This window comes from Malaclemys terrapin, chromosome 25, assembly GCF_027887155.1.
Source record: "Malaclemys terrapin pileata isolate rMalTer1 chromosome 25, rMalTer1.hap1, whole genome shotgun sequence".
In the NCBI taxonomy this organism is placed as follows: domain Eukaryota; kingdom Metazoa; phylum Chordata; order Testudines; family Emydidae; genus Malaclemys; species Malaclemys terrapin.
In genome coordinates this window covers 885826-946773 of record NC_071529.1, presented here as the reverse complement: position 1 = coordinate 946773, position 60948 = coordinate 885826, and the positions used below count along the sequence as shown (strand labels likewise).

Genomic DNA, 60948 nt, shown 5'->3' with positions numbered 1-60948 from the left:
TCCTACTTGGCAGGTGAGTGCCTTCATCACCAGGCTATCGAAATGCTGCTTCTCTCTTTGGCCCAGGCAATTTGTAGGTGGTTATTTAAAGTGGAGCAGGTTCAACAGGAGAGCTTGAGAGCGCCTCGCTGCAGCCTAGTGGATTATCTGAGTTCGAATGCCTGCTCCCGAGCAGGGACTCAAACCTGGGTCTCCCACCTCCCACGAGTGCGCTAGTCCTGGCTAAAGATCACAAAGGAACGCACGGTTGCTGGCCTGGAACAGAATTTTGTTGCTTTCCAAACATTTTCAGATCTGAACCAAGTATTTTCCTGGATGTTTCCGTGTGGTGGCCGAACTGCTGCATCGGTTATTCACCCAGCTCCAATCACGAGTCCACCAGAGCAGGAGCTGAGGTACCCTGAAGGGGAAACATTTTGCAGAGTGCCAGTTGTACTACCCATTGCCCCCAGGGGGCAGCATGGAACCCTAAGAAATGCTGCTTTCTTGTGCATGGCGGGGCAGGCACTCTCTGGAAGATGTGAGCTCAAGGCCTGGCAGGTTGTTTGGCACCCTCTACAGGTGAAGTGGGAGAATGGAGGAAGCGGTGCACATGTCATGGGCTAATTTGCATGCTCAGCTCTCTGGGGAAGACTGAAGCCCTCTGTACTTAGAATCATAGAATATCAGGGTTAGAAGGGACCTCAGGAGATCATCTAGTCCAACCCCCTGCTCAAAGCAGGACCAATCTCCAGACAGATTTTTTTACCCCAGTTCCCTAAATGGCCCCCCCAAGGATTGAACCACAACCCTGGGTTTAGCAGGCCAATGCTCAAACCACTGAGCTATCCCTCCCTCCAGGAGGGATAATTGCTGGCAGGTATAATTTCCATATACCCCAGAAGCTGCATAACGTACCAAATGTGAACAATCTGGAATTCCACACTCCCAAACTCTGATATACTTGTGGCAGATACCCGGCAGGGGGAGGGAGTGGGAAAACATCTGGGAGTTGTCCAATGGGGAAAGTGGAGCACCCTAATCTAGACAGCTGTGGGGCCAGATTGGCAGGTCAAACTCACCAAGGAATTCTGGGGTCTTCTTGACTCTTTTTAGGTAGGATTTCCTTGATGAGTTTTCTCTTAGAAAGAGCTACTCTGATGATCTTGAGTGTATTAAAACTATTCTAAGTGACAAGGGGCCATGTTCCTGGGTATTTCAGGCTCTGGGTGTAGAAGAAGGTGGCAGGGGGCTTTATGTTTTTAATTTGTAAAACATAAAAGGGAACAAAGTTTTAGCTTGGGCTGGGATTTTAGACATTTACTTTCACTATGTTAAGTGGAATATTAAGGTATTGTTAGAACCAGGCCATTATTACTGCAAATACCACCCCAGCTGAAGGATTATACAGAGCAGAAGAGGTCCCTGTCAAACACATCATGTGTTTCTAATCCCCCTGGCTCTGAAGCAGAGCCATTGACTTCACTGTGGTTGCATTTGCTTACTCCAGGGATGAATTTGGTTGTTTGGTTTTGGTGGGCCTGGTGAGCCTTCACAGCAGAACCACCTTCTGATCCCAATGTACAGTGTTGGCTTTATTCTGCTGCATGTTCACCCCACTTCGTTTCTGTTTCAGCTTCCCACAAGGCCTCACCAGCTCCCCACAAACTATCTCCCCCCACCCCACCCCCACCCCCATGGAAGGGCTGTTAGTCCAGTCCAACCCCTGAACGATTAAAATAAAAGTGACAATCCCAAAGGATATTTCCACAGCTTGCTTAAGGGATGTGAAATCCTTGGCCCTTTCACATGACCTACAGTTGTATGCTGTGGAGCTGGGATTTTCAAAGCCTCTGAAGGGACATTCCCATTGACTTTCAAGAGGAAGCAGGTATCCAAATAGGAGGGTTTGACAATGCAGCCTGTTCCACCGCTGGCACTGAAGAAAATAAAACCCGGTAATATATAGCTAAGCACAGGGGCCAAGCAGTTATTGGCCTTGCTGGTGCTTAGGGGCAGCCGTGTGGGTCCAACCCTGCAGATCCCCCATGCTGACTGCACCCCAGTGCATAGCACTGTCCATTGCATGGGGAGCCCCTTCCCAGGGAGGATCTCAAGCGCTTTACCAGCCCCAATCTCCATTGCGGGCCTAGGCGGCTGGGCTCAGCGCTACCATGCGGCGGGTGGGGAAACTGAGGCCCCAACTTGGGCCATGCCCAACATCACTGCATAGCGCCCTGGCTCAGCTGGCAACGGGACCCGTCCGTCCTGCTGAGCGGGCCGGACCAGTGCCCTGCAGCCCGCGGCGCTCCCCTGGAGCGGGACCCCGCGCCCCCATCCCCAAGGGGCCAGCACGTCCGCGGGACCCGTCCTCAAAGAACTACAACTCCCGGCGTGCCCTGCGACCCCCCCCTCCGCCTGCGGACACGCCTATTGGGTGTGTGACGGGGACGGGCCCCGCCCTCTGGCGGCGCAGAGCCAATCAGAAGACGGCTGGCCGCCAATGGGGAGAGCGGCCGGGCGTTGCCGGGTGATTTGAAAGGCGGCAGGCGGAAGTGGCTCGTCGCGCGGGAGGGCGAGCCCCGTTCCACGGTAAGCGCCGCGGCCGGGCGCCGGGGGAGCCCTGGCCCTTCCCGCCCCGCCGCCGCCGCCGCCTGGCCGCGCGGGGCCCTGAGGGGGCGCCAGCCGGGGGGGGGGGAGTGTCACGTGCCTCCCGCCCCGCTGGGACTCGGCGCCTCCGCGGGGGGGCCTGGCCCAGAGCCGGGGGGGGGGGGGGGAGTGTCACTGAGCCGAGCTGCGAACCCCGCACGCGCCCCCACTCCCAGCCCCCCCCTGCCAGAGCCTCCCCCCCGTGCGCGCGGCGCCACGCGCCGTCCTACTTTCCACCTTACCTGCTCCGCTTCCTCTATAAACCCGTGTGAACGCGGGGGGGGGCCGGGGGGGGCAGGTCTAAAATAACGAACCTGTTCGCGCCCGCCGCATGGGTGCGATCGCTGAGCAACTACACTTCGATGTCACGCTTCGAAAGGCTGCCAAAGCGGGTGGGGCGGGCAGGGTTATTGGGCAGGTCATTCAAAGTTCAGCGCTGTTGCCTCTTCAGTGTCTTCCGTAGCAGGGGAGTCCGTGCCACCTGGTGTTCCGAGCGCTGCTGGAGTGGGCACCTTCCGGGCACCCGTGAGTCTGATTCTCCCTGACACGCCCCAAAGTGTCTCAGACCCACAACTCCCACCATAATTAATGGGATCAGTGGGTGTGGGACAACTCTGACAGTCGGGCTATTCATGCCCAAAATAAAGGGCTTTGCTGATCTGTAGCATGTCTGTGGAGAAGCTAATAGGGATCAGAAGGGATCTTTCATGGCCCCCTTTTCTGGTCTCCTTGCACTAATCTATACAAGAGGAGGATATGGCCTTTTAACCTCTAGATCGGGTATGGAAGGCCACATCTGGATATGGAAATTGTATGAATGCACACGAAATTGAGGTTGGGCTTGTGATGAAGTGGGACTGTTCTTAATGTTTCCTCTGAATACTGTGTGGGTGCCTCAGTTTCCCTATGCATGTCTTAAGTCTCCAGTGTGCATACATGGCTGACACTCTGTATCTTAGCAACAAATGGCTGTGGCACTTCCCCCCTGCAAGGGAATAGCTAAAGGTGAACAAAGAGATCAGGTGACCTCCTGGCCTGGGAAAAAGACAAAGGCCAGAAAGGAGGGGCTGGAGGGGGTTTCAGTTTGGAGCTGGCTGGGAATGGGAAGTGAGGGGAGACGTGGATATCTGGCTTGCTGGGCCCCAGAATGGACCCGGCTGAGGGATCCAGTTCTCTGGACCTAGAAGCTCTGTTTTAGACGGTGTCCCTGTCACCTAATAAACCTCAGTTTTACTGGCTGAGAGTCATGTCTGACTGCGAAGTGGGGGTGCAGGACCCTCTGGCTTCCCCAGGGCCCTGCCTGGGCGGACTCGCTGTGGGAAGCGCACGAAGGGGCATATGCTGAATGCTCCAAGGTCAGACCCAGGAGGTGAAGCCGTGTGAGCTTCTTGCCCTGAAGACAGTCTGCTCCGAGGGAAAGGAGGCTCCCCAGAGTCCTGACTGGCTTTGTGGGGAGCAGTTCCAGAGCATCACCCGGGGACTCCGTGACAGGGCTCTGGGAGGGGGTGCGGTCTCTGTGGTGGGGCCAGAAATGAGTAGTTCAGGGTGTGGGAGGGGGCTCTGGACTGCGGCAGGGAGGGTGGGGGTGTAGGCTCTGGGGTAGGGCTGGGGATGAGGGGTTTGGGGTATAGGAGGGTGCTCTGGGCTGGGACTGAGGGGCGGGAGGGGGATCAGGACTGAGGCAGGGGTGCGGGGGGCAGGCTCCAGGCGGTGCTTCCCTCAAGCAGCTCCCTGGAAGCAGTGGTATGTCCCAGCTCTGGTGTGGCTAGGCAGTTCTGCTGCATGCTGCCCTGTCCGCAGGTGCTGCCCCTGCAGCTCCCATTGGCTTTGGTTCCTGGCCAATGGAAGCTGCGGGGGCGGCGCTTGGGGTGGGGACAGCATGCGGAGCAGAGCCCCCTGGCTGGCCCTAAGCTTCGGAGATGGCGGAGGGACATGCTGCTGCTACCGGGAGCCACGCAGAACAGCCCCTGACCCTGCTTCACGTCTGGAGTGCCAGAGCGGGGCAAGCCCCAGACCCCACTCCCCAACGGGAGCTCAAGGGCAGGATTAAAATGGCTGGCGGACTGGATGCGGCCTGCAGGCCATAGTTTGCCCACCCTTGCTCTAGGTTGTTACTTTGAATCTAGTTCACGTTGGCAGAGACCAGCACATAGCTATCATCTGGTGGCTATCTGACCTTTGGAAAGAGATCCTATTAAGGAAGAGAGAGATAATAAGCCAGAAGACATCATAGTACTACTGTATAAATCCATGGTATGGCCACACATGGAATATTGCATGCAATTCTGGTCACTCCATCTTAAGAGAGAGATTAGAATTGCAAAAGTTCAGAGAAGGGCAACAAAAATTATTGTATGGAAAGACTTCCTTAAGATGAGAGATTAAAAAGAGTGGGACTGGTCATCTTAGAAAAGAGACCAAGGATCTAATAAAGGTCTATAAAATCATGAATGGTGTGGAGAATATTTACTAGGGCTGTCGATTAATGGCAGTTAACTCACGATTAATTCAAAAAAATTAATCACGTTTAAAAAAATTAATTGCCCTGTTAATAGAATACCAATTGAAAGTAAATATTTTTGGAAGTTTTTCTACATTTTCAAATATATCTATTTAATTTACAACACAGAATACAAAGTGTACAGTGCTCGCTTTTTATTTTTTTATTACAAATATTTGCTCTGTAAAAAGATAGTATTTTTCAATTCACCTCGTACAAGTACTGGAGTGCAATCTCTGTATCATGAAAGTGCAACTTACAAATGTAGGGTTTTTTTGTTGTTGTTGTTACATAACTGCACTCAAAACAACAATGTAAAACTTTAGAGCCTACAAGTCCACTCAGTCCTGCTTCTCTTCAGCCAGTTGCTAAGGCTAGGTCTACACTATCCGCCTGAATCGGCGGGTAGAAATCGACCTCTCGGGGATCGATTTATCGCGTCCCATGGGGACGCGACAATCGATCCCCGAATCTGCGCTCTTACTCCACCAGCGGAGGTGGGAGTAAGCGCCGTCGACAGAAAGCCGCAGAAGTCGATTTTGCCGCCGTCCTCACAGCGGGGTAAGTTGGCTGCGATACGTCGAATTCAGCTACGCTATTCACGTAGCTGAATTTGCGTATCTTAAATCGACTCCCCCCTGTAGTGTAGATGTACCCTAAGAGAAACAAGATTGTTTCCATTTACGGGAGATAATGCTGCCCACTTCTTAATTAAAATGTCACCTGAAAGTGAGAACAGGCATTCGCATGTCACTGTTGTAGCTGGCATCACAAGATATTTACATGCCAGATGCGCTAAAGATTCATAGGCCTTTTCATTCTTTGGCCATCGTTCCAGAGGACATGCTTCCATGCTGATGATGCTCGTTTTAAAAAAAAAAAAAAAAGTGTTAATTAAATTTGACTGAACTCCTTGGAGGAGAATTGTATGTCTTCTCTGTTTTACGCACATTCTGCCATATATTTCATGTTATAGCAGTCTCAGATGATGACCCAGCACGTTTTAATTTTAAGAACACTTTCACTGCACATTTGACAAAATGCAAAGATGGTACCAATGTGAGATTTCTAAAGATAGCTACAGCACTTGACCCAAGAGTTAAGCATCTGAAGTGCCTTCCAAAATCTGAGGGATGAGGTGTGGAGCTTACTTTCAGAAGTCTTACAAGAGCAACATTCTGATGCGGAAACTACAGAACCCAAACCACCAAAAAAGAAAATCAACCTTCTGCTGGTGGCATCTGACTAAGATGATGAAAATGAAGATGCTCTACTTTGGTTTGTTATCGAGCAGAACCTGTCATCCGCATGGACGCATGTCCTCTGGAATAGAGGCTGAAGCATCAAGGGATATATGAATCTTCAGCTTATCTGGCATGTAAATATCTTGTGACGCCAGCTACAATAGTGCCATGCAAATACCTGTTCACATTTTCAGGTGACATTGTAAACAAGAAGCAGGCAGCATTATCTCCTGCAAATGTAAACAAACTTATTTGAGCGACTGGCTGAACAAGAAGTGGGACTGATTGGACTTGTAAGCTCTAAAGCTTTACGTGGTTTTGGTTTTGAATGCAGTTATTTTTTGTACAGAATTCTAAATTTGTAAGTTCAACTTTCATGATAAAAAGATTGCACTACAGTACTTAGGTGAATTGAAAAACACTATTTCTTTAGTTTTTTACAGTGCAAATATTTGTAATATAAAGTGAGCACTGTACACTTTATATTCTGTGTTGTAATTGAAATCCTATATTTGAACATGTAGAAAACATCCAAAAATACTTTAATAAATGGTATTCTCTTATTGTTTAACAGCACAATTAATCGCAATTCATTTTTTTTAGCCGCTTAACAGCCCTAATAGTTACCCTTTCTCAAACACAACAGAGGTTCCTGATTAAAATCAATAGACAGCAGGTTTAAAACAAACAAAAGGAAGCATTTTTTTCAACACCATGCACAGTTATCCTGTGGAACCCGTTGCTGTGGATGTTGTGAAGGCCAAAACTATAACTGGGTTCAAAAAAGAATTAAATAAGTTTGTGGAGGACAGGTCAATGGCTATTGCCTGCCAGAAGCTGGGACTGGACAACGGGATGGATCACTCGATAATTGCCCTGTTCTGTTCATTTCCTCTGAAGCATCGGGCGCCAGCCACTGTTGGAAGACCAGATACTGGACTAGATGGACCATTGGTCTGACCCAGTATGGCTGTTCTTATATTAAATGAACTGGGCAGATGTCAGTCCAGTGTTTGGACAGGTGACCCTGTAAACCAAATGTCATTGCAGTTGGCAGTGCTAACTGCCTTTTTATCAATAGTCACAGCAGAAAGACCTTTTTTCCCTGGATGTGGTTGAGCACTGGTGATGGTGATGGGAGGCAGGAGGGGGTAGGGGTAGGCAAGGTTCCCATGTTGTACTTCTGCAGATACATCGGCTTTAGTCTCCAGACTGTAAATCTGGCATTTAGAGCATTACACAGTGTGTGAGAGGCAAATAGGTTGGTAGCCGAGAACCTATGGCAAACAGCAGTCCAGTATTTTTAAACAAAGGAGTCTATTGCCCTGAGAAGAGAGAGCTAGTTCCCTAAGTGGTTGGTAATTTGGATCCATTCATCTTGCCAGCCCCTCTGGATTGTTGAAAAGGTGTGAATCCAGCGTCAGTGATGGGTATTCAGTATCCGGCTTCTGACTGTGGCTTTCGTTTCCTCTCTGGATGCAGTACTGCCTGAAGCGGCTCTGCAATCATGGTGTCAGTCCTACCCACAGAAGAGGGCAACGTGGCAGTGGTGGTGCGGGTACGGCCCCAGACTCAGCAGGAGCAGGAAGGGGGTCGACACGCTGTGGTGCAGGTGATCGATGACAGCATGTTGGTGTTTGACCCTGAGGAACCCTGTCTATCGGGGGTTTTTACAGGCTTCCGGGGCCACGATGCCCCCAGGCGGAAGGGCAAGGATCTGAAGTTTGTGTTTGACCAAGTGTTTGGTGAGAGTGCTACACAGGAGGAAGTATTCCAGCACACAACTAAGGAGATCCTGGATGGGGTGCTGAATGGCTACAACTGCTCTGGTAAGGAGCCCTGCTGTGGCATTTTATTTGGCTTCATCCTACAGAGTTAACTGAACACATTGCAGGGTTAAGTACGCAGTGAACGTAGTCAAATGCCATTGCTTGGGGCCTGAGCCGACTGCCTGCAGCGTGTATGAGGGGAATTTTTATCACATCCAGCACTGTAATTTGCAGGGAGCTGCTGCACGTAGAAGAGGCTCTTCCACTCTTTGTCATTCATTTGATTTCCCCCAACAGAGCCACCTTCCCACTGTTCGGTCCACACAATTAAACTTTAATAACTTAGCTTGAGATGGGATCCCAGACTAGACTGGCTCAGTAGAGGGTCAGTCCTGTAGACCAGTGGTTCTCAACCAGGGGTCCGTGGCCCCCTGAGGGGCTGCGAGCAGGTTTCAGGGGGGCCACCAAGCAGGGCCAGTGTTAGACTTGCTGGGGCCTGGGGTAGAAAGACTGGGGCCCTGATCCCCACCACCCAGGGGCTGAAGCAGAAGCTGAGCACCTTAGCTTCACGGAGGCCCCTTCGGTGTGGGGCCCCTGTGGTGTGGAGCCCCAGGCAATTGTCTGATTTCTACCATCTTCTGTTGGACCCACCAAACATGGAGCTCCCCTTTGATATGAAGACATTAATGCAGTTCTGCAAGTCAGCCATGCTGGTGCAGTAATAAGGAACTAAAAACAGGAGGGAGTTGTCTAGTGGTTAGAGCATGGGACTGGGCATCAGAACTCCTAGGTTCTATTCCTGGCTCTCTTTGGGGTGCGTTGTGAGCAAAGACCTGTGACTGGCTCTCTTTTAACATGCCCTTGGGCAAAATATTTTTGAGATCCTTTAATACGATGCTGTAGAAGTACAAAGTATTGTTAATGGGGAGAGACTGAAATCACTAGAATACCATGTCCTATTTGGAAGTCAATACTTTTAAAAGAATGTTGAAAAATTGCAAAGGGCTCAGGGATGAGCTACAAGAATGAGTCAAGGTCTGGAAAATCTGCCTTATAGTGAAAGATTTAGGAAGCTCAGTCTCATGAGTTTATTAAAGAAAAGGTTAGAGATGACTTGATCATGTCTATAAGTACCTAAATGGGGAGCAGATTTCTGATATTAGATGGCTCTTGAATCTAGCAGACAAAAAGCATAATGAAATCCAGTGGCTGGAAACTGAAGCTACATAAAAGCAGAGTAGACCATAGGTGCAAATTTCCAACAATGAGGGTAATTAACCATTGGAATAATTTATCTAGGGATGGGGCTGATTCTCTGTAACTTGAAATCTAAATCAAGATAAGCATCCTATTTTAAAAAATATAGACCCTGGCTCAACCCCAGAGGGGGTTGTAAGAATTATTGAGTGAAATTCTCTGGCCTATATATAGGAGGACAGATTAGATTATAGTGGGTTTTTCTGGCCTTTGAATTTTTAGTGTGTCTTGTCTTTCTCTTTCCAGTGTTTGCCTATGGTGCAACAGGTGCAGGAAAAACCTACACCATGCTGGGCTCTGAGAAGAGTCCAGGCATCATGTACCTCACCATGGTGGAGCTTTATAAGAGGATTGAGGCAAGGAAGGAGGAGAAAAGCTGCGAGGTGCTCATCTCCTACCAGGAGGTACCCGGGTGTCTGACGCTACCCCTTTCCATCTGCTACCACCTTAAAGAAGGAGTGTCAGGGTGCGGTAGTTAGGATTACACGGCTCTATCCCCTCGGGTTCAGTATGGTGCCAGCAAGCTGCTGAGATTCCATAGCACGATGCCACTGACTAGTCCAGCTGTTCCTGGGGTGGGAAAGAAGTTCTGTCTCCATTTTTCCCACTTGCTTTTTGGCATCCTCTCACTGCTCTACAAACACTCTACAGTGACTCTCCTGTGCTTGCCTTAACCATTAGGGAAGGAGACTTTCACTTGTGTAGTCCCTTCTCCTAGGCCGTTACTGAGTCCAATACAGTGTATTGTGTCTACACCCAGCTTTCTTGTTGGAGCAGAGTCTATCTAAAATCCCCAGTCTGAACTCTCAGGTCACCTGTAAACAGGGTTTTGTCCCCAGCTCTGCAACTGCTTATGTGAACTTGAATACGCTGATTCACTTCTCTGTGCCTCTGTAATATGGCAACACTTCCCTGCATCGCAAGGATGATTTAAGGGGTGTGCGGTTTGTGAGGCTTAGTGTTTGTTTGTGAAGCACTATGAGATTCCTGGATGAAAGGGGCTCTTAGAAGGGCAGTTGCAGTGACATGGGATAAAGTCCTTGTAACTGTCTAAGGCTGTCCTTGGAAATAGGTGCTTGCGTATGTGGTGCTGCAGCACCCTTCCTTGATGGAACTTGTGTAAAGCCCTTCCAGAGAATCAGCCCTTCCTCCCTAGGAAGAACTTGTCTGACCTGTTTGAAGTCCACTCTCTTCGCTCCTGTTGTAATCTCTGATCCTGTCTGTCTCCGTCCATGCAAAGACCTTCCTCTGGCCTCCTGCACCCAGCTTCCTAGGGTCGCTGTTTAGGATGTTTACTCTTAATTCCTTGTTCTAGGTGTACAATGAGCAGATTCATGACCTCCTGGAGCCGAAGGGCCCTCTAGCAATCAGGGAGGACCCAGAGAAAGGGGTAGTGGTACAGGGACTCTCCTTCCATCAGGTACGTATAACGGTATAAGGATTCCCTACAACAACAGAGTGCATGGACTAGGCACAGCTACAGGTCTAACTGAGTTTCAATAAAGGAAAAATAGCAGCGGAGATGTTACATGGCTTGAGCCCTTCCCACTGTTCCTGAAGAGCTGGGTGATGGTGGATCTACAGTGCTTCCTGGGGATAGCCAGGGTTGAGATACCTCGCTACCACTCACCCATAGAGTGAGGAGTCTTGTTTGTTCCTGGCCTGGGTCAGTTCGCCAACACCACCAGCCCCTGGCAACGCAAGCTCGCCCTTCTGGGCCTCCACAGGCCCCACTCACTCTTTAGAAGTTAGCAATAGGCACACATCAGCCCCCCAGTCCTCCGTGTGTGTCCCTGGAGAAGTCCTGGATGCCCTGGGCACTCACAGAATTTCCACATCCCTGTTCCCAAAAGACCTGCATACCACAGCTTACTGCTGACACAGCTCTGCTTTACACACAGCACTCGGCTAGAGAGCCTGATGTTAAATGAGGATATTAATGTAATAGCCGGTGTGGAAAGTTGGTGGAATGAGAATGATCAATGGCCCAGGGTAATACCTGGGTACAAAATATACAGGAATGACAGAGTAGGTCATACTGGTGTGGGAGTGGTGCTATATCTGACAGAAGGCATAGTCAAAGTAAAAATTTTAAATAAATCAACCTGTACCATAGAATCTCTACAGGTAGAAATTCCATGCTTGAACAACAAAAGTATAGCAGTAGGAATATCCTACCAGCCACCTAGTGCTTGTGAAATGCTCAGGTAGATTAGAGGCTACAAACGCAGAAAACACAATACTACTACTACTACTAGGGGGATTTCAACTAGTCTCTCATTGACTGGGTCTATCCCCTCAGGATAGGATGCAGAGAGAACATTTCAAGACACCATAAATGACGGGGAGGCAATTCTTGATTTAGTCCTAAGTGGGTCACAGGATTTGGTCCAAAAGGTGAATATAGCTGAACTGTTCAGTAACAATGACCCTAACTTAGTTACATTTAACATGGGGTGTGGGGGGGGGTAGGGATGGAGAGAATGCCAAAGAAATGCACCACAGTAACACTTAACTTCAAAAAGGGAAACTACACACAAATGAAGAGGCTAGTTAAATGGAAATTAGAAGGAATAGTTACAAGGGTGAAGTGTCTACAAACTACATAGACTGTTTAAAAACACAGAGGCTCAAACTAACTGTATACCCTCAAATAATACCAAAACAACCCCAGTAAGAGAACCAAAAAAAATCACCATGGCTACTCAAAGTAAAGGAGCTTCTACAAGCAAAAAGGCATCCTTTAAAAATTGGAAATTGAATCCTAGTGAGGAAAATAGGAGCCTAACATCTGGCAAGTCAAGTATAAAGGTATAATGAGGCAGGCAAAGAACAAATTTGAAGAGCTAAAGACACAAAAGCTAAGATTAAAACAAAATTAAGTATACTGGAAGCCTGCCACTGTACAATCTAGCTGCACTAGAAAGCACTCAAGGAAGACAAGGCCATTGTGGAGAAGCTAAATGAATTATTTGCATCGTTTTCACTGCAGAGGATGTGAGGGAAGCCCCCACATCCAAGCCATTCATTTTAGGTGACTAATCTGAAGAATTGTCCCAAACTGCTGAGGTGTCAGGAGGAGGAGGTTTTGGAACAAATTGAATTGATAAGTGACCAGGACTTAGAGCATCAGATATTCATCCAAGAGTTCTGAAGGAACTTAAATATGAAATTGCAGAATGACTAAGTGGTATGTAACCTATCACTTAAATCAGCCTCTGTACCAGATGTATGTCTCCAGTGGTGATCCTGTTAACTACAGGCTGGTAAGCCTAACTTCAGTACCAGGAAAATTGGTTGAAACTATAGTAAAGAACAAAATGATGACATGTAGATGAACACTTGGGGAAGAGTCAACACAGCTTGTGTAAAGGGAAACTATACCTCCCCAATCTACTAGAATTGTTTGAGTGTGTCATCAAGCATGTGGACCAGGGTGATCCAGCGGATAAAGTGTATGTGGACTTTCAGAAAACCTTTGACAAGGTCCCACACCAAAAGCTCTTAAGCAAACTAAGCAGTGCTGGAAGTTCTTCTCATGGATCAATAATTGCTTAAAAGATAGGAGACAAAGGGTAAGAATAAGAGTAGGTCAGTTTTTACACTGCAGAGAGGGGAACAGTGGGGTCTGTACTGGGACAAGTGCTGTTCAACATATTCAGAAGTGATTGGGAAAGGGAGTGAACAATGACATGGCAAAGTATGCAGACAAAACAAAATTATTCAATAGTTAAGTCCAAAGCAGACTGTGAGGAGTTAAAGGGATCTCACAAAACTGGATGACTGGGCAACAAAAAGGCAGATGAAATTCAATGTTTAAGTGCAAAGTGGTGCACATTGGAAAAAAAATAATCCCAACTATACATACAAAACAATGGGGTTTAAATTAGCTGTTATCACTCAAGAAAGAGATCTTGGAATCATTGTGGATAATTCCTTGCTAAATGGTGATTAGCTGTCAAAAAAGCTAAAACAATGTTAGAAACCACTAGGAAAGGGATAGATGATAAAGCAGAAAATATAATGCCACCTTATAAATCCATGGCAAGGAATCTGTGGCAATTTTGCAATAGAAAAGCTTCAAAAACAGACTCCAACAAGAAACTGCTGAACTTGAATTAATATGTAAATTAGATACCATCAATTTAGGCTTAAATAGAGACTGGGAATGGCTGAGCCATTACACACATTGAATCTATTTCCCCATGTTAAGTATCCTCACACCTCTTGTCAAACTGTCTGAAATGGGCTATCTTGACTATCATTACAAAAGGTTTTTTTCTCCTGTTAATAGCTCCTCTTAATTAATTAGCCTCTTAGAGTTGGTAGGGCAACTGCCACCTTTTCATGTTCTCTGTGTGTGTATATATATCTCCTCTCTATATGTTCCATTCTATGCAGCCGCTGAAGTGGGCTGTAGCCCACGAAAGCTTATGCTCAAATAAATGTGTTAGTCTCTAAGGTGCCACAAGTACTCCTGTTCTTTTGGCGGTTACAGACTAACACGGCTGCTACTCTGAAACCTATAAATCCATGGTACACCTATACCTTGAATACTGTGTGCAGGTCTGGTTGCCCCATCTCAAAAAATATATATTAGAATTGGAAAAGGTACAGACGAGCAACAAAAATGTTTAAGGGTATGAAACAACTTCCATAGGAGGAGAGGTTAAAAAGACTGGGGCCATTAATATTAGATGACAGATGACGAAGGGGGGCGGGGGAAGTATAATAGAGGTCAATAAAATCATGAATGGTGTGAAGAAAGTGAACAGGGAAGTGTTCTTTACCCCTTTACATAACCCAACAAGTAGGTGAAATTAAGGCAGCAGGTTTAAAACAAGCATAAGGAAATACTTCACACAACCCACAGTCAACCCGTGGAACTTGTTGCGGTGGATGTTGTGAAGGTCAAAAATAGAACAACGGTTCAAAAAAGAATTAGGTTCATGAGGGATAGGTTGGCTGTTAGCCAAGATGGTCAGGGATGCAGCCCCATGCTCCGGGTGTTCCTAAACCTCCAGATGCCAGAAGCTGGAACTGGACAGGGGATGGATCACTTGAAATTGCCCTGTTCTGTTTATTCCCTCTGAAGCAAGTGGCATTGGCCACCGTCAAAAGGCAGGATACTGGGCTTTGATGGACCATTGGTCTAATGCAGAATGGCCGTTCTTATGTAAAGTTTACTTAATAATAAAGAACAGAAATTCAAATGATAGCAAGCACAGATATTGGAAACAAAGGTATACCTACAAAATCAAATCATAGCACGTGTACTAGAGCCTAAGCTTAACAAATAGGACATTGTTCTGTCCTACAGAGCAAAAGCTCCCCCAAAACCCTTCCAGTGTACTCCAGCCAGGTCTGGCAGTTGTCTTCTATTTGCAAAACAAGTGCACTGTCAGCTTACTTCCTAGGGGAAAGATGCACATTGGGTCTCTACACCTACAGTTCTAGTCCCAGAAATCCATTGTCTGTACTTGGAAATAGGATAACTCACGATGCTTGTGTTTTCCTGTCTAAGCTCCCCTACAGCCTTTGCAATCCCTTGATTAGCATTTTGCTCAGATTGCAAATAGGCTTTCATTGTGAAGTACACAATACTCAGTTTTCACATAGACTGAAAGATAAATATCTGGCCTGAAAGAAACTTTTCTCTCATTGGTGACCAGCCCCAAGTCAAAGACCTTAAGAAAATTATGTTCAGTGTATTTACATAACTCTATACTGATTAGCCATAGATTCACTTCACAATGGCTGTGAGAACAGGCAGGATTCAGCAGATACCTTACATGACACCCTTTGGCAAACTAGTATGTAGAAATCACGCCTAGGGGTTTGTGGCTTGTTCAGGGTAAGCCCCCGGCGGGCCGCGAGACACTTTGTTTACCTGAGCATCTGCAGGTATGGCAGCTCCCAGTGGCTGCAGTTCGTCGTTCCCGGCCAATGGGAGCTGAGGGAAGTAGTGGAGTGTCCCGCACTGCTTCCCGCAGCTCCTATTGGCCGGGAACGGTGAACTGCGGCCATTGGGAGCTGCGAGTGGCCGTACCTGCAGACGCTCAGGTAAACAAAGCGTCTCATGGCCCGCCCGGGGCTTACCCTGAACAAGCCGTGAATCAAGTTTGGGAACCCCTGTTGTAACTCTTGTGTTACCTGTACCTCTGCCAGTTGGCACCAAGAGGTCCCTGGCTCCCAGCGTTGTGCTAAGACACTTGGTTCAGGAGATCCATAATGGGATATGGAGCCCCATTCACACAGGATATGTGTTTGACCCCAGCTCAGCTGAAGAGTAATTGGCCACCATTGCCATCTGATGGCAGTTGTGTGAAATGTGATTGGTCTGAGTCTAGTTCCAGTGGACAGTAATCTGTATCACAATTGATCTGCTCATTGAATGAGCCATGGAGAGTCTGCACCGTCACAGAGATGATCCCTCAAGGTGAGAGCTGAGGCACCTTGGCAGGGTAGCATGGGGGAAGCTTGTCCTGATTTTGCCCATTTTTTGGATAAACAGGGCTTCAGTCTCAAGGGAGATTAATGTGGCATCTTTTCCCAGCCCTATGCTCACCTTCCCCACAAAGGTTTGTATGCACCTACTAGTGCATTGGTTGATGTGCTTACCAGTCCCTTGGGAGGGGGAAGGCATAGCTTCCCCATATGGGTGAGCACTGCAAAGACCTCCCCTTTGAAGCACTGTATGGTACTAACCCTTCTGTGTTTCTTTCCAGCCAAAATCAGCAGAGCAGCTCCTGGAGATGCTAGCGAGTGGGAACAGAAACCGCACACAGCACCCCACAGACGCCAATGCTACTTCCTCACGCTCACACGCGGTCTTCCAGGCAAGTGGCAGCAGCAACACCTACTGGGATGTTATCAGGACTCTTATCTTCAGGAGCCAAATGAAAAAACAGGAAGAAAGCTCCTGCAGTCTTGGAATGCAGGGTCTCCAGTTATTACTTCTGTTCAGTATGTGAAACAGGAGGATTACGTCTTCCTCTGAAGAATCTGGCAATAGCTACTGTCAGACAGGATACTGGGCTGGACCATTGGTTTGTTCTTGCAACTAGAGCTGACATACTGGGTCATCCACTTACTCTCTGTCCTGCCAGGCTAGGGTTCTCCTGCAGTGCGTCCAGTGTAGTTTTAAATGTCCCAAGTTCTGGGACTTCCCTTCCCCCCATTCCCTTGGGAGACTCTTCCATTCTCTACTAGATTTCACTGTCAAGATGGTTTTCTTAATACTTGGCCTAAATGTTCCCTTTGTTTGGTTGGTTTTGGTTTTGTTTTATCCCTGTACCCCTGTGTACTGCAATGAACAACTCGCCTCCTTCCTTGGTGGCCTATTTGCAGGTTTTTCTCCGCACCTTCCCTTAGACACACTTTACATACTGAGCTCTCAGTCTTTCCTTGGAAATCAGTCCCTGCAGCCTACGATCACTTGCTACTCTTCTCTGAAAACCTTCCAATTTCTCTTCATAGTGGTGTGCACAGAATGGAAAAAATGAGTAACTCCAGGACTGTACAAAGAGACTATGATCTCTCTGACTGCAGACTCATCTCTAACTTGCTATCATTTGCCCCAGCTCTCACCACTCCTGTTTCCCAAGTTTTCTCTCCACATGAAGCGTAGGTGTTTGGGATGATTTTTCCTCAGATGGATTAGCTGCATTTTCAAGGTTGAATCTGCTGTTGTGCTGCACCTAGGACACTGACTAGCCAGTTCCAGGCCAGGTTAGGGCACTTTGCCAGGAGGCAGGTTTAGTCGTTAGTGCCTGGATTCCCAGCTGGCCACACTGGAAAACCCTCCTGTAACGAACGGAGTCAGCACCCACCTCTCGCAAGCACCCACTCTGGTTGGGTGTGTCTGTGGTCTTTACACTAGTCTAGCCCTGGTATGGGGCTGTATCCCCAGGGCTTCCTCCCTGGAGATACTATCTTCCTGCAGCCCTCCCCAGGCTCAGTCCCTACTCAGTGCCCATAGCCAGCCAGGAGCTCCTTCATTGCTTCTCCAGGCCCTGCTAGCAAACTGGCTTTGGCTCAGTCCTAGCAGTCAGCTAGGAGCCTCTTGCTCCCCCAGTCCCTGCCCACACTGAGCTGTCCGTGACCCTGCTGCTCTTCCAGGCAGCCAGACATGCAGTCCTTTCTTCTCCAGCTCCAAGCAGCAACTGCCCTGTCTCTGGCGTTGTAGCTCCTTTTTATAGGGTTCACTCTAGCCTGCTTGGAGGACCTCTCCACTGCTCCTTACCTGGGATGAGTGTGGCAGGACCCTGAGGCCTCCACCAGGGGGCCTCTGGCCTAGTTCACCCCATCACACCTCCTCTCCTACAGGTGGCTTCTTCCTTTCACTTAGGCTGGCAACTAATCATGTGGGAGGCGAGGAACTGGCTCAGAGTGGCTCTGTGCAGGGAGGCGGGGCTGATTGTTGGCCCTGCTCCTTAAGAACATAAGAAGGACCACACTGGGTCAAACCAACTGTCCATCTAGCCCAGTTTCTTGTCTCTGACAATGGCCAGTGCCAGATACTTCAGAGATTAATGGAACAGGGCAATTATCTAGTCATCCATCCATCCCCTGTTGTCCAGCCCCAGCTTGTGGCAGCTGGAGGCTTAAGGACACTCAGAGTACGGGGTTGTGCCCCTGACCATCTTGACTAATAGCCAGTGATAGGCCTGTCCTCCAGGAACTTCTCTAATTCTTTTTTGAAGCCAGTTATACTTTTGGCCTTCACAACATCCACAGCAATGAGTTTCACAAGTTGACTGTGCGTTGTGTGAAGAAGTACTTCCTTGTGTTTTGTTTTAAACCCGTTGCCTGTTAATTTTATCAGCTGGTCCCCTAGTGCTTGTGTTATGTGAAGGGGGTAAATAACACTTTCCTAGTCGCTTTCCCCACACCATTTATGATGATATAGTGTGACAGATTTTTGTTACCAATTTGCCTGAGGCATCAGGTGATTAGGCTGAGGCCACAGGATTTTTAGGGAAGGAGATGACAAAACACACCAAGTGTTTAAGTTTTGAAGCTTTATTAATAAAGTAACAGCAGAGAGTGAGGGGTGGAAGGAAGAAAGCGTTAGTGCCCCAAGCCCTAACCCACTTTCATACTCACACACGCTTTACCCGAGGCTGGCCAAGCCTGGGTGTAACGTAAGAAGAAGAAGGGGAAGGATGGATGGGAGTTCTGTCCTGGGCACAAGTTGTCCGGGGTCCGCTGCAATCTCCAACTTGCTTTGGCTTTCGGGAGGGTTTTAAGTCCTGGGTTTTTGGGGGGTGTTTTTTGTCCAGGACCCTATGTTTCTGGTGCTTTTTGTACCAGTCCATACTGGCTCGCTGTGGCCCCTTTGGCTTCCCAAAACATTCCAGCTCCAGAGACTTTGTTTTCCCCCCTGTTGGCCTTCGCCATCTCATTTGCTTTCACTGTTTTTACTGCTATTTTTGCAGCCCTGCTCAGCTTTGTTTTTCTCTAGACAGCTGCAGATTTCTCGTCGCACCCATGACCTTGGACCGGGGCCAGCGTTTTATTTTTACACAGAGCTAGCTAAAGTGTCGAGTTAACCCGTTCTTTGCTCTTTTCCTTCTTCCCCCTCTGGCCTCTCGGACCGGCAAAGGAATTTTCCATTCCACACTTACACCTTTGATCCTTTCCAAAATGTGTTAGCAATATACAATGCTGATCTGCCTCCCCCAGGGGACCCCTTGAGGGAGGGGGCCATTGGGGTGTGACAATCGACCTCTGTAATGCCACCCTTTATTTATCTATCGGGGTAGCCATGTTAGTCTGTACCCATAAAAACAATGAAGACTAACAGATTTATTTGGGCATAAGCTTTTGTGGATAAAAAACCCACTTCTTCAGATGCATGGAGTGAAAATTACAGATACAGGCATTATTTATTTATCTATCTTCTAAACTGAACAGTCCCGGTCTTTTAATCTCTCCTAATATGGGAGCTGTTCCATCGCCCAAATCATTTTTGTTGCTCTTCTCTGCACTTTTTCCAATTCTAATATCTTTTTTGAGATGAGGCAATCAGAACTGCCCACAGTATTCAAGATGTGGGCATACCATGGATTTATGTAGCAGCACTATGATATTTTCTGTCATATTATCTATCCCATTCCTAAGGTTCCTAACATTTTGTTAGCTTTTTTTGACTGCCACTGCACGTTGAGCAGATGTTTTCAGAGAACTATCAGATGACTCCAAGATCTGTTGCTTGAGCAGTAACAGTTAATTTAGAACCCATCATTTTGTATGTATAGTTGGGATTATTTTCATCAATGTGCATTACTTGATCGTTATCAATACTGAATTTTCATTTGCCATTTTGTCACCCAGTCACCCAGTTTAGTGAAATCTCTTTGTAACTCTTCACGATCATCTCTGGATTTATCTTGAGTAATTTTGCATCATCTTCAGATTTTGCCACATCACTGTTTCCATATCATTTATGAATGTGTTGAACAGCACAGATCCTTTGGGGGCCCCCACTATTTACCTCTCTCTGTTGGGAAAACTGGCCATTTATTCCTACCATTTGTTTCCTATCTTTTAACCAATCCATGAGAGGATCTTCCCTCTTATCTCAGGACTGCTTAGTTTGCTTAAGAGCCTTTGGTGCGGGACCTTGTCAAAGGCTTTCTGAACGTTCATGTACACTATATCCACTGGTCACTCTTGTCCACATCCTGAAGTTAGGTTTAGTGGCCTGTAATTGTCAGGATTGCTGCTGGAGCCTCTTTTAAAAACCGGCATCACATTAGCTACTCTCCAGTCATGTGGTACAGAGGCTGATTTAAGTGATGGGTTACATACCACAGTTAGTAGTTTTGCAATTTCATATTTAAGTTCCTTCAGAACTTTTGGATGGATATCATGTGGTCCTGGTGACTTCTACTCTTTAATTTCTCAATTTGTTCCAAAATCCCCTCTATCGACACCTCAATCTGGAACAATTCCTCAGATTTGTCACCTAAAAAGAATGGCTCGGGTGTAGGGAATCTCCCACACCTCCTTTGCAGTGAAGACCAATGCAAAGAATTGCTTTAGTTTCTCCACAACACCCTGGTCTTCCTTAGCGCCGTGATCGTTCAGTGGCGCTACTGACTGTTTGCCAGGCTTCCTGCTTCTGATATACTTCAGAAGTAACAGCAATTTTTTTTCTGTGTCATTAGCTAGTTGCTCTTCCAATTCTTTCTTGGCCTGCCCTATTATACTTGGCCTGGCAGTGTTTATGCTCCTTTCTGTTTTCCACACTAGGATTTGATTTCTAATTTTTAAAGGCCTTTTTGCCTCTAACCACCTCTTTTACTCTGCTCTTAAGCCATGGTGGCATAGTTTTGGTCCTCTTACTGTTTTTTTGGTTTGTTTTTGTTTTTCATTTGGGATATACATTTAATATGACCCTCTAGTATTGTGCTTTTAAATAGTCTCCATGCTCTTTGCAGGCATGTGAGTTGTGACTGTTCCTTTTAATTTCCATTTAACTAGCTTCCTTAGTTTTGTGCCGCTCCTGTGGTGGGTTTCTTTGGCATTTTCATCCCACAAGCATGTTACGTTTAATTACACTAAATTAAACCACTATTATTGAGCGGTTCAGCTATATCCACCACTTGGACCAGACTCTGTGCTCCACTTAGGACTAAATCAAGATTTGTCTCTCCCATTGTGGGTTCCAGGACAAACTGCTACAAGAAGCAGTCGTTTTATGTGCCTAGAAGTTTTATCTCGGCATCCCTTCCTGAAGTGACATACCCAGTTAATATCAAGATAGTTGAAATCCCCGGTTATTATTGTATTTTCTGCCTTTGTAGCCTCTCTAGTCTCCCTGAGCATTTCACAACCATGGTCACCATCCTTGTCAGGTAGTGGATAGGATATTCCTACTACTATATTCTCCTTTAACCCATGTAAGGCTGCTGGCCCACTGGGACAGCCACTGCTTGGAGAGAGAGAGAGCTAGTGAGGTGAGGAGGGAGAGTAGTTGAGGCTTTGTGGGGATGAGAGGGAGAGAGTAGTTGAGAACAGGGTTTGCTTCAGATCATTAGAACAGTCACACTGGATCAGGCCAGTGATCCACCTAGCCCAGGGTCCTGTCTTTCAACTGGTGCCAGATGCTTCAGAGGGAATGATCAGAACAGGATACTTTATCAAGTGATCCATCCCCTGTTGTCCAGTCCCAGCTCCTAGCAGGCAGAGGTTTAAGGGCACCCAGAGCATGGAGTTGTGTCCCTGACCATCTTGGCTAACAAGCATTGATGGACCTGTCCTCCATGACCTTATCTCATTTTTTTTAACCCTGTTATAGTATATAAAGTATCTATAAACTCCCTTAATGGGTCAGAGCCCCACAAATCTCATTTCTTATGGGCCAACAAATGGCAATGACTTTCAGTCACTCACGGAGCCAGAGGTGAAGCTGGCCTAGAAATGAGAAGCCGTGTGTTTGCAACCCTGGCTGAGCTCCCCCTTGTGGACACTCACCAGGTTGCTGTTTGGATGCAACTACTAGATCCCACATGCTCTTAGGGTGTTTGGATCTGGACAGTCTAGTCACTGTCTCAAGGTCTGGGCTTCCAGGCACACTTTCAGGATGCATATCCTCTATCTAGCACCCCTTCCTGAGATACGCAATTCTGCAATCCAGCTACTGCTGGCCTCCCCTGTAGCAAATGCATGCTCCCCAAAGTTCCTCCGAAGCAATGCACCCTCTGGATTGCTATTTCATCCTTGGAGACTACATGACCATTAAAACAAGGGACGCATAGACTCAGCAAAGGAATTTCTCAACCAGTCATTCTTCACTGATCGATACAAATCTACAGAATATAACAAACATCTGCACATCAAACCCTCCTTCCAGTGTCCTCACCACTCTGAGAGCCCTTTGGGGGTTGGTCAGTCCTTCCAGCGTCCCAGGACCCTCCTCTTCTCCTGCACAGCCTTGTTATCTTGTTCTGGTCAGTCAGAGAGCCCTTGGTAAGACCAGGACTTGTCCTTTTATACAGTTCCAGTCCCCTCTGTCAGCAGTGCCGTAGCCAGGTGGAGGGAACAGGTGGAGCGATACAAAAAAAAAAGCGCCACCCGCTGCAGCGCTTTTACTCACCCGGCGGCACTCCGGGTCTTCAGCGGCACTGAAGGACCTGCCGCCGAAGACCTGGAGTGAGTGACGGTCCTGCCGCCGAAGACCCGGAGCCCCGTGGGTGAGTAAAAGCGCTGCAGCGGGTGGCGCCTTTTGTTGTTGTTGTTGTATCGCTCCCCTGGGTGAGTACAAAGGCACCAAGAAATTGACCAGGTGCCACTTGTGCTCAGTGGGGGAGTGGCCGCTGCCCCGCTCCCCCCCAGCTACGCTACTGTCTGTCAGGTGCCCCTGCCCCCCAGTCAACTTTAAGTCCCTTGTCCGGCGTGTCATTGCTTGGTGACAGCCCATCTACAGTTCAGACTGGCGACACTGGTCCCCCTGATAAGCCCACCACCCAAGGGACAGCTTATTGTTCTAGGACACTCCCATTTGAATGGAAGATCATCCAGGTTAGTGACTCTTGATTGCTCTCTTGTTAACCCGCCGCTAGCGGGCAAGGTTTCTGCTCGTACCTTCTAGACATCCCGGCCCAATATGATGGAGGGTAAAAGGCAAAAGCAAAGGTGCAGTACAAGTTACAATCAAAATGGAGTTTGCAGACTGATACAGACATACACATGCTAACCTGTCATATCCTGTACCCATTACAAGTTCTCCTACAACCTGAGACCAATCAGAGTTGGCCTTATGGCCTGCGAGATCCTAGAACTGAGTGTGGGGAACACTGGGCAGTGTTTTCTCTCCTCTAGACCCTCAGTAGGGGGAAGATAGTTGACCTGTAGCTTGGCAAGGTGGCACTGTAGATCAGTGAGTGGAGAGGAAACACATGCCCTTGCTTTCATTGCTTGTGATGATGGCTAGTCCTGCAGCGAATCCTTTGAGTGGTGGCCTTATGAGACCCCAGGAGAGTTCATATTCAGGTCTTTGCTGTCCCCTTCGATAAGACATTGCCTGCTGACTGGGCTGAGCAGGTCTTGAGGCCTTGCCTTATCTTTCCTCACTATCTTTATCTTTTCTTCCTGTCCTCGCAGATCTATGTGAAGCAGCAGGACCGTGTCGTTGGCATCACTCAGGACCTGCAGGTGGCCAAGATGAGCCTGATTGACCTGGCAGGCTCGGAGCGAGCCTCAACCACCAACACAAAGGGAGAGCGGCTCCGAGAGGGTGCCAACATCAACCGTTCACTGCTCGCCCTGATTAATGTCATCAACGCCCTGGCTGATGCAAAGGTAATGCCCCTGATCCACCCTTCCACAATACACCCTCCTCGGAAAACCACCTTGCATTCTTGCAGTACAAAGGGCAGGGGTTAAAAGGACACTTGACATAAGGTATGTCCTTGTCTGACAAACCTAAGGAACTCTCTGCTGCAGGATATTGACACATCTAGCTCAGGAAGACTTCACAGGATTAGGAATAGTCTCTGACATTAACTGTGGTAAAACAGGACTGGACCAACTGCCTCTTCGGGCACTTGCTTCCTAGCCTGGGTTTATGGGAATGAGTCTGAGCATTAGGCTATTAGCATGCCAGGATTCTCAGAGATACCTGACAACTGAGGTGAGTCCCCTGATGTCTCCGAACAGAGCAGGAAGTCCCACATCCCGTACAGGGACAGTAAGCTCACACGCCTGCTGAAGGACTCTCTTGGGGGCAACTGCCGGACCATCATGATTGCTGCCATCAGCCCGTCTGCACTCGCCTATGAGGACACCTACAACACGCTCAAGTATGCCAATCGGGCCAAGGAGATCAAACTGTCGGTGGGTCCCGCACATCTGTGTACAGACCTCTCTTTGTACGGTGCCACTGTGTTGAGAGGCTGTTGGCAAGTGGGCCGGGGCAAAAGCTGGCTCCGTGAGCACTACCATAGTGCCTCTGGATAGTTAAAGGGGTCTTAGTTCAGTTAATCCACTGGTAGACATTCATTTAGATCTCTGAACTGTCTAGTCCTCGGATCTGTGCCTGCTCTGGGGACAAGCACAGCTAGAGTTGCTGATGGTGATGCAGCTCACTCTGTAGGAGATGTGAGCATTGGCTAAAGCCAAGCGTCACTTCATGGGCGGGCATTAGTGACCATGAAAGGGAGCTTCTCCCTTCAGAATTGTCCCTTAGAGGTGTTCCCTGCATCCCAGGGGTATCCCAGCAGCTCTGCTTAAACGAACCCATAGAGTGACTGGACTCACTGGCCTCTCAGTTCTCTCCACAGCTATTCCACGTCTGTTCCTTTAACCCTCTCTCCTCCTTCCCCGCCCCCTTTCCACCCTGCAGCTGAAGAGTAACGTGCTCAGCCTGGACTGCCACATCACGAAGTACGCAGCTATCTGTGAGCAGCTGAAAGCAGAGGTGAGATGCCTTACAGGGGGCTGGTAGCAGTTCTGTCTGTAGCCCTTGTCAGAGACCAGCACTACTCTGGGACTGTAAGTACCAGGAGTGCTGTGATAGGCTCGTGGTATTGGCCGTGCTGCCGGAGAACTGCTTAGCCCAGTCAGTGGGCAGTGTCTTACGTTAAGGAAGAGCAGAGGACTGGAATGGACTCTTCTGGGGCTGCTATGAGAGCGCTGCTGCTGGACAGATCCAGGGGCCCAGGTATTCTGGGATCCTGCAGCACTTGCTCTAGGCCCCAGTAATGAATCACTCTCTGCCTTGTTTGTGAAGAGAGGTGAATGGCGTGTAACTGCAGTAGCCCTCCCTGCCTGAATCTGCAGCAGGACAGCCAGAAACAATGGCACTGAAGTGTGAACTGCCCTATTGATCCCCAAAGCTCCTAGTGTCCCCAGCCAGCTGCCAGAATCTCCACATTCCCCCTGACCTCTTCTACAAGGCAAATGGTCAATAAACCTGCAACACATTGAAAAATACTGGGGCAAAGTAAGACTGTATGTCTTACAACTGAGTGTGCCAATCTCAGGTCAGACTGTCAGAAAACTAGGGGTGTGTTCTGTAATTAGATTTCACGAAGCCGGTAACAAATGTGTGCTGCTGGATCACTCTACCAGTCTTACCACAGAATCGTAGACTACCAGGGTTGGAAGGGACCTCAGGAGGTCATCTAGTCCAACCCCCTGCTCAAAGCAGGACCAACCTCAACTAAATCATCCCAGCCAGGGCTTTGTCAAGCCTGACCTTAAAAACCTCCAAGGAAGGAGATTCCACCACCTCCCTAGGTAACGCATTCCAGTGCTTCACCACCCTCCTAGTGAAAAAGTTTTTCCTAATATCCAACCTAAACTTCCCCCACTGCAACTTGAGACCATTACTCCTTGTTCTGTCATCTGCCACCACTGAGAACAGTCTAGATCCATCCTCTTTGGAACCTCCTTTCAGGTAGTTGAAAGCAGCTATCAAATGCCCCCTCATTCTTCTGTTCTGCAAACTAAACAATCCCAGTTCCCTCAGCCTCTCCTCATAAGTCATGTGCTCCAGCCCCCTAATCATTTTTGTTGCCCTCTACTGGACTCTTTCCAATTTTTCCACATCCTTCTTGTAGTGTGGGGCCCAAAACTGGACACAGTACTCCAGATGAGGCCTCACCAATGTCGAATAGAGGAGAATGATCACGTCCCTTGATCTGCTGGCAATGCTCCTGCTTATACAGCCCAAAATGCCGGTAGCCTTCTTGGCAACAAGGGCACACTGTTGACTCATATCCAGCTTCTCGTCCACTGTAACCCCTAGGTCCTTTTGTGCAGAACTGCTGCCTGGCCGTTGGTCCCTAGTCTGTAGCAGTGCATGGGAGTCTTCTGTCCTAAGTGCAGGACTCTGCACTTGTCCTTGTTGAACCTCATCAGTTTTCTTTTGGCCCAATCCTCTAATTTGTCTAGGTCCCTCTGTATCCTATCCCTACCCTCCAGCGTATCTACCACTCCTCCCAGTTTAGTGTCATCTGCAAACTTGCTGAGAGTGCAGTCCACGCCATCCTCCGAGTCCAGATCATTAATGAAGATATTGAACAAAACCGGCCCCAGGACCTACCTTTGGGGCACTCCGCTTGGCATTCTGCCTTGGAGCCACAGACAGTCCCCTTAGGCTCTCCAACCCCCCTTTACCATCCAGACAAACTGAACTTTGTGATGAAAGGTTATTAACACCAACATCACCTCATATTGGGTTACTCCCAACCCCAAGGGGTCGGTTACTTACCCCAGGTCAATGGATACTCGATCTCACACCAAAGACAACGCTGACAGCCAGTTTCTCTAGTAAACGAACAAAAGCTTTATTAGCTAAGAAAAAGCAATACGCGTTATTGAGAAGTTAAAGCAGGTAAAATGCATTCACAGGGAGTCGAAGTTTGTAAGTCCAATATGATCGCAGAGATGTAGTGAGCTGCTAGATTTCAATAAGTCTCTCCGCGTTACCCAGAATAACTGTGGGGATCTCTGCCCACTTGTTCAATATTCCACCCTATTAGAATCCAAAACAGTTCAAAGATGCAGAATCCTTCCCTTGAACCAGTATTGATAGATTCTTGCTCACAGAAAATTAGCTGACCGCTTTTGTATCCATTGCTGAACCCAACGACTCTTGCTCTGAAGTTACCCTTCTACTTTTTGCATTCACAAGTAATGCAGTTGCAGTGACATACAGAATGCAATTGCCTGCCGTTACAGGCAGGGATAGAGGATAGATAGAGGGATAGGGATAGAGAAGTGAAAACAATACAAGTATCATTCATTAATTTTCATGCAGTTTACACACCACGTAAATTCTCACTAACATACACTTCTGACCTAGGGTTAATTAAGTATGGGGTTTACATAATGTAATGCAATAGTAAACAACAGGTTATAGGTAAGTGAAGACAATAACATCAGCATTTTGCTAGTTTTCATGAATTTAGAGCAAATGTAATTAGGGGGCATCTGCCATGTAAATGCAATGTGATAACATCCCCCTTTGTGAATTGGCTTGAACACACAATGTCCTTTTAGCATTTCTTTGCTATCCCCACACCAGTGAATTGCCCTGTTGCTCCAGCCGGAGCTGGCAATCTGCTAGACAGATCACAACACTGACAAATGTCAGGGCAGAGTAAGACGGAACTGAATGTCAAACCAACACGGGGCTAGTGCAGTGGCTGGATTCTGGTAACTACCTCCTTGGAGCACTTGGACCTGAAGGTGCTGCACAGTCTGATACAAGTGAGCCACAGACTCCAGGGGGGTTGGCAGACTGCTTGGGGGAAGAAGGGGTATAAAGGGCAGGTACCTGGCTGCTCTCCAAGGACTCCAAGTGTCATGGGTGGGGGCTGGGGAGGGGTCTCCTGGAAATGCATGAACTTCTCCTGACTGCAGTTTCTGTAGTGGAGTATGACTACCGGCTCCTGAGCAAGTGGCAGACATGCTTGGTGTCCCTTGCTGCTTAGGGGCTCAAGCGAAGGAGGAACACAGCAAGTCCTCAGCGTCAAGGTCTCTCCTGCAGTGCGTAGGCTGCTCCTCTCAGAAGGGAGGTGTAGTTTTGTGGCGTTGACAGCGAATGCCATGAATGGATGGGGAAATTGGATCTAAATGGGTGGAATTTCCCTTGCAGGTGGCAGCTCTGCGAGAGAAGCTCCAAGCTTACGAGAGAAACACCCAGGATCCAGACCACCAGGTTCCAGCTCCTCAGGCACAGTCTACCCCTTGGCAGGTGGAGCTGCTCAGGTACGTTTCGTTGATCATCAACATCTTGTCCTTCCGGGAGCCTGAACAGTGCTGAATGCTCCATCCTATCCCCCAGGCTTCCCCATCAAGGAGCTTTAGGGTTCTTTTTACTCTTGATTGGATCCCAAATAACGTGTCTGAAAGCAGAGCTGATTGGAATGCAGCCACACCTGTTGACTTGCTAAGCACATGGTCATGTCAGTCATACACTCCGGCATATGATGAAGCCATAGTCTGCCCACCAGTGCTTCCCGAAGCCCGGATGGGCAGAGTGACTCACTGACAAGTGAGAGGGAAGGTGGTCCATGAAGGCCTTTTGACAGACTAAGCACAGGACTAGACTTGCAAAATCTGACTGTAAAATAAAGGGCTCCATGAGGGTCTCTGAGCTCCCCAGAGAAGCCTGTGAGTGGTGGCAGAAAACACGGCAGCTTTTCACCCAGATCTGCTCTGGCAACTGCTCCTAAAGAGCTTGTCTCTGTGTTGTTCTGGCTGCTTCTTCCTCTGCATTGCTACAGGTCAGCAGAGGCTGCACAGGAGGTGTCCCCAGATCATGAAGTCCCTGATAAGGGGAACCAGGAAATGGTGATACAGCAGCAGGAGCGGAAAGTGAGACCCCCCTTTCAGCAACAGGACCTGGGAGCAGTGGAACAGGTGAGAGAAGGGGCTGGTTGGCAGAGGAGCCCTCAGGCAGGTCTGGAGACTTGACGAGAATGAGACAGCTGCAGGGTATGGGGAAGTGCAATGAGACACTGATGAGGAATAGCAGGGGGGGCCAGTTACAGCGTGTGCTGAAGCTGTGTCCTCTGCTCTCCAGTAAACTCTCTCCTCCATTAAACCTGCACCAGGTGAGAGTGGCAGGAGCTGGCAAAACTGAGCAAAAGCATTTGATACTAACGTTCCCTCCTTGTGATCAATTCAGACGCCAGAGAAGGAACTTCATGACTATGCCACAGATCTTCAGCAGAAAACCAATAAACCAAGCTCTCTGCTACAGGGACTGCCCCGGGATCAGACCCAGAGGTGAGTGTTCCCTCACCACCTCCCCCACTGCCACCCCCACATAAGCGCACATAGGGGCAAGGGACGTGCTCCTTCCTGTGGTGAGGTGAACTGTGCGGCAGTACTGGGGTGAGGCTGTGCCCAGGCTGAAATAACCAGCCCAGTCTGCAGGGTGCTTGTGCTCCTCATGGGGATTGTGAAGGGGCAGGAACAGTTCACAGGGATATAGGGCCTCTGCAGTTACCTGTCCTATAAAGGCAGCACCTCCCGTAGCCCACTGGAAACTGATCATATGGGATGCCCCTACCTGATCCTAATGGGTGATCTCTGTGAAATGCTCCAGGGGGAGACAAAACCAAGGTCTGGCCAATGTACCATGTGTAGGGAAGACTTTGTTTCTGTGCCAAAGCTGCCATAGGAACAATAATGATCCAGCCCAAGTAATTTATATCCTAAGGTACTAGTGGTAGGAAAGTAACTGCCCTTTCTCCAGGAATCCCAGTAATCTGGGTTCTGCCAGCAGAGCGGAGTCGGAATTCCCAAGGTGGCAAATGGCATGTGAACCCGAACTTCAGACTGGTAGAATTCACCTCTGGAAGCTCTCCTTACGTCCTGGGCTTCTATAGGGTGTGCCTGGGGTGGGTCCAGGAAACAGTCTGCTGGGGTTTCTGCCCTAAGTCTCCTGCCAGAATGGATCCCTTGGGAAAGTTACTCTTAAGGGGGAGCCTGGGGGAGGGGGGCATTTAACTTAAAACCTGGCAAAGTCTCACTGCCAGCCTGGCCAAGAACCAGAGGTCCCAAAAGCCCAGCCCAGAGTTCCAAGTGCCCCGATACCAGCTCTGGAACCAAAGGGTGACTATAGTGTTGACAACCTGCAGGTTCTGTTGCTGGTGAACTCATCAAGCAGCAATTCCTTCTCTGCTGTTGCAGTCTTAAAATAGTCTGACCAGATCTTACCGCCTTGGATTGGGCTCCACTGCCCGATCCATTTACAGCTGAGATGCAGCCTTTGGACTGGCAGCAAGCTGCAACACTGCAGTAAAGTTTGGCCACCCCTTGTACTAACAGTCCGTGCTCTTGCGCGGCCCTAAGAGGGCACCTGGAATTGAACAGGTGTGTCGGTGCTTCCTGGAACCAATGCAGGTAGGTGGTATGTGGGTGTGAGGTGCTGGTGATGGAACCTCGGTGCCCAGAAGACCAAGGTCGAAGTCACTATTTTCAGCTTAGTAACTGGTTCTTGGGGCCAGGTTCTCACATGACATGGGAGGCATAGAATATCAGGATTGGAAAGGACCTCAGGAGGTCATCTAGTCCAACCCCCTGCTCAAAGCAGGACCAATCCCCAGACAGATTTTTGCCCCAGATCCCTAAATAGCCCCCTCAAGGATTGAACTCACAACCCTGGGTTTAGCAGGCCAATGCTCAAACCACTGAGCTATCTATCCCTCCCGTGCTACACTGCGCTAGCCTATTGGTGACAGTGTTAATCTCTTCTAGCGAAACTCATGTTCTGGCCCTTTCTATCCCAGGCTGGTCCTTGCTGTCCTGCATGTGGCACAAAGGCAGTACTTTCTGCTGAAGGCTGCCAACCTCCTAACCCCTGACATGGTCTCAGAGTTTGAGGAACTGGAATACCTGGTGCAAAGAGAAACCAGTAGGAGTCAAGAGCCAGCTGGGACTCTGGGTGGAGCCGAGGTGACCAGTGAAAGCATCCCAGCCCCAGAGGAGCAGCAGCACTCGGATAACGGTGAGCTTGTGTGGGTGTGGTCTCCAGAACAGCTGGGCCTCAACCCCTATGTTCTGCTGTCCCCCCAGGATTTGAAGTGTGTGCCTGAGTGACAGGGCGGAGAAACCTGGAAGGCTCTGTGCAGTGGCTCACGCTTTGGGGTGGTCACTACTGTCCTCCCTCCCAGTGGGAGTGGCTGCCTGCCCTGGACCTCTGGTGCTGCTCCCTAGCGTCCCCTGCGGCCCAAACTCCCTAGCAGGCTCGAGCACAGCTGGGTGCGACGTGTGTAGCCCCAGCATGAACTCGGCATCTGGGACCCAACTCCAATGCACTTTGAGGACAAAGGCAACTTGAGGGAGGGTGGGCAACTGAGTGGCTGCAGCACTGGGACTTGGCGCAGTGGCACAGCCTCTACCCCCAGCTAAGTCCCTCTGGTTAAAATCAAGCTCAGTTAAATCATTACAGCTCCGGGCAGACGAGCTCTGAGTGCAGGTCGCGGCGTTGGTCACACTTGGTTCATGTTTGAAGGCTTTCTCTGTAACCAATAGGGGCCAGGGGCACTTGTTGTTTCAAACAAACCAGCACTGCAATTATACACACATTTTAAAAACGTGGATGTGGCCATTGATATGGCAGGTTAATCACACTCACACAAGCGTGGGCATAGCCCTGTAAGCCATCTCCCAGCGCCGTGTAGCTGAGGCTCTGCAAGGCTCCTCTCTGTACGACAGGTCAGTATTTCCTGGGTTTACAGATCAGGGAAATGAGACTTAGAGACTTTACAGGGTTTCTTTTTAATTCTATGTTTAGACTTCAGTGCTTTTGGTGCCTGCACAAAACTCAGCCCAGTGACCCCACAGCTCTTCCAGCTGCTGACTACCCCTCCCCAAAACCTGGGGAACCAGCATTCACAGACAGGCCTAGGGATCCGTCTCTCATAGATACTGCCGCCCATCTCCAGAGGCACCGGCCACGTAAAATCAGTAGCAATACCAAAGTGCTTAATGGACTTCAGAGTCTCAGGGACCTCCCCCTTTTCACAGTAAAAACTCTGCTCTGGGTGGGCAAGCCTTTTTGTTTGTTCTTTTAGACTTGTTCTCTTGAGGTTGACTTGTTCCAGGGTAATGTTTACTTCTTTGTTGTTTTGGTTGGCTTGGGTAGAAGGGGGTCTCTGGATTGCAGGAACGGGAGATAGCAAATGTGAACGTCTAGTGCCCCTCCCTGAGAACAGCCCGCTAGCAGCGCCCTTCCTTGTAAACCAGAGGGCTGGTTTTCACATCAAGCTCCGGCACACCAGGCAGTGACAGATGCCTTAGAATCACTGAGGAGTTGGGCATCATCCCTCTGTGAGCCAGAAGGAGAACCCGGAAGACCTAACTCCTAATGTCTATGACTGTGCCAGCATGGCCTTTCATACCTGCTTTGGGGCGGGGGCATGCAGGAGGCTCCGCTGTAGGACTGCTTAGTGACTGCCCCAGGTGTCTGCTCTGGACGGGCTGGCACTTAAGAAGATAGGGGGAAATGTGGCTATATCTCTTAACACTCTACTTACCTACTCTCCTAGTTGTGCCATTGGCCACCAGGCTGCAGGGTGCTCCTGCCACAGAGCGTGCTGCCCCGATGACGAGGGCTGTGACGCGGTCCTTGCAGGAGCTTGTGTTGGTCCCTAGTCCCTCAGCCAAGACTCCCAGCCTGCCAACGAAGAAGAGGAGGAGGTCGGAAATGAGCAGCCCATCCAAAACAGGAACTCCTGCCACGCCAAAACTGCAGGCAAAGCGCCAGCGGAAATCCTCCCTTCCTGGCCGGCGAAGGCGAAGGGGCTCCGCAAATGAACCAGCTGCTCCTCCAGTGACAATCAGTCACAGCACCCCCATTATAAAGGAAGCTAAACCTGCTCAACTAGTGCCTTATTGCACCCCAAAACCCTGCCCAACAACAGTCACCAAAAGTCGGGTGCCCCTGACAACATCTGCTGCCCAAAACTGTTGCACTCCAGCTATGCTGACCATCCGAGACCTGAATCTAACCTTTGACCTTGCTGAGGACAGCTGTTCATCTGGTGTGGACAATCCTGTGAAATTCAGTGCCCCCGAGTTCCCTGGCTGGGAGAACGTCCAGTGCGTCTTTAAAAAGCCCGAAGGTTCCTTCATGCCCAGGTTAGTGCTACTGGGACACTCCTATCTACCAGTTCCACTGTAGCCTACTCACTGGGTTGGGATGGGGAACTGGGCTGGTTCATTTCATTCTGCCTTCTTCTCAATTTCATTTTCTGGTTCATCTGTACTAGTAGGATGTTCTTGTGGCTTTGAGTCCAAATGCTACAAGGAGATTCTTTCTCTGAGACTCGTATACCCCCAAACTAGCAGTCAGATTTGTGAACAAACACCATTGTTTATGGAGAATTGGAAAGTGTTTAAAAAAATCCATTCCTCCTCGTCTTTTCCTGTCGATATCCAAGAGGAATCTCTTCTTCAGATAGCTTGTCCAGCTCTAAAGGCTTGTTAGAATCCAGCAGTACCTCGCCTCCCCTCTGAATGCTGTCCTAAGGCACTTAGCAAGTGCAGATAAACGAACGACGAGACTGTTCCATTGTACCACCTTTATTTTGACTCCTCCTGCAGCTGCACTAAAAAAATGACTCCGGTTTGAGCTGAGTTGTATAAACCGAATGTATATTGGTCTGTAAATGCTGGCTGGGAATGTGCTTGCTGACAAAGTAGATACTCCAGAATACCCTTTCTATAAGAATCAGTGGGGAAACTGAGGCATGGTGGGGAAACTAAGGCACAGTGGGGTAGTGACTTGCCCACGGGCACCTTGCAAGCCAGGAATAGCGCCCAGGAAGCCTGACTTCAGTCTCCTACTCAAATCTACAGATGCTGTAACGTTAGTTATAAAGGTTTGCCTTTCATCCATCTAGCTCAGAGGTGGGCAAACTACGGCCCATGAGATTGTCCTGCCCAGCCCCTGAGCTCCCAGCCAGGGAGGCTACCCCCGGCCCCTCCCCTGCTGTTCCCTCTCCCCCGCTGCCACGTGGGAAGCACTCTGACCCACCGCTCCTGCCGGGTTGCGTGGCTTGTGCCCACCCACCTCCCAGGCTTTCCAATAAGCCAGTCCTGCCGCTCTGAGCGGCATGGTAAGGGGGTGGGAAGCGGGGGGGGTTGGATATGGGGCAGGGGGTCCTGGGGGCAGTCAGGGGACAGGGAGCAGGGGGCGGCTGGATAGGAGTTGGAGTCCCAGGGGGCGGTTAGGGGCAGGAGGTCCTGGGGGGCAGTCAGGGGACAGGGAGCAGGGGGCGGTTGGATGGGGTGGAGGGCGGTCAGGGGACAGGGAACGGGGGTGTTGGATAGGCGTGGGAGTCCCACGAGGCCTGTCAGGAGGCGGGGGTGTAGATAGGGGTCGGGGCAATCAGGGGACAGGGAGCCGGGTGGGGGGGTTGGATAGGGGGCAGGGTCCTGGGAGGGGGTGGTCAGGGGATAAGGAGCAGGGGGAATTGGATGGGTTGGGGGTTTTGAGGGGGGGAGCGGGAAGTGGGAGGGGGTGGATAGGGGGCGGGGGCCAAGCTGTTTGGGGAGGCACAGTCTTCCCTACCCAGCCTTCCATACCGTTTCGCACCCCCGATGTGGCCCTTGGGCCAAAAAGTTTGCTCACCCCGATCTAGCTGGTGAGTGAGACCCCAATTCCCTGACTGTTTATGCAGTCAACCCCTCAGTAGTCTCAGTTAATGTCCCATTTATCCATGGTGTAGCCCATAGGGCTAGCTTGCCTTTATTATATTCCAGGGGTCGGCAACCTCTGGCACGCGGCTCGCCAGGGTAAGCACCCTGGCGGATTGGGCAGGTTCAGCCGATCGCGGCTCCCATTGGCCGCGGTTCACCGCTCCAGGCCAATGGGGGCTGCGGGAAGCTGCGGCCAGCCCATCCCTCGGCCCGCGCCGCTTCCCGCAGCCCCCATTGGCCTGGAGCCGCAAACCGTGGCCAGTGGGAGCTGCAATTGGCCGAACCTGCAGACGCGGCAGGTAAACAAACTGGCCCGGCCCGCCAGGGTGCTTACCCTGGCGAGCCGCGTGCCAGAGGTTGCCGATCCCTGTTATATTCACTGCTTTGCCTTCATTATAAGAACTCTTCTATATTTACAATGGCAATGACAGTCCAGAGGAGATGGGCCTGAGATTCTGTCTAGGAGAAAGTGTCTCAGTGCGTGTGTGTTAACTTGTTATCTGATTGGATTCAGAGCCTCCATGCCCGTGTTCACCATGAAGGGCTCCTCCATCCCACCTGGCAGCATCCCGAAGCCATCCTCGTTGGTCTCTAAAGCAATGGGACAGAAGAGAAGGCGTTCTGTGAGGTGAGAGCTCGCTGGAGGCAGCCAGCCCAAGACCAGATCACCAGCTGGTGGATTGTGTGCGTCCAGATCCTCCCTCTCTGGTTCCCCAGCAGCTGTCCAGGGAAGCCCATGGAGCAAGTGTCTGAGGGACCACTGGAGCATGCAGTTCTTGTGCGTCCCTTCTGAGCCTGACTGCTCTCCCTCTCCTGTAACAGGCCTTCTCTCCCCAGGGCTGAGGCAGGGGAAATGGCGGCGGGATTGATGTTGAGGGGGATGAAGGTAAATGCTGCCCCAGAGCCTAGAGGTGACTGGGGCTGTTCAGGAGCCCCGCCCTGGGGGCTGGGATTGAAATGGGCTCCTGCTCTCTAGTGGGTGTCGCTAATTGCCCTGCCTTCCGTTCCAGCACTGCCTCCCGCTCGCTGGGTGGGCGGCAGAGCCAGAGCCGAATTGCCAGGCTCCGGAGCAGCACTGTGAAGTCCTTGCAGACCCCAAGTATCCCAGGTAACCCCGTCTCTTCTCAGTGCTTGGCTAGACAGGCTGGGGAAGGAGGGCCCCCAGGCTGGGGATATACTATGGGAGCCACCCCTGGGCTCAGGCAGGTGCTAGGCCTGGCCTTGGCTAGTACCGGTGCCAGATGACGCTCCCCTGCTACATCTGAGCAGTGGCCCTTTACTCAAGGGTGGGGTACAGGGAAGAGCTGCCGGAGATGCCAGTGTTGCAGTGACGAGGTAATTCTGCAAATCCCTGTGTTTCCCCATTGTGTCCACCCTGGGTGCCTGTTCCCAAAAGCATGCACAGCCCTAGGGTGCAAAGCGAGCCTGGCCTCACTGCATCCCGCCCGGTCTGTCAAAGAGCAGCACTCGTGGGCCCTGGAGGGCTGGACTGTGGCGAGGAGGGGAACAGAAACACGGATCAGAAGATCCTTTCCTCCTCCTGGGCCGCGCGGTGGCTCTGGCACGCCCCTTGAGCTTTCATGCCTGCGTAGCACAAGAGGAGGAGGGCAGCACGTCTATAAAGGAAGGCTGTGGGACCTACTGGCTGGTGCCAGGGGTGGGAACTGGGCTCCATTGTGGAAGTGTGGGCTTGCTGCAGGTCTGGGAAGCTCTGAGGGGCTGCAGGGGCCAGCGATCCTGTCCAGTGATGCTCAGGCCTCTGCTTTTATTTTCCTTGTTTGTGTGTTTTCACCTCCAGAGCGTCCTTCCTGCACTCTGGCCAAGAGGAGCAGAGCAGATCTAGAAGTAGTTGGTGGAAAAATGCTGGCTGCACCCAGATCCCAAGCCATGAAGCTTTTCTGCTGAAATGTCCTTGGACCGCAGGGGCCACTTGGCTGTTTTAGTTTAGCGCTGCCTGGGACAAGGCCAGCATGCCTGGAGCATGGACATCTTCCCCCTCTCCTCATGTACAGACTGGGCTCGCACCTCCCTTCTGTGGCAGTGTTCCCTGAGCTGCCACTCCCTGGGCGTTTGGGCAGCACTCCCATCAGTGCCAGCTGTTCAGTACAGTCTCCTCAGGCCTTTCCTCATCCTGCTGCCTCCCTTGGCAGTGTAGCAACGAAAGGAGGACGCGTGTCTCCTCGCCCTTTCCCCCTCTGCAGGGTGGCAGTATCCTGCTCCTCATCTCAGCATTGGAAGGAAGAGACTGGAATGGGGTGTTCTGCCAGCAGATCCCCTCTCCAGATCCTAGTAGTGTCCAAAAGCTCCTCGTGGGTGTCTGGCACTGGAGCCGTGCAGCACCCCGGCATCCCCAGCTCCTGAGCGGAGCAGCAGTGGCAGAGCACTGCAGGGCTGTGGGCAGACTGCTGCACCTCCACCCACCCCAGAGCAAAGCGTCCTTGACCCCTCCTGCTCCGGCACTGCCCAGAAACTCTTCTCCTTTGGGGCCAGAGTCTGAGCTCTGTTACACCAGTGACTTCGCTGGAGTTGCTCGGCATTCACAGTGCGCCTGGCTTGGTTTTCCCAATGGAAACCGGCTGGGGCTGGGTTCTGAGCTGGGCTTCGGGGAGTCTCCTGAGCAGCACAAATGGGCTGTGTAACGCTCCTCCAGGCAGAGAGAGCCCTGTATTTTATACCAGATGGATTATCGCTGTTCTGTCTTTAGCTCCTGTGTAAACTCCTCTTCGGTGTCTGGTGCTAACAGATGGCTGCAGCACGGCCCTTTTTAATCAAACTCTTAGGTGTGATACTTCTCACTTCCCTCCCAGCCAGAGCCTGGCATGGAGCTGCTTGGGGATGGGCCCTGCTCCGGCTCCCTCAATGGCCAGTGATTTGGATGTCCAATGAGCATGTCCCCCATGGCCCAGGCTCTCTGAAAATCTCAGCCAAGGCCTCTTCCACCCCGTCTTCTGTTCAGTGCTGCACCAGCTGGGAGTTTTCCAGTGCCCCTGAAGGCAAACGGGGTGAAACCCCAGGTAACGGCTTGAGCTCGAGAGAAAATAGTGGGTGTGAGCGGCCACGTCTCCTGCTAACACTAAGCAGGGGCCTGGGTGTGAACTGCAGTGGGAAATGTCCCAACCTCTCCGTTCTGCTGGAGCCTCCTCTGGTGCCCCCTCCAGCGACCATTCAGGCCAGTTCCAGCCATTGGTTCGCATCATTCCATAACTAGTGCTTGGCACTGCCTATGCCAAGGGGAGGGGAAAGATTCTCACTAGCGACCCCCTGACGTCACCTCTTCTCTGCACCCCAGAACCCAGCTCACATCACCTTCCTCAGTGCAGTCAAACTGCCTCCCAGACAGCTCTGCATGGACCTTTGTGGGGCCTCGATTTTCTTTTCCTTCTAATACTTACGTGCTGGCAGAGGGGCTTTGAGGCTGTGTCTTCATTGCAATAAAACACCCGGGGCAGGCCTGCGGCAGGGGCTGTACAATTGCAGTGTAGACCTTTGGGCTCAGGCTGGAGTCTGGACACTGGGACCCCACAAAGGGGGTGAGGGACCGACTTGAAGAAGAGCTCGGTGGAACTCAAAAGCTTGTTTCTCTCGCTAACAGAAAGTTGGTCCAATAAAAAATATTCCCTCCCCCACCTTGTCTCTATAGTATCCTGGGACCAGCTCAGCTACACTAACCCTGCAGCCGTTTGGGGGCGAGGACTTTCTTGCACAAAGCCATGGGCCCAGACAACCCAGCTGAAGATTCACAAGCCTGTTCCAATCCACAGAGTGGGGTGCAGCAGTAAGCCAAGGATTTTCAATATGCTGATCTCTTTAGTATGCTAACACCAGGCTCAATTCCCAGCGAGCTGTCCCCTTTGCTTCTGATGCAGCCCTTCCTGACAGCCAGCCCCGGGTTTGCTTAGCGATCTGCTGCTTCCTGGGGGGGTTACAAACTTCCACTGCCCTCATTATTTCAGCCCCTTTCTGGTGTAACGCTGGAGAGAGCTGGATTGCAAAGGCAGATGCTCGTGTGCACCCGCCTTTGCATTGTTGGAGGCTGGAAGATTATAATTAAAACTTTCAGCTCCCTTAAAGTTAGGTCCTCTCATTAAGAGGCGGATGGGGGCTGGGGGAGAACCCAGCTTTGCCTCTCTGGAGCTGAGTGACTGACGTTTCTCACAAGAGACGTTAACACTTTGATCCCATCTGCGTAGGAGCTGGGAAAAAATAAATATCTGGGGAGATTAGCTGAGACTTTCTGTTCACCCCAAAGACCTTCCCCCCACCCTCCCTGCAACATCTCTCACTCAATCCATCCTTCCTGCGCTGCAGAAAAGCTGTTGCCTCAGCTAACAAGCTCACAGAGCTGAGCCGACAGACGCGCCGCCTGGCAAGGTGAGGCAGACAAGCAATTAAAAAGTGTCGCAGTGGGTCAGAGTTGCCTGCTGTTGTTTTAAAAGGCCTGGGTGTGATTCTAGAGATCAAATGGGGGTGCAGGTGCAGCTGGATGCTGTAGCCAAATCCCCCCACCTGCGCCCTGCTCCAGGTGAGATCTGCGCTGCCTGCATGCACAACGTCAGCTGCTGCCGGATGTCTTCGCTGTTCAGAACTAGGCAGCGTGGTCAAATGTCCAGAGCAGGGAACTGGGTTCTGCTCCTGACTTGCTGCCCAGCTGACACCATTCCTGCTCATTTCTGGTTTGCTTTATGTTCCCGAATGGGGGCCGGGGTCCCCTGCTGCAAACACGTAACAGGAGAGACAGCCCCTGCCCTAAAGAGCTCACAGTCTGTGCAGACAAGACGGAGGGGGGATGGGGATGAAACGTAAGCAGATGGTGAAGGGTAGCAACCAGCATGTGGTGTCTGTCCGTGGGTCAAGGAGCCTGCCCATCTCCCCAGGCCCTGGGAGGTTTAATTAGCTGCACATGGGTGAGCTAGTGTCACCAGGGGGGTGGGTGTTGTGATGCTGAGCAGTGTAACACCTAGGAATGCTGGGAGCCACAAAGCCAAGTCAAGTGCCCAGGCTTCTGCTGCAATGAATGGGGAAAGTTGGGCCCTTGGGAATGGGAATCACCTATGCCAGCCAATGGGGGGTGCTAAGCCCCGCCTCTCTCTCAGTGAGAGGTGCCCCTAAATCCAGGCTATGACCTGTGACCAGGACCCCCCCCGAGGCACGGCCTTAGGCAGAGGAGGAGTTAGGCAGGCGTCTCGGGGACTGAGGGGCTGGTGCCCACCCAGCTGGGATGGGGGAAAGCCCAGGTTCAATCCCCCCTTTCTGCCATGTGGGGGGATGGACAGATTTGAACTGGGCTCTCCCGTCTCAGTGCCCTAACCCCAGGGCTCCAGGTACAGTCTCACACTGGTCGCTGGTTAGGGCGCTCTCCCGAGAGGTGGAAACACCTGGTCTACATCCCAGGGGAGTGCTCCAGCCCCAGGCTAACGGTCGCCACTATCTCCTCTCTGGCCAGCCCCACACTGGTAGGCAGCGTCTGAGCACCCACTGGCTCAGGCCTGCATGTGCCTAGCCTCTCCCCGCTGGAGCCGGGTGGCAGATGGTGTCTAGCTGGTGAGAGGAGGCAGCCATGCGTGTGTCCAGAGGCAGAAACGTAGGCGCTTGGTGAGCTTTTACCCTGGGAGTTTCAATACCTGAAGGGTCAGGCCGGAGTGTTGTGGGGCATAAACCAGGACTTCGGCCCCTACGTCTCTGTGAATTATCCCCATGGAGCTGCTGGGACGGGAAGGGCTGAGGAGAGACTGTAACAAACCTGCAGCCACCTCGAGCGTCACATCCCCATGCTGCACAGTGGGGCACTCGGAGCTCCCTGGGGGGCAGGAAGGCTGGAGCTCAAATCCTCCTGCTCCAGGGATCCAGCCCCCTGATGCTTGAGCCGAAGGAGAAACTCCCCTGGGAGTTCGTGCCTTGCGGCCTGGACACTGGTGCAGTTCTGATGCCACCCAGTGGAGGGCGGTGCTTGCACAGGCGTGCCCTGGTACACGGTCATTTATATAAACCACAAGGAGTCCGGTGGCACCTTAAAGGCTAACAGATTTATTTGGGGATAAGCTTTCGTGGGTAAAAACCTCACTTCTTCAGAAGCATGGAGTGAAAATGACAGAGGCAGGCATTATATAGTGACACATGAAGAGACAAGTGGAGAACCAGTGTTGACAGGGCCAATTCAATCAGGGTGGATGTAGTCCACTCCCAAGAATAGATGAGGAGGTGTCAATTTCAGGAGAGGAAAAGCTGCTTCTGTAATGAGCCAGCCACTCTGTCTTTAAGGTGCCACCAGACTCCTTGTTTTTGTGGAGACAGACTAACACGGCTCCCCCCGGTACTTGACAGTAATGTATAGACTGTCGGTATTTTTCAAGGAAAGCAGCGAGCTGCTGCTGGGCCCAGATTTGCGCCAGCAGGGGACACACTTGGAGACTTGGGGCTTGGCGAGCAGGTGGCATCTGCTGCAGGGGGTTGATCTACTCGGCTCTGGTTTCTCCTCACAGCAGTGTGGCCTAGTCACGGAGTCCTAGCATTTCAGGCCAGAAGGGACCCCAGATCGTCAGGGCTCCACTGGGATGGGCTGGATTTTCCGTCGGGAAACGTGCATTTCACCATACCCACAAAAGTACTTCCCTGGCCAGCAATCGCAATGCACGAGCAGGCAAGAGTGTGAAAAATGCTGCCTGCGAATTGACGAGTGCTAGCTTTCCGGAGACTGGATGTGGTGAAGTGTGATGTCACCCCACCGTAATTCTGTTCGGCTGGGATAACTTACATGGATACAAATGGGGGGAAATGCTTCCAAGTAAACCGTGCTGTTCTCCAGCAACATTACAAACAAATAAAAAGCAAAGTCTGCCAAGCCTGTGTACAGCACAGGCCCCCACCAGCCCCACCCAGCCCCCGCACGGACCCCAACAACCGAAATGAGCCCAAAGCATCACAGCCCTCAGGACACTGGACTACGGTGTGCCAGAGGCCGAGGGGCGCCAGGGCCCAAGGCCTCTGCAAGGGCAGGGAAAAGATTGTGTGAGATACACCAGGCTAATCCTAGCCAGTGACACCCCCACCCCCTGCAGGCTGAGGTGAACGCAAAACCCCCCAAGGCCTCTGCTCATCTGACCTGGGAGGATAGTCCTGCCCCAGCCCACATGTAGCAACCAGTTAGACCCTGAGCTTGTGGGCTAGACCCACCAGCCAAGCCTCTGAGAGAGAGAGAAAATGCCCAGTGCCACCCCAGAGCCCTGGCGCTCCCCAGACAGTGTCCCAGCCCAGCCACGGCCATCCTGAGGCTCCAGAGGAGGGAGCTAAACAAAATAAAAAAACAGACTCTATTGCGGGGAGTGAGGGGGTGTCCCTTCCCTTCCTTATCCCTGCTGGTGACTGGCTGAAACCATGAGCTTTTTAGGACCATAAGACATAACCTGGACGGGAGGGAGCCAGCTCTCTGAACAGTCCTGTGTTCTTCCAGACGCACGTGTCATGCACCTTCTCTGATGATCCCACACTGATATCGGTGAAGCGTCCCCGGTGAGCAACCAACACTGGCATAACTATGCCTAAGTCGCCTTTCCTGTTGCTGTGCTCTGTAGCAAGGTGGGCTGGGGACAAACTAGGGCTGTGCGTGCCATTTATCGCCCCATCGCAATTCGGGAACCCCACTGCTGCAAATCCATCAACCATGTCCTGCACATTGTCCAGAGTCACAGTCCTGCATAGCAGGAAACGGTTAATGCCCCCCCCCACACACACACACACGGTGGATTTTCCGAATCCAAAATGATTTCCCACCTACCAGTAGCACTCTAAGGCCTTGGCTACACTTGCAGATGTACAGCGCTGTGAGTTAAACCTGACTTCATGCAGCTGAGTAGGGAGAGCGCTGCAGTCTGTCCACACTGACAGCTGCCCAGCGCACTGGCGTGGCCACATTTGCGGCAATTGCAGCGCTATTGGGAGCGGTGCATTATGGGCAGCTATTCCACAGAGCACCTCTTCCCATTCTGGCGCCGTGGGTTGTGGGAAGGGGGCGTGGGTGTGGGGCATTCTGGGTCCTGTCCCAATGTCCAGTGATGCATCGCTTCGCATCCCAGAAATCCCTTAGTTTCCGTCCACCTTTGGCGCCATCTTTCAACGGTTTCTGTGCAGCGGGATCTGTCTGCGGGAAATGGAGCCCGAGCCACTGAGGCGTATGCTGACGAGTCTCGCCAGCACGTCACGTTTGGCTGTCGAACTATTCCTTAAGATCCAAAGTGACAGTGAGGGTGAGGAGTCCAACGATGCTATCGAGCCGCGTAACGCGTACGACACGAAATTGCTTGTGGCACTCATGGACATGCTCAGCACCGTGGAACGCCGCTTTTGGGCTCGGGAAACAAGCACCGAGTGGTGGGATCACATCGTCATGGAAGTCTGGGATGACGAGCAGTGGCTGCAGAACTTTCGGATGAGAAAAGCCACTTTCATGGGACTGTGTGAGGAGCTCGCCCCCACCCTGCGGCGCAAGGACATGAGATTGAGAGCTGCCCTGCCAGTGGAGAAGCGGGTGGCTATTGCAATCTGGAAGCTGGCAACTCCAGACAGCTACCGGTCAGTCGCAAACCAGTTTGGAGTGGGAAAGTCGACCGTTGGAATCGTGTTGATGCAAGTTTGCAAGGCCATTAATTGCATCCTACTCAGAAGAACTGTGACTCTGGGTAACGTGCAGGAAATAGTGGATGGCTTTGCACAAATGGGGTTCCCTAACTGTGGAAGGGCGATAGATGGGACGCACATTCCTATTCTGGCACCACCCCACCTAGGATCCGAGAACATTAATCGGAAGGGGTATTTCTCTATGGTTCTCCAGGTGCTTGTGGATCACCGTGGGTGTTTCATTGACATTAACACAGGCTGGCCCGGAAAGGTGCATGACGCACGCATCTTTCGGAACACTTGGCTGTTCAGGAAGATGCAGGCTGGGACTTTTTTTCCCAGAGCGGAAGATCACGGTAGGGGAAGTTGAAATGCTCATTGTGATCCTTGGAGATCCCGCTTACCCGTTAATGCCGTGGCTCATGAAATCCCACACAGGGAGTCTTGACAGCAGCAAAGAACAGTTCAACTACAGGCTGAGCCGGTGCCGAATGACTGTGGAGTGTGCCTTTGGCCGTTTAAAGGGCTGCTGGCGATCTCTGTATGGGAAGCTGGACTTGGCGAAAGCAGCATCCCCAGTGTGGGGCAAGGAGCTGGGACACTGCGCGGTGGGTCATTGTCTGGCCCAGGCCCTTCCTAGCCAGAGGCTGAGGCTGAGGGATTTCCTTCAGGTCACCTTCCGCTGCAGCTTGGCCACGGGCCCCCATAGCCACTAGTCCAGCCAGGGATCCCAAGTGGGGATTGTCACGGCTGGCTCCTCCCTGCCGCCAGCAGCTCTTCACTGCCAGGGAATTCCTGAAATCCTGTGTGCCCCTCCCCCACCCACCTCCTGGGGCTGTGAGTGCCCCCCCGGACAGCCCCCCTCCCCCGAGCTCTGAGTGCCCCTGGCCAGTCCCTCCCCTCAGCCCCCCCCCACTTCCTGGGGCTCTGAGTGCCCTCAGCCTGTCCCCCTCCCACACCCCGGGGCTGAGTGACCTTGGCCAACCCCCGTCCCTTCAGGAGGAACTCCCAGTACCCACCCAGCCCCCACACCTCAGGGTTCCCCTCCCTGCGGCTCTGTGGCCATATGCCCACCAGGGCCGGCTTTAGGCCAATTCAACCAATTCCCCTGAATCGGGCTCCGGGCCCAAGCCCCGGTACGGTGTACCCGCAAGAGCCGGTGCGCTGTACCAGGGTGGCCCAGCTTCCCCAGGGGGCAATTTAAAGGACCTAGGGCTCCCAGCAGGGGCCGGAGCCCCAGGCCCTTTAAATTGCTACCAGACCCCCACTGCTGGAGCCCTGGGGTAGGGCTGCGGGGCTCTGGGGGCTATTTAAAAAGTCCGGGACTCCCGCTGCCTCTACCGCCCCGGCCCTTTAAATAGCCGCTGGAGCCCCGCTGCTTCCCCAGGGCTTCCGCGGCTAATTAAAGGGCCGGGGCGGTAGAAGCAGGGGAGCCCTGGGCCCTTTAAATAGCCCCCAGAGCCCTGGGATAGTGGGGGACTCGGGGGCTATTTAAAGGGCCGGGGCTCCAGCTGCCTCTGCTGCACCCCGTCCCCGCACCAGCCCCGCACCCCCTGCCCTGCCCGCAGCCAGCCCCGTCTCCAGCCAGCCCTGCACCCCCTGTTCTGCCCGCACCAGCCCCGCCCCCCTGCCCTGCCTGCAGCCAGCCCTGCACCCCCTGCCCACAGCCAGCCTCTGCCGCACCCCCTGCCCTGTCTCCAGGCAACCCCTGCCGCACCCCACTGCGGCCCTGCCCAAAGCCAGCCAGCCCCACACACCCCTGTCTCCAGCCAGCCCCGCACCCCTTGCCCGGCCTGCAGCCAGACCCTACCTCCAGTGAGCCCCTGCCCTGCCTCCAGCCAGCCCCATGTCCACTGGTGCCCTGCAGTTCCCAGGGCAGTAACCCTGCACACCTGCTTCAATGAGGGGGGCAGGGAGCAGCTGGGACCCACACATGTGCACACCACTAGGGTGACCAGACAGCAAGTGTGAAAACTCGGGACAGGGGGTGGGGGATAATAGGATCCTATAAGAAAAAGACCCAAAAATCGGGACTGTCCCTATAAAATCAGGACATCTGGTCACCCTAGCACACCCCCAGGGAGTGGCGGGGACCCACACACGTGAAACGGAGCTCATTAATAACCGATCAACAGCATATATGATGCAATGTACATAATATATAATTGTATTATTTATATAGTTATGGAAAGTAAATAATACATGGAAGAAATGAAAGGCTTTTTTTTCCATTATTTTTTTGGTTAGTCATCCCTGCCGGGGCCCCGCCAAAAATGTTCGAATTGGGCCCCGCCCTTCCTAAAGCCGGCCCTGCTGGAGAGAACAGGAGGATTCAGTCAGCAGGGGCTGCCGATCCGTCCCATTCACCAGGGCTGCCATCCTGCGGCTTCAGCATTAGTGGCTGGGGTGACTTGGGGAAAGGCCTCAACCTCCCCACATCCCACTTCACTGCTGCCAGAATCCCTCCTGCCCCCCCCCGCTACAGTCCCCTCCCTACCCAACCTGGGTGGGGCTGGAGGAGAGGGGTCTGAGAACTTGAGCTGTGGATTGGAGGTGGAACAGCTGTCAGGGGCACTGAGGGGGACGTGGCAGGAGCTCCCCGTACAAGGAGGGGGGTTGCCACTGGAGGTCACTAGGAAGGACAACAAGACTCCATCCTGGGGGTCAGGAGGGGGAATCCATCCCTCAGAGGTGGGCAGGGGCTGGGTGGAAATGCTGCTGGTTCCAGGGGCCGTTAATCCCCCGTGATTCCTCGGAGGCGTCTGAGTCTCAGACAGGTTCTCGTTCCCTTGCAGCAGGAGGACGTCAAGGCCAATGTGATGCTCCAGCTCCGTATCATGCGGCACTTGCGCCAGGTGCCCGAGGCGCTGCAGGGCCTGTGCCTCTGAGGCCACCAGCAACTCCCGCTCCCTGCTGCAGGTACTGCTCTGGCTCTCTGTAAATGGGGAGCTAGTGGAAGGAGAAATGGAGCCCCCTGGCACTCACAGAAAGCTGATTACAGAATGAGCCCGAACTGAGAGGCACCATATCCGCCCCCCTAAAGAGCCAGACTTCAGTGGTGATACAGCCCAGCTGGGATAGCAACAGGATTGAGAACGAGGTAGGAAGTTCAGAGCAGCAAGGAAAGCCTGGAGGGGAACTTGAGAAGAGAGGTTGGAAAAGTGCAGCAAAGAGAAAGGTGCAGACCTAGCTGTTGCTATCAATGTCAGGGTGGGACTGGGTTCCCCTACCGGACCCAGAGGAGGTGGCGTACACGCACCTGGAGAGGGTTCCCAAGCTCAGCAAGGGGGCTACAGGCTGAGCAAGTGCCCCAGCGATGGCAGAAGGACTTCTGTCTGTGGAAAGACCTCTTTGGACTTTTAGTGTGAGGCAAGCTGGGCCCCAGAAGGGTGGACTAAAGGTGGTGACCTGGCCGGAGTTACCAGGCAGAGAAACTGCCGTGGTGCTGGAGCGACCATGGATGGGGGACGCTAGCCCAGCGAGAGGGCTGTGATGCCATGCTTGGCCGCCGGGGGGCACCTAACGATGAGTAGATTCATTTATGATTGGCATAGTTGGCAGGATTGAGTTCCCCCTGTGATCCGTGAGGGAAGTCTTGGTTGTTGAAGGAATCATAGAATATCAGGGTTGGAAGGGACCTCCGGAGGTCATCTAGTCCAACCCCCTGCTCAAAGCAGGACCAATCCCCAGACAGTTTTTTTCCCTGATCCCTAAATGGCTCCCTCAAGGATTGAGCTCACAACCCTGGGTTTAGCAGGCCAATGCTCAAACCACTGAGCTATCCCTCCCCCAAGCAGGTGTATCAAGGGACCAAGCTGGTCGCTGGATTTCCCACTTCAGTTCCAGGGACGGGCTAAGCAGCCAAAGCAGATCTAGGGGTTTCTCCAGCAGCTCCTAGAAAACCAACAGACGCAGAAGGAAGTGAAGGTGGAGCTACAGACCCAGCAGCAGCAATACCTGTGAGAGATCCTGCAAAGGGAAATCAACCCAGGGTCTGCTATGCCCATGGACAAAAAGAGCAGAGAAGGAGAGCATGCCTGGGCTGTGCTGAGAAGGTTAGCCCAGGGAGAAGGGCATGAGAAAGTGTCCAAGCGTGGCCTAATGCCAAGATGGGAGCAAGAGTTCTTTGTTTTGGGGGCAGAGAAGCAGGCCATATCAAAAGACACGGACTGCTTAGGAAATTGCTGAGTGGCTGAACGAGGGGCCAGGGCCCTAAGAAGTTAGAAAGAAAGGAGAAGTTGTCCTCTGACACAAACCCCCATGAGGCAGGCAAGGTGGAGGTGGCTGGGGTGGCCATGGACCTTGCAGACCCTCCACCAACACACCCTGTCGGGTGCTGCAGGGAGATGAAGGACGAAAGGATTGGCCCAGAGATGAAGCAGACTGGAGGAGGGACAAACACAAGGGTGGAGCAGTCCATGGTGGGTTCTCAGACCCTGACCGAAAAGGTTTTGGCAGATGCAGCGGCAGTAGCAAAAAGGCAACAGAAGACGCTAAAGGCTTCAGAAGAGGCTCTGCAAGCAGCTGTTCATGAGACGGAGTGGCTGCAGGAAGAGCGTCGGGATACTGCAGAAGAGAAGGTTTGCCCCGAGCGAGCTGGCAGTGGACCTGCAGACACTGCGCACAGGCTGTACAAGCGCGCAGCCGGTGACAGCGATGAGATGAGGAGGGATGAAGCTTGGAGAAGAATAGAACTTGCCCCCGCGTGGGCCAGGTTCTAAGGAGGAGGGTATATAACGGGGGGCTTGGCCTGTGGGCTATAAAGCCTGGAGCTAGGCCAAATGGATTACAGAGTGAGCTCCAGCTGAGGGGAAACCAGGGGAAACCGCAACAAAGGTACAGGAGCAGGCCTAGCTGTTCGGTACAGGGCCTTGGGGCAGAACCTAGAATCCAGGGTAGGACTGGTTCTCCCACGGTCTCTAAGGAAGGGGATGTACAGGGCCATAGAAAGGGCTACCAAGGCCAGCAAGGGCAGGCCGAGCCAAAGTCAGGCTGAGGAAAAGCCCCCAAGGGACAGAGGATCTTGTTTCAGTTAAAGACATTTTTTGACTTTTCGTTTGGGATGAGCGCGACCCAGGAAGGAGTGGGACTAAAAGATGGTCGCCTGGCCGAAGGGCTGAGTTCCCAGCCAAAAACCTGCTGGCGGGCTTGCTAGCCCGAGAAATCTGTGACCCCAGGCCTTGAAGGAAGGGGCACCTATCGGTGAGTGAACTCTGTTACAAGCCTGCTTCCATTGTGGAAACAGCCTGGTATTGGAGAGTGGTGGGGATGGCCTGTGGGCGAGGATGGCTGGAGGGGTCATACAGGAGGGGCAGCAGCGTCCAGTGAGGAGATCAGGGAACGGGTTGTCTGCAGTCCTGCCACTGAGCGGTAACGTGATCCTGGTCAGGTCACTCTCCCACCTGGTGCCTCACTTTCTCTATCTTTGAAATGGGGATCATCCCGACCCACATTAAGAAAGGGTTTGATCCTCTGCTCTTGCTTCCCAAATCCCTGCCCTCCTTGCCCCCCACAGGCCTCTGCCCTGTTGCTCAAACTCCCATGCACATATTAGTGCCTGTGTCACCCCCACAACTGCAAGGTCTCATGTACATCTCCTGTCAGCAAACTGAAGCTGCCACTAGATCCAGAATAGGAATCGCAGTTCCTGTGCGCTGCCCTGAATGGAGTCTAGACCCTGGGCATGGGGAAGGCCAACGCTCACATCCAGGTAGATCATCAACCTACTCCTCTGTCCCAGGAGCAGGAAGGCCTCTGGTTCGTGCTCCCTTCGGTAGCTGGAGCTGCTGAGTTGGGAGTGTGGTGGGCAGAGATGGGAACAGGCCATAGGATGAATCAAGTGTCAGGGGGAGACTCCCTGTGTGTGGGAGATGATGTTGCCCCTCTATGGGGAATCCCTTCCTTGCAGATGCTGGGCATTGGGTGCTGGACTCTGCCAGGAAGCCCAGCTCCCATCCCTAGCAGCTTGGCTGTTCCCTACACTGCTGTGCACCAGGCCCTCTGCAGAGAGCTGCTTTGGGCAAGGACTACAGGGCCTGCTTCATCCTGGCAGGTGTCACAACAGGTTCCATAATCCTGACCCCTGGTCTCCCTCCGCTGGCAGGCTCTGAGCAAGGCCTGCCCAGAGAACATGGATGACGAGCTCTCGATCCTGCTGACAGCACCCCCCAGCACAGACAAACTCCAGCACATCTTGGAGGTGAGCAGAATGGGGAGGGGCAGCAGGGGTTTTACCTTAGCCCTTGGGACTCCTAGAAAGAAGAGACTGGAAAATCCATGTTTCTATTGGATCCTTTCGAGTATGCATTTGTGATATAAACTCACAGGGTGACCTTGGGGTAACTCACTTCCCCCTTACGGCATCAGTCTTCTCCACTATCAAATCTACACTGGGGAAGAAGGACAGAAGCCCCGACAATCACCTTCACCTCTGGGTGTCTGGTCCTGGGAGCCAAAACCAACTGGACTATCTGCCCCATCTCCTAAACTGCCCCGTCTTTCCCTCCTAGGGCCTGGTCCTTAGTGCTCAGCCTGGCCCCTTCCCAGCTTGTCCCTGACCTTTAAAGGACTCTCCAAGTCCCTCCCATGCCTACTTCCCTTGGGGTCTCTCTCCTGGCTGAGCACAGGCTGCCCTTCTATCTCTCAGCAGGCCTGGGTCCTAGTCACAGGCTGCGTCTTGTCACGTGACCCCCACACTTATTCCCATCCCCCTAGGGAGCTGCAGCACCTGGGCCAGGTGCAGTTGAGCTCCAACCCCTTTCCTGGCCATCTCACCCTGGGACAGGTTGAAACTGGAAACCTGTGGGTAACAGTAACTGGTTGCTCGCAAAGGTGCTGAAGACACAATGGAAGAGGAAATCCTTTGGCCTGGATTGAAATTATTCCGACTGAAAGTGAATGAGAGAAAATAGGTTCAGAGTTCTCTTCCTAGCAGCAGAAAATGTAGCGATTGATAGAGGTTCAGGTCAGAAAGGACCATTATGTGCATCTAGTCGCCCCTCCTGTATAACTCAGGGCTAGAATGTGACCAAGTGGTTCTTTCAGCCAACCATAGCATGGGACTGAGCCAGAGCACCTCTTTTGGAACGACATCCACATGCAGGAGAGCCAGCTGGCTACCAGAAAATCTCTCTTCTGCAGTGACGTGGGGTTAAGGGACATGGCGGAAAAGACATGGAGGCTGTGACTAAACTTAGAGCAGGGTGGGAAACCGAGACACAGTTGGGACCTGTCTACACTACAGGTCTGTCGTGCATTTGTAAGCTGCTGACCCCCACATGTCATTCAGAGCCTATGGACAACACAGCTCCTAAAGTGTGTTTGTTCTGTGCTTATCCGGTATGTACCAGCAGGGCTGGACAGCATTTCTCACTGTGCTGTGGGGAGCAGGTCCTGGGTACTAAGGGTCTGAAGAAGCTCTCAAGGACTAAGTTTTTAAAATAATTGTTATCAATGAATTGGGAGAAAACATACAATCACTGCGGATAAGATTGGGGGGTGACAAAATACAGGCAGAGTGGTAATTCCTGATGGCGAGAGGGCAGTGATATACAGCGATCTGGCTCATTCAGCCAGCTGGACCCATTCAAAGAAAACAAGTTTGAGCAGAGCCCAATCCAAGGTCCTATGCGTGGCAACAAGGCACGCCGGCCACACCTCCAGAATGGGGACGTGTATCCAGGAAAGCAGTGACTCTGAAATGGATTTAGGGGCCAGAGTGGAGAAGCCACTCAACATGAGCTCCCAGTGTGATACTGTGGTGAACAGGTCTAAAGCCATCATTAGACGAAGGAGCAGAGCCGTGAGTAGGATAGGGAGGTGACACAGCAGCAGTGAGACTGCTATTGGAATACTGCCTCCAGTGTTGGTGTCCTCCTTTGAAAAAGATGGTCCTAGAAATTGGAGCTGGGCAGCAAAGAGCCACCAAATGTTCTGAGGGCTGGAGAAAAATGCCTTCTAGTGAGCTATTGAAAGAGCTCAACCTGTTTAGCTTATCAAAAGAAGATTGAAAGGTGACTTCACTGAAGTGTTGAAATGCCTTAATGGAGAGAAAATATTGGGTATTAAAGGGCTCTTTAATCGAGCAGAGAAAGGCAGAACAAGACCCAATGGCTGGAAGGTGAAAAGAGACAAATTCCTATGACAAATAAGGCACAAATATTCAACAGCGAGGATGATTGACCACAGGAAGAAGCTACCATGGAAAGTGGTGGATTCTCCATCTCTTGATGTCATTTAATAAAGACTAGATGCCTTTCCGGAATGTGTTTGCCCCAAAAGTAGCTATTGTGGTAGACAGGAGGCCTGTGATATGCAGGGGGTCAGATTAGATGCTCTAATGGTCTCTGCTGCCCATAAAGTCTACTCATTTCTGAGAAACCGAGTGTAACATTGGGAGCAGCCTCTGCTTATTAAACAATCAGTTTGTCAGCACCTGCAGGACAATTTGATTCTTAGGACTAGTGAGCATGGACTTGTCAAGAACAAACCATTCCAGACCAATCCTAGCTCCTTCTTTGGCAGGGTTAGGGGCCTAGTGGAGGTGGGTAAACAGTAGATGTGATCTATCTTGGTGTTAATAAGGCTTTTGACACAGTCCCATAGGACATTCTCACAAGCAAACAGATGCTGCTTAGCACTGTCAGAGCAGCTTTTGCTGGGGGATTCTCCCAGCACTTTCCAATAGTGGGAAAGTATGAAATCCCCATTTGACTGCTGGGGACAGAGCCTAGAGGGGACAGCAACTTACCCCAAGTCCCACAGGTCAATAGGAAACCAGCAATGGAACCCAGGAGTCCTGACTCCCAGTTCCCTGCTCCAATCACTCCAGTGGAGCACACTCCCTCTCAAAGTAGGGGGACCGGACATGAGGGCCTTGTTGTAATTGCCAGCTGTGGGAGGGAGTGTGCAGCAGTGGTTAGTGAAAGGGCCTGGAAATAAGGATGAGGTGTCTTATCATGTTTACTCAGATCAGATTAGGACATAATAGAATGGCTGAAATAGTTTATTTTATTTGTATTGTATTATTTTGCAATTGTTAAGAGCAGCAACTACTTAGCTCAGACTGAAGTATCTTATCTAATTTTTGAGATCTAAGTGTCTCCTCTTTGAGTGCGACGAGACAATTTAACACATTGTGACAAAGAATTTTCATTGCCACTTGTTATGATTTCAAGAAACAAACTGGTTTAGTTTGAATAGGATTTTCGGTCAGAAACGGTTTCAATGAAATTTCCCCACCATCTCGATTCCTGGGCTCTATCCCTGTCTTTGGGGGGTTTGCTGTCTGTTAGAACAGGAGTCTGATTTGGATAGGGATAGAGACCTCTTCAATGTTTTTAATGAAGTAAATACTAATGGGAATTGTGTGATCATGGGAGACTTTAACAGATATAGACTGGAGGACAAGTGCTAGTAATATAATAGGGATCAGATTTTCCTAGATGTGATAGCTGATGGATTCCTTCACCAAGTAGTTGCTGAACCAACAAGAGGGGATGCCATTTTCGATTTGGTTTTGGTGAGTAGTGAGGATCTCTTAGAAGAAATGGTTGTAGGGGACAGCCTTGGTTTGAGCGATCATGAGCTAATTCAGTTTAAACTAAATGGAAGGGTAAACAAAAATAGATCTGTGACTAGGGTTTTTTTTTCAAAAGGCCTAACTTTAAAAAATTAAGGAAATTAGTTAGGGAAGTGTATTGGACTGAAGGACTTGTGGAACAGATGGATCAGACTGAACAGGTTCCAAACCTCTCGGAGGCTCTTACCTTCTAAACAGGGACGTCTGTTTTCTAGTAAAATCAGGAAAAAGAAAGGAGAAAACTCAAAAGAGGTTCCTCCTGGCGCTCACGTACGTGAACCCTAATACTCTCTCAGTCCTCAAAGAGAGACCTCGAGAAGGAGACTTGCTGAAGCAAAGCCACAGGGGACTCAGAGGTTTCCCTGGCCCTGGGCCCCTGTCCTGCCTGGCTGATGTCAGCATCCCTCTGTGAGGTCACCACCTCCCCTACACCTTTGACCAATAGGCTGAGGTCCTGCAAAAGGCCTTTGTGATGTCACTGCCACACCCACCCCTCCCCTGCAGTGTTAATGTCCTGCCGCAGGCCAGACCCTTTGGAGGTTTGAGCTACTCCCTGTGGATCACCCCCCTCAATGAGTGTTCATTCTAGGAAGCAAGCCGGCTAGACAGTAAAACAGCAGAGGCTGCTTCCAATGCTACACTCGGTTTCTCAGAAATAAGTAGACTTTATGGGCAGAAGAGACAGTTAGAGCATCTAATCTGACCCCCTGCATATCACAGGCCTTTCTGCACCATATGGGGCAGCCAGAGCTCTGCCTGGGGGCAGGGGGAATGGGATGGGGGTAGATCAAGGAAAGGGGGGAGGAGAATGGGTGTGAGGGAAAGAGCTCCTGTCCCAGATGAAGGAATTTGGGGGCAGAGGAAAGGACCCTGCTCCACAGAGAGGGGAGAGGGTTTCTGTGAGTGCCAGGGGGCTCCATTTCCCCTTCCACTAGCTCCCCATTTACAGAGAGCCAGAGCAGTACCTGCAGCAGGGAGCGGGAGTTGCTGGTGGCCTCAGAGGCACAGGCCCTGCAGCGCCTCGGGCACCTGGCGCAAGTGCCGCATGATACGGAGCTGGCACATCACATTGGCTGTGACGTCCTCCTGCTGCAAGGGAACGAGAACCTGTCTGAGACTCAGACGCCTCCGAGGAATCAGGGGGGATTAACGGTCCCTGGAACCAGCAGCATTTCCACCCAGCCCCTGCCCACCTCTGAGGGATGGATTCCCCCTCCTGACCCCCTGGATGGAGTCTTGTTGTCCTTCCTAGTGACCTCCAGTGGCAACCCCCCTCCTTGTACGGGGAGCTCCTGCCACGTCCCCCTCAGTGCCCCTGACAGGTGTTCCACCTCCAATCCACAGCTCAAGTTCTCAGACCCCTCTTCTCCAGCCCCACCCAGGTTGGGTAGGGAGGGGACTGTAGCGGGGGGGGGCAGGAGGGATTCTGGCAGCAGTGAAGTGGGATGTGGGGAGGTTGAGACCTTTCCCCAAGTCACCCCAGCCACTAATGCTGAAGCCGCAGGATGGCAGCCCTGGTGAATGGAACGGATCGGCAGCCCCTGCTGACTAGGGTTACCATACGTCCGGTTTTTCCCGGACATGTCCTGCTTTTCGGCAATCAAACCCCCGTCCGGGGGGAATTGCCAAAAAGCCAAACATGTCCGGGAAAATGCCGGCCGGGCACTTCCCCTCCCGCGGCTGCTCTGCTCTGCTCCTCCCCTCTCAGACTTTAAGAGCCGAGCTGCCCGAGCCAGCGCTACTGGCTTCGAGCAGCGCCCCCCTGCCTCCGGACCCCAAGCCGCCAGCCAGACACTTCCCTTCCCGGGCTCCAGCTGAGTTGTTCCGCTCCTCCCCTCTCAGACTTTAAGAGCCGAGCTGCCCGAGCCAGCGCTACCGGCTTCGGGCAGCCCCCGCTGCCTCCGGACCCCGAGCCGCCGGCCAGGAACTTCCCTTCCCCGTTCCAGCTGCTCTGCTCCGGCGGCTCGGGGGAAGCGCCGGTCGGGGGCACAGGGTCTGGGGGCTGCCCGGCAAACCGTGAAGCCGGTAGGGCTGGGGCAGCCCTTTCCCCATAGCTGGGAGTGGGGAGGAGGGGGCGGAGTTAGGGCGGGGGAAGGGGTGGAGTTGGGCGGGGCTAGGGGAGGGGAAATGGGCGGGGCAGGGCCCGTGGAGGGTCCTCTTTTTTTATTTATTAGACATGGTAACCCTACTGCTGACTGAATCCTCCTGTTCTCTCCAGAATGGGTCCAGCCTTGCCAGCAGAAGGACAAGCGTCCCCTTCCCATGTGCCTCAGCCCTGCCTGGTCAGACGCCATCACCCATCAGTCCTTGGCCTCCCAGGCTGCCAGTGATGGGAGCAACTCTGGGTGGTGGCTTGGGTGACACAGACACCAGAGCACTAGGAATTGGGTGCGGCCCTGTGGGACAGGAGAGTCTCGCAGAGGGCACTTGGGGGACTCTCCTGCCCTTCCCAAGAGCGACAGCACCCTGTCCTAAGAACATAAGTCTGGGATGAGGCAAAGCTTGTCATTAATTAGCCTGGCTAAAGAGCTGGGTGGAGCTGCTCCGGGGACAAGCTGGCTCGCTCCTGCTCATGGAGGTGAATTCATCTCCCTTCCCAGGAGCACCTGCTCTCCCTTTCATTCCCCACCAGGCTCCTTGTGCCAGGCCAGCGAATGGCCACAGGATGGGAATGAGGCCTGGGCCCCGCCCCAATCTCCTGAGTCTAATGCAGCTGCTCACCTTGTCCCCCATCAGCTGCTGGGTTTCCCCCAGGAGGGAGTAGGTGACAGGGAGAGAGACACACACACATTTGTCCTTCTGGTTGCAGTGCTTGTGTCCTTCCAATCCCATTGGTGGCTGCACAGTGGGCAGAGTCCTCGCTGCGTGCCCGGCCCAACAGAATTGCAGGGCGTGGTGTGGAACACAGAAAGAGATAGAGAGACTCATCCTCCAGCCGGGGTCAGTCTGAGAGAACTTGGCTGGGGTCCCAGTCTCACTCTTCTAGCAGGTGCCATTTCCCAGCTGGGTTCCTTACCCCTCTGGTGCAGCAGCAGCTGGTAGAGCCGGTAAACCCCCTCCCTGGCCTGCCGGCTGATGTCCTTGGCTGGGTCACTGACGGACAGAGCCAGCTGTGCCCTGTGGTGACCCATCCTGGGGAATTCCGCTGAGTTCTAATGGACGGGAGAGGGAGAGGGGACTCCATCAGCATTTTCCTGTCAGCTCCCAGTCCCCCCCAGGCCAGGACTCTCCTTCCCCTCAGCCCCTCTGCAGGAGATGCTAGAGCCAGACCCTTAATTTCCTCTGCCCCCAAGGAAGCCTGGAGCACAGGGCTGTGGGCAGGGCCCTCCATGAGGACTTGCTTCCCCAGCTGCTCCAGGATGACAGGGAGGCATGAACCTGGAGCACAGTCCCCTTAAAAGCCCAGAGTCACCACTTAACTAGGACAAGAAGAACTTGACTCAAGCCAGGCTCACTCTCTGCTCTGACTCTGCCTCCCCAAGAGGAACACTCCTAACCCACAGCCCCTGTAGCAGCAGATCCTACAGCCCGTCGGAGCCAGATCACCTACGCCTGGAGTCAGGAAGCTGGGGTCAGAGGTCACTTATGTCAAACTCAGGGAGGGTGATGGTGGATCTGAGCAGGGCCGTGCTGCTCTTAACGGATGGAGAGTTATCAGGCAGCTCCTCAATGAGCTCCTGTGAGACCCAAAGGAGACAAAGGAGCGTGTGAGATTCGGGCCACGCTGACACTTCTCAGTGAGGAGATTACTGTGACGAACTGGGACTGTTCTTGCTGGGGTGTGGGAATGCTGACAGGGGAGTGTGACTAGGATGGTCTGCATCGGAGGATGGGAGTCGGCCCGAGGGAACATACCTGAGCTTGTAACATGAGAACCCAGGAGGGGGTTGGAGGTCAGGTGACTCCGGGGCCCGGGAAACGGGACAAAGGCTGTGGGAGGGGTCGCTGAAAGCAGAGTGCTGGAAGCAGGCTGGAGAGATGGCTGGGAGGCAGAGATGGCTCTGACCCCCCAAAGGGGGGTGGGCTGGCATGCCCTGGGACCCCAAGCTGGACCTAACTGAGGGGGGGCCCTGTTGTCTGTGCCTGCAAGACCTGTCTTGGACTGTATTCCTGTCATCCAAATAAACCTTCTGCTTTACTGGCTGGCTGAGAGTCATGGTGAATCGCAGGAAGCCGGGGGTGCAGGGCCCTGAGTCCCCCAATACTCCGTGACAACTGGTGGCAGCGGCGGGATCTACTGCACCCCGTGGACGGCGCTTCCTGCAGTAAGTGACTGGGGAGCAGTAAAACGAAGGAGGATTGACGGGGACCAGGCGTGCTGAAGAGTGGGAGAGAGACGGTTATTACCCCTGGGAGTGTGTGACCAGCGAGAAGGACTTTTGCAGTAACAGGGTCCCCCGGGGGGATCGCAGCGAGTGGTCCCAGGGGCGGAGGAGTCTGCAGCTCGACCCTGGCAGAGAGGCGGTGACCTCGAGAAGGGCTGGCACACTAGGGGACCCCCTGGGAACTGTGGGGAGCTGTGAGCACACAGGCCGGTGAGTGGCCAGCAGGAAGATGTATGCCAAGCGGCTTAAGAGCGACCTGGTGGAGCTGTGCAAGCAGAGGCGGCTGCGCATTGGGAGGCTCACCAAAGAACAGCTCATTGCCCAGCTGGAGGCGCGAATGAACTGATCCCTGTGTCTCAGGGAAGCAGCCTGGCAAATGCAGCGCAGGCACCAGTGTCTGTCCCAGCTGGGAGTGGTCATCCGGCTGCTGAGGGCTTCCCGAGACCCCTCCTTCCTATGCCTAGGGGAAGGGTGGGGAGGAGCCCAGCAAATACTGAAGGTGCCGTGACCCCCCCGGCGAGCAGGGGATCCCCCCGGCGAAGCCCGCCGGCCAGCAGAGGATTCTCCCGGCGACGTTCGGCATCCGTGGAGCGGAATTGGCTGGAATGGGAGAAAGAGCTAAAACTGAGAGAGCTGGAGGATCGTGAACAACAGAGACAGCATGAACGGGAGGAGAAAGAGAGACAGAGACAGCATGAACGGGAGGAGAATGAGAGACAGAGACAGCATGAAGAGAGACAGAGACAGGAGAATGAGAGACAGCGTCAGCATGACCTGGAACTGGCGAGATTGAAGGGCAGCGAACCCCCGGCTGCGGTGAGTGAGGGGGGACCCAGGACTGCACGGAGCTTTGATAAGTGCATCATGGCCCCATACAAGGAGGGGGAGGACATGGATGACTTCCTGGAGGCCTTTGAGACGGCCTGCGAGCTGCACCGGGTTGATCCCGCGGACAGACTCCGGGTCCTTACCCCCTTACTGGACCCCAAATCCGTGGCATTGTACCGCCAACTGGGAGAGGCAGAGAAAGGGGACTACGAACTATTCAAAAAGGCCCTGCTACGTGAGTTTGGGCTGACTCCTGAGATGTACCGGGGAAGGTTCCGGAGTCAAGATAAAACCCCTGAGATCTCATATCTGCAACTAGCAGTCCGCATGGAAAGATACGCCAGCAAGTGGGCTGGTGGGGCCCAGACGAAGGAGGACCTGATTAAACTGCTGGTACTGGAGCAACTGTATGAGCGGTGCCCATCCGACCTGAGGCTGTGGTTGGTGGACAGAAAGCCAGAGAACCCGCGACACGCCGGGCAGCTGGCTGATGAGTTTGTAAAGAGCCGGTCAGGGGGTGGCAGGGAGGAGCCCCAAAGGAACAGGCCCGCCGCGATGCAGAGAGAGAGTCACCCTGGGACCTCCCAAAGGGGGAATATGGGGAATCCCCTCCCACGGGGAATGCCCAGCGTCAGGGACAACCGACCGGCTCGAGGGGACATGAGCTGCTATTACTGCGGCCGAAGAGGCCACGTTCGGGCCCAGTGCCCCAAGCTCAAGGACAGACTGAGCAGACCGAACCCACATAGGGTTAACTTGGTAGAGGCCCAGACGGACGAGGGGCAGGCTTCTCACGCAAGAGGGGCTGGCAGCTTATCAACTGCTCAAGAGAGAGAAGGGCCCCAGGCCAGCTCCTCTAGGGGGCTGGATGCCCCAGACTCAGGGTTTTTGGTTTATATGGTGGGCGCAGGGCTGTCCCTCCGGAGAGAGTACCTTGTTCCCCTGGAGGTGGATGGGAGGAAGGTCAATGGATACTGGGATACGGGCGCAGAGGTGACGCTGGCCCGGCCCGAGGTGGTGGCCCCAGATCAGGTGGTGCCCAACTCCTACCTGACCCTGACGGGGGTGGGCGGAACACCAGTCAAAGTGCCCGTGGCAAGGGTACACCTGAAGTGGGGGGCCAAGGAGGGCCCCAAGGATGTGGGGGTACACCCGTATTTGCCCACTGAGGTATTGATGGGGGGGGACCTGGAGAACTGGCCAAGCAACCCTCAAAAGGCACTGGTTGTGACCCGCAGTCAGAGCCGGCGAGGGGCCCTGCGCCCTGGCCTTGGGGGGGGTGCCTTGCCTGAGGCGCAGGACCCTAAACTGGTGGGGAGGGAACGCCCAGGGACACGGCTCAGGGAGGCTGCAGCTTCAGACCCAGCGGGCGAGAAAGAGCAGGTGGCCATCCCTGTCCCAGCTGCTGAGTTCCAGGCCGAGTTGCAGAGAGATCCCTCCTTGCGGAAGATAAGGGACCTGGCCGACCTCAATGCGGTACAGACCATGGGACGAGGTGGCCGGAAAAGGTTCCTGTGGGAGAAGGGGTTCCTGTACCGAGAATGGGCTCCCCCAGGGAAAATGGAGTCAGGGGGGATCAGGAGGCAGTTGGTGGTACCCCAGAAGTATCGCCGCCAGCTGCTGTGCCGGGCCCATGATATTCCCCTCTCAGGGCACCAGGGAACCTGGCGTACCCAGCAGAGGCTGCTACGGAGCTTTTACTGGCCTGGGGTCTTTGTTACTGTCCGACAGTACTGCGGATCCTGTGACCCCTGTCAGAGGGGGAGGAAGGCCTGGGACAAGGGGAAAACAGCTTTAGGACCCTTGCCCAGCATAAAGGATCCTTTCCAGAGGGTGGCCAAGGTTAAAAGGGCGGCTCTAAACCAAGAGAGCCCAAAGCACAGACCTCCAGACTGGAGCGCTGGGAGAAGACCACAGCCCAGTTGGAACCCCAGAGGTATGGGGGTGGGAAAAGGGCACAGGCCGCATAAACCTTCCCACATGCGAACTGCGAGTGCCATCAAGCACCCCGACCTAAGGGGGGGCGTGAAACTGAAGGGGCCTGGTGTAATTCCCACCAAGGAACTGGAGGGATGCGGGGGCATCCATGGGAACGGGGATAGGTTCGAACTTCCCCAGGTCACTGGCTAAAGTGACCCCGCTCAGTTCGGTCTCAAAGGGGGGAGAGATGTGACGAACTGGGACTGTTCTTGCTGGGGTGTGGGAATGCTGACAGGGGAGTGTGACTAGGATGGTCTGCATCGGAGGATGGGAGTCGGCCCGAGGGAACATACCTGAGCTTGTAACATGAGAACCCAGGAGGGGGTTGGAGGTCAGGTGACTCCGGGGCCCGGGAAACGGGACAAAGGCTGTGGGAGGGGTCGCTGAAAGCAGAGTGCTGGAAGCAGGCTGGAGAGATGGCTGGGAGGCAGAGATGGCTCTGACCCCCCAAAGGGGGGTGGGCTGGCATGCCCTGGGACCCCAAGCTGGACCTAACTGAGGGGGGCCCTGTTGTCTGTGCCTGCAAGACCTGTCTTGGACTGTATTCCTGTCATCCAAATAAACCTTCTGCTTTACTGGCTGGCTGAGAGTCATGGTGAATCGCAGGAAGCCGATGGTGCAGGGCCCTGAGTCCCCCAATACTCCGTGACAATTACACAGCCAGGGCCCCACACAGCCAGCAGGATCCCCCACCTACCTCCCGCTCCTCCGATTCCTGCCAATAGTGACCACTCTCCGAATTTCTCCCATCTCTTCTCCCCAGTCTTCAGCCCCAGCAATCCCTGCCCTCTGCTGCTCCTCCAGCACCAACCATCCCCCATCCATTGGCCTGGGGAGACCCCTGCCCCTCCCATGTCTCTGTCTTTCCTCCAGCTGCCGGGCGCCGTGTCTCGCTCACCACAATCCTCTCCGCCACAGCCGCCTTGCAGCAGTGCGGCTCCAGTGTGTCCTGCCTCTCTGCTGTGCAGCGAGACGCGGGGTGGATGGCGTGCAGGAACACGAGCTGCTGGGCCTCCTCCTGCACCCACCAGGAGTGGGGTTAGGGGAGAGAGAG

At 52.5% G+C, this 60948-nt stretch overlaps 1 protein-coding gene across 1 annotated transcript; it reads left to right on the top strand.

Moving 5' to 3' along the window:
* Window positions 1-2538: 2538 nt before the first annotated feature.
* KIF18B (kinesin family member 18B) lies at window positions 2539-38176 on the top strand. The gene is made up of 16 exons (XM_054014456.1): window positions 2539-2571; window positions 7855-8201; window positions 9645-9802; window positions 10714-10818; window positions 16127-16237; window positions 23511-23708; window positions 24066-24242; window positions 24751-24825; window positions 28012-28124; window positions 28643-28778; window positions 29047-29147; window positions 30656-30873; window positions 32417-33008; window positions 35086-35199; window positions 35582-35679; window positions 36370-38176. Exons 2-16 carry the CDS (start codon window positions 7880-7882, stop codon window positions 36474-36476), a joined length of 2625 nt encoding a protein of 874 aa, XP_053870431.1. The 5' UTR covers window positions 2539-2571; window positions 7855-7879; the 3' UTR covers window positions 36477-38176.
* The last annotated feature ends 22772 nt before the right edge of the window (window positions 38177-60948 follow it).

What these genes read in the sequence shown, in the direction of transcription:
- KIF18B (XM_054014456.1), top strand. Translation starts at nt 7,880, where the DNA reads ATGGTGTCAGTCCTACCCACAGAAGAGGGCAACGTGGCAGTGGTGGTG. An exon ending in GCTCACACGCGGTCTTCCAG is followed by an intron (nt 16,238 to 23,510) that starts GCAAGTGGCAGC and finishes CTGTCCTCGCAG; the next exon opens with ATCTATGTGAAGCAGCAGGA. An exon ending in GCAGCAGCACTCGGATAACG is followed by an intron (nt 30,874 to 32,416) that starts GTGAGCTTGTGT and finishes CTACTCTCCTAG; the next exon opens with TTGTGCCATTGGCCACCAGG.